The sequence below is a fragment of the Hevea brasiliensis genome, chromosome 3 (genome assembly GCF_030052815.1).
Source record: "Hevea brasiliensis isolate MT/VB/25A 57/8 chromosome 3, ASM3005281v1, whole genome shotgun sequence".
In the NCBI taxonomy this organism is placed as follows: domain Eukaryota; kingdom Viridiplantae; phylum Streptophyta; class Magnoliopsida; order Malpighiales; family Euphorbiaceae; genus Hevea; species Hevea brasiliensis.
The window spans coordinates 79,321,175-79,393,263 of record NC_079495.1 but is presented as its reverse complement, the minus strand read 5'-3'; the positions used below and the strand labels follow the sequence as shown (position 1 = coordinate 79,393,263).

The following is a 72,089-nucleotide window of genomic DNA, read 5'->3' as shown; positions in this document are numbered from 1 at the left end:
GTTCTGCCATATTAAATTTACAGTAAAAATTAAAAAACAAAAAAGGTTCAGGTGAGTTAGCGTAGTATACAAGTAGTAGTAAACGGGTTTGAGACGGGTATAGGTAGTAAAAAGTAAATTTTAAACGGGTTTGAGAGGAGTTTGGGTATATATATATATATATATATGGTTTTGGGTTTGGGTACCTTTAATTTCACAGATACCCTACCTGGTACCATTATATTCATGACAGTCTGTTATATCTGTTGATCTGCTATTCTATTTCCTTGCTGCCTCTGATTCCATTGCATTGCTGCGCTTGTGCTTTATGAGCGTTGCCCTTTGCTTTTGTGCCTATCACCTCTTGGTTTTAATTTATTTGTTCATGCATGAATTGTATGTTTAGTGTGTAGGTACCACTACAATGGATCACATCAGCCAATTACCAACAGACATTCTGTGTTATGTAATCTCTAAACTGTCACTAAGGGATGCTGTCAGAACAAGAACATTATCACACAGATGGAAATGCCTCAGCTCATCCCAGTCTGGTCTTATTTTTGATAAGGTTAACATGTTCTCAGCTGGTGAAAATTATTCACTTATCTTGAGATCCCTTTGCAGTGGATACATAACAAATTTGTTGGAGGAGTTAATCAATTTCCTTAACATTATTTGATTCAGGGTACACAAAATATAATGTCCTTTAAATTCAGTTTCTGTCTTGGCGATAATCATTCTGATGATATTGATCGATGGATCAGTTTTGCTATTCTGATGGCTGTTGAGAACCTCTTTGTTGGCCTTATTTGTCTAGGAAGACAGTGTTACAAGAATCCCAATGGCATGCACAGCATTGAAAATGTGGGGAAGTATGTTTTTCGTTCGGAGCTTTTTGAAAGTGTGGAAAACAAGTTGAAGCATCGGCGATTAGTAGGCTGTAGTTTAGGACTAAACTTTTCTACCAACCAATTTGCCAGCTTGCAGACTCTTTGTTTGATTTATATACCCATTGTCCAATTTACATGGCATGTTTTCCTGTTCGGTGAAGCTTAAAAATTTGTGCTTTATGAATTGTAGGCTCCCTTCAAAATTATCCCTTGGCTCGTTGCTTCGTCTGAAGATCTTCACCCTTTATCTTGTCGTGGGATTAAGAATGTTCAGCTATTTAATGTGAATCTCTTGAACTTTCAGCTCAAGTCTCATCGATCGCTTAAGCTTAATTTAGGTGGAGCTCCTAATTTAAAGATTCTTGGTTATTGTGCACATAAAAGAGGACTGCAGTCACTGCACTATATATTGACCGATCTTCCAAGACTTCTTCTTGATTTGAGGGTTTTGCAGATTTACGCAGATGAGGATTGGGTATGTGGATTTGCAAAAAGAAACACACAAGCACACATGTACTTAAATATGCACCTCAATTTTATTGAAATGGTATATTGGCAGCACAAATTTTTCTAGGATCAATACGCATCTAAGCTAGTATTTTTTTGTTTATTGAGACATTCTCTAGGTACGTTAACTTGATTCTTAAACTCCTTTACTATAAAAAAAAAAGTAAAAATATAAAAATATAAGAGTTGAAATATTTGAGGCGCCAATAAACCATTTTGACATAGACTAGGTCAATATCCGTGTTTTGCATAAATGTAATAGCATGTGTGAGAATCTTAAATTCTTTCAATGTAAAGCGCTATTTCGCATGTAGGTAAATTTGTACCGAGAGGATGTCTACCTTCTCAATGGTTGTGGAATTAAAGCTGGATTTTCGAAAACCTAGAAAGTTTGACACCTTGAAGATGGTTTCCATTCTTAGAGCCTTTCCCAGTCTGCTGCTCAACCTTGAGTTATCGGTGAGTGATTTGGTTATCCTTTTATGCTCTACCATAATTACAACTTAGGAATATATATATATATATATATATATATATATATATATATATATATATATATATATATATATATATATATATTATTTTTTTTTCTATTAGCTGTTAGTTCCCCGTGCATGTTACCTTCTATTGTTCATAATATTGTTCCCATATATATAAGGAATTTTTTTTAAAAAAAATTTAACTTTAGCTTTATATTTTCATATAATTAAAGTAAAAATAGGAGAGCCAAACTCTGTTAGAAAAGACCTATAATAAGTATGTTTAAATAGAGTTGCACTAATTTATCGTTTTCTTTGAAACTAATAGCTTTCCTGATGACATGTTAACATGGTGATTGTGGAATGGTTGTAGAAATGTTGATGGTTGAGTTGATAATAGTGGGCTTGAATGATATCCAAATTGTTGGTAAGTTGGTGGTCATTGCCATGATGGTGATTGTGGCAATGTTATGGTGGTGATGTTTGAAGTGTTGGATATTGCGTTAATAAAGTTAAGTGAGAGTAATAATGGTGAGCTTATTGGTCACAGCAGCAGTAACCACTGTGGTAGAAGTCAAATAATAATAATAATAATAATAATAATAATTTTTTGACAAGGTTTTTATTTATTTATTTTTTTTCTGCTGTAACTGCAGACATGTTGTCCACAGGAGACTGAACAAGGGAGTGCTGACCTTGGCGATAATGTTCACTAATATCTGAAGTACATTAAAATACGTGGATTTAATACATCAAATCACACTGTGTTAGCAATTTATTGTCATGATGTCTTCGTTTCTTAAGCGATTGGCTATCAAACAAAGAAGCGGACACCATTTTGACTGCGCAGAAACTGCTAAGCAAATGCAATTTTTGGATGAAGTAGAATGCCAGAAGCTCCGCTTGCAATTACAGGCATTATCCAAAAGTGCAGTGGTGACTGTCACATGAATATATTTTTGGATTATTGTTAAAAAAAAAAAAACTTCCATTTCATATTTATGGGAGTTGCAAGGAATCATCGGGCCGTAGACTTTTTTTTTTATTATTTATTTACATCAGGCTGTCCTCTATTTTCTGTATATTATATGTATGGTAAGGGTTTCCGGTTTATTTTGGTATCAGAGTCTGGTTATACTTGTATTATACATACTTCACTGGTGAGTAGGAGAGAAACTTTCAACCTCTGATATTTCTCTTAATCTCTGTATCACTGTTTTCTGCCATCTTCTCTTATCTTGGTATATCGGCTGGAAACTAGTAACTGCTTGATTCCTTCCTAGAAGGTAGAGCGATCTCTAGCCACAACGCCACATACCAAAAACATGGCTTGTCAAACACCTAACCCTGTTGCGGAAACTCATCTTCAGACCCTTTCTCCCTCTGAAATTGTTAATCTCACCTCTTCTCTTTCTTTCTCTTCACCACTTCGAAGAACACTATCTTCCAGAATTGATAATCTCGTGGAAATATCTACTCTACCTGAAGATGCTCAGGTTGGAGAATCTCTCTTACCTCTTCTCAATCCCTATAACATCTACAGACGATCTAGATCTCTAACCAGATCTATCAGATCTCTCATTTCTTCCAGAAGATCTTTATCAAAAGAATATGTTCAGGCCTCCAGAATGGATCAATGCTCTCTTCAAAGTTCATCTCAAATAAAGATGTGACCTTAGAAATCCCTCCTTAGCTCATTCCCAGATGGAAACAAGAAGGATTTTCTCACCTCCTCTTTGGAGCTGTTAGACTTATCCTCAGTCTACATGGAAGACGAGGGCTTCCAGTGACAGCAAGAGTATCACTCCTAGATATGAGATTCTTACAGTATGAACATGCAGTGATAGGAACATGCCTTACCACTTTGCATGCTGGAAGTGTGGTACTAACGTTTTTCCTGAACTACAATCTTTCACTTAGGGATCCACATCTCAGCACCGCTTTAAAAGTCCAAATCCAACTCACTGGTGCAGCACAAGTCACATCCTCCATGATGGCTACGTTACACCATCAGATTATCTATAGGCTGCAAGATCATGCAGTAGATCTATCTCAGCCATCCATATCAAATGACGCTGTGCTTGTGTTAGCAGACATTGAGACCATCCCAACAATTGTTCAGATACCTAGGCAACTGCCTAGAAATGAGCTTGAACAGCTTATCCCAAAGGATTGGTTAACCAATTATGAAAGGCTCCATTCAACCTCTCAACCAATCCATATCACAGAATCCTTTTTCAGGAGAAATCCTGACTGTACGGTACAGACCACTTTTCAGCCACCGCGGCATTCTACAGGATCCTTGCCTGTATTCCAGACCATGATGGTCCAGCTATTAGAAAAAGAGCAAGAAGACTTTTCCATTGGAGCAGTAACACCTGACAATCATTACATCTATCCTCAGAAGATAGATGGTCACTGTCCCTGGGATCTCCCAGGATCTGGAATGTGCGATGAAGATTGTGACTGTTGTGATAACTACTAGGAAAATGAATATGACCATCCTTTGTCTGATAAAAACTGGAGGAAGCTTACCAAACAAACAAGGAGAGCCTCTTGCAAGCCTCAACAAGTTCTCAGAAGAGACTATCCAGATAATAGCCCATGGATTGGTATCCATGAGGAAACCAAGGTAAGCCTCTTCCCATCTATGAGCCTGCCCTTGAGATCATCAGAAAAGAAGGAAAGAAACTGCCCCCTTTTAAACCAGTTTCTTCCCCTCCTCCTGCACTTCCTTTGGTGCAACCTTGTATGATGTTCTCACCCACTTCTTATGAAACAGATTTTCCCCCATTACCACAACAGACAGACCAGCAGACCAAAATCTCCACCAGACCTTTCATTCACTCAACTAAGGTTGATAGTGAAGGTCAGATAACTCCGATCACTCAAGCTGAAGAAGTTCTGAATTGGCAGACAAAGAATGCAGCTGTCCAAAATAAAACATTACAACGAATTGACTCAAAGATTGATCAAGTCCTCACCAGGACTCAGCATATCGATCACAAGGTCGATTCTTTCACTGCATTTGTCCAGAACATGTACAAAGATTTGCAAGGTAGAATTAACCAACTTGACAGGGACTTATGATCCTCAATCCAACAAAGGAGGTTTGGCACAGAATTTAACCAGAAGGAATAGGAAATCAGACGGTTAAGAAAACAGTTAGCCCAAGTTGAAGTAAACCTGCGTAAGCCAATAGAGGCTCCTATTTCTTACAGCCCATTTTCCACTCCAATGGCCCATAATCCTTTCCTTCCTACTCCTGAACCTGCATATTCCCCTTTCAGCCCTTTTAACTATTCATATGAACCACCTCCAACCACATATCACCCATCCCCTTTGTTCAGACCTAATCCTACACCTACCAGATATGAGCCAAGGAGTTCATCTTCTCCGGAAGAATCCCATCCTCCAAAAAGGAAGATTGATAAGGGAAAGGACAAAATATACCCTGATCCTCCTCCTCAGCATATGGTGTCTATACCCTCTGAACCAGAAGATGACTCTTCTGATAACTCGTTTGATGACAGTGAGGATGGACGAATGGATATCACGACATTGCTCATGGCTGATCGCTAACCAACTGCATCTTAAACAGGCCCTTCACCAACTACAGATTCCACCAGTGGCACTACAGGCCCTTCCACTGGGCCTCCCCAAGCCCAAGATCCACATGTGGAAATGCCAGAAGATGATCCAATCCTGGATTTTAATCTCCCAGGCGCCCCACATCAATCCAGGCCCAGCACAGGCCCATGGTTTACATTGGACGACATTCCCCCCTCAAAATGGAGGGATCGTCTTGCAGAATTTAAAGCTTGGCTCGATGTTCAGATGCTTCGAGAAGGTGCTGATTTTCATACTGTTCTCAGAGAATTTATCTCTCGAATCACTGGCACATTACAAGACTGGTTTGCCTCCATTAGAGAATATAACAAAGCCCAGTTTTGTCACCTGAATGTTATACAGGCTGTCAATGCTATTTTTGCTGAGTTCCTTGGCGATGCATCTTTATATAGCAAACAGCTACGACAGGAGTTTTTTGACATGCGTTGCTACTCTTTAAAGAGAACAGATATTGAAAAGTATTACCAGCGCATGGCTCAGCGCTACTATTTATTAAATAGGTATAATGATGTCAACCTCAGGCATACATACATTGTTTCTCTCCCAGAAGTATTACAATCTGAACTCCACAGGAGCATCATTGCTACCTGAAGAGCAATGAATGCCATCACCATTGGAGAAATCCATCAGATGACTTTAGCCTGTTTAGATAAGATGTGCGAGCAACAAAAATTGTTCAAGGACATCATTGACAACAGTAAAGCCTTGAAGAATATCTGTCAGAAGTCCCACCTTGCTATCAAATGCAAGGAAAAGAATTGTGAATGCAAGCCAAAGAAGAAAGGGCATTACAAGAAGTATTCCTCTGGGTTCAAACCGCCTTTCAAGCAGAAGAAAGGAAGAAGACCAATCAGATACTTTGGTAAGAAAAGAATGGGTACAAAGAAGTTTGATAGGTGTTACATCTGTGGCAATCGAGGTCACTATGCTAAAAACTACCCTAAGAACCCCAATAAGGCAGTCAAGCTTTTACAACACATACAGCAGGCTTCTCACATCTCTCTGGAGCATGATGATGTTGAATCCCTGTTCTCTGAACAAGATGAACTAGATGAAGATACAGTCTTCGCCCTTGGAGCAGATACTGGCTTAGAGCAAGACCACTTTTTCTCTTCAGAAGAATCCAGTTCAGATACTGAAGCCCATTACCCGTCTTACCTGGCCCAACATATCCAATCCTCCCAATCAACTTACAGCCCAGACACTATTTCAATTCCTTTAGTTCCGCTTCATATTGTTCCCAGTAAATATGAACGGCCCATTAGCATCATTGGTTTCCTAGATACCGGGGCTCACAAAAGCATGATGAACCCAGCCATCTTACCTTTAGAATACTGGGTCCCCCATGAAGAATACTTCAAGGCAGCAGATGGGAATGTTTCCAAGACTAGCCTCATCACCAAGCATCCCATTGGAATTCAGTTCTTCCCCACCTGTATCCTCTGGACCAGGGTCATCGGGTCAGATCTTCCTGACAAGGATCTGCTAATAGGCTTTGACTTATATCAACAGGCGAAGCATTTGAAGATCCTCCCCACAGGATTAAAATATAAGAGGAATTTTCAGGCATTCACCTCTGTTCCAAGGTTATATTCTTTGGCTGATGCTTCAGCTGAATTTCAAGAACACAAGGAGCTCCTCTTAAGATCCTGTGCTGATTCCCATGCACATTTTCACCATCATCACCCCTGGTGGAAAAACCTAGATTTCTTTGTCAATCTCCCATTCAAACTCAATGAAGATATTAACCTGACAAAGGCATCACACCCGGGGATGAACCCTACAGACTTGGCTCTAGCCCAAGAAGAGTGCAAACAGCTTCTCCAACAAGGACTCATAGAACCCACTTCCTCTCAATGGGCCTGCCAGACCTTTTATGTTGAAAAAAGATCTGAGCGATTAAGAGGAAAGAAAAGATTTGTCATTGATTACAAGCCCCTCAATCATTTCCTTCAAGATGACAAGTTCCCACTACCAAAACCTGAAGCCTTGTTCACTAAACTCTATGAGGCCCATGTCTTCTCCAAGTTTGATCTTAAAGCTGGATTTTGGCAATTGGGTATTAACCCCTCTGATAGGCCCAAAACCGCTTTCTGCATTCCCACGGCCCAATACCAATGGACAGTCCTTCTATTCGGCCTTAAGACGGCCCCATCAGTTTTTCAAAAAGCCATGATAAGGATATTCGAGCCAATACTTCACAGTGCTCTTATTTACATAGACGATATCCTTCTCTTCTCCAAAGATGTTACGGCCCATAGAACACTTCTCTCTACATTTCAACAATTGGTGGATTCCTATGGAATTATGCTATCAGAAAAGAAGAGCTCATTGGCCCAAACTGATATCGACTTCCTTGGAATGAAGTTTAAAGATGGAAAATACAAACCGGGACCTCACCTTGCAGAAGAATTACTGAAGTTCCCTGATAAGTACTTGACAGTAAAACAAATACAACAGTTTCTTGGTATTATCAATTATATCAAGAAGTTTATTCCCCATGTGGCCATCCACACCTGCCAGCTATCAAAGATGCTTAAAAGGAATGCTTCACCTTGGAAAGAAGAACAGACATGTGCAGTCAAGGCGCTAAAAGAAGTGGCTCGAATGCGCACCTGAAGATCCCCAAAGATTGGACATCGGATCCTTCAGACTGATGCTAGTGACACCCACTGGGGTGCAGTCCTGATCGAAGAAATACAAGGAGAAAAGCATATCAAAGGGAAACACAACTTGGTTCCTGATCTTTTATCCAGGCCCAAAAACCTCCACCTGATTCAATCTTTCTCTACACTCCCTTTGATCCTTATGGCATCATCATCATCCTCTCCACATACTCCTTCTCCAATGCATAATTTCCTAGTTCCTACTCTAGACAGTTTTCCTCCCGAATGCTCACCAAACCAGCCTATCACAAAAATGGCTAAGTTTGCAAGGAATCATCTGTTCCACTACCTAAGTGCCAAAAACACTCTGAGAGGGTTACTCCCATCCTCGTCTATCTTTATCCCTGATAACCCTTTTCTCACCTGTTTCAGTATCCACTCTGACAGAGAACTCATCTTGGAAGAACTATGGCTCCTCTGGTGCATGGTTACTCTCTATTCCATAGGGATAGAGTTCCCACTCATGGCCCTATACCAGTATGTTATGTGTAACACCAACAGGACTCTCCTGTCCAGATTCCTGGAATGGTTCAAGCCCATTTTAGCATGGCGCTACAGTCTGAAGCGCATCATAGACACCTATGGAATTGAGGACAGGCCCATCAGCGCTCAGCTCAATATCAAGACCATGTTCATAATGCATAGGCCTTTCTCTAGAAGGCCCGATGGACTCCTCTGGACCCAAAATACTGAGTATGAATGGAGAACTTATGAGGGATCAATCGCTGAAAAGGACGCCATGGGATCCCTAAGAAAACAACTAGCTGGATATCTCTGTGAAATCAACAGCTATTGTTGTCTGGTGCCTCCCCATGTGAATTGTACATCACTTGGTCTTATCCGGTCTCTCATTGATGAGCCCATTGACTGGACCCATCCCATGTGGCAAGATTCCCAGGATCCAATGGACACAGAGTCACGGGATGCCATTCAAAGCGCTGACCCACCATCTCCTGTACACCGACAATGGCCAAAGGACTTTTTTGGAATCGACTCTGACGACTCCGACTTTGACACCCTCAACCTGTCCACCACTCCATGAGAAAAGTTAAAGTTTGTCAGTCAACAATGTAATAATGTATCCTTCTTTATTTACTTTATCTAATTTAAGAGTGTCGGCAGCCAGTTTCTAACCGGTTGCCTGTAATGCTAAGAGCCTCCAAGTCTATATAAGGAGTTGCTCTCTTCAGTTGTAACCAGACTCAGTTTTCTTTCAATAATATTCTCTGAAGTTCTCTTCTATGGCTTTCTAAACCTTTCTCTTTCTCTCAGAAAACCTTTGAACTTATATCATACTCTTATAATCAGAGATACGTATGCTCTACACTTGCCTCTCTAAGAGGATCCTGTGTATCAGAAATATCTTTGTTTACGATGTTAGGTGCAACGGTCCCGTTATCATATGTATAATGTACAAAAGGGCACAGCCAGTGAGTACCTATGGAGAGGGAATAGGCATAACATGAGTATATTATATGTATGGTAAAGGCTCTCGGCTTATCTTGGTATGTAATAATGTATCCTTCTTTATTTACTTTATCTACTTTAAGAGTGTCGGTAGTCAGTTTCTAACAGGTTGCCTGTAATGCTAAGAGCCTCTAAGTCTATATAAGGAGTTGCTCTCTTCAGTTGTAACCAGACTCAGTTTTCTTTTAATAATATTCTCTGAAGTTCTCTTCTATGGCTTTCTAAACCTTTCTCTTTCTCTCAGAAAACCTTTGAACTTGTATCATACTCTTATAATCAGAGATACATATGCTCTACACTTGCCTCTCTAAGAGGATCCTGTGTATCAGAAATATCTTTGTTATGATATTAGGCGCGACGGTCCCGTTATCATATGTATAATGTACAAAAGGGCACAGCCAGTGAGTAACTATGGAGAGGGAATAGGCATAGCATGAGTACATTATATGCATGGTAAGGGCTCCCGGCTTATCTTGATACCAAGATAAGCCGGGAGCTCTTACCATGCATATAATGTACGCATGCTATGCCTATTCCCTCTCCATAGGTACTCACTGGCTGTGCCCTTTTGTACATTATACATATGATAATACCAAGATAAGCCTGGAGCCCTTACCATACATATAATGTACTCATACTATGCCTATTCCCTCCCATAGGTACTCACTAGCTGTGCCCTTTTGTACATTATACATATGATAACAGGAACGTCACACCTAATATCATAACAAAGATATTTCTGATACACATGATCCTCTTAGAGAGGCAAGTGTAGAGCATACATATCTTTGATTATAAGAGTATGATACAAGTTCAAAGGTTTTCTGAGAGAAAGAGAAAGGTTTAGAAAGCCATAGAAGAGAACTTCAGAGAATATTATTGAAAGAAAACTGAGTCTGATTACAACTGAAGAGAGCAACTCCTTATATAGACTTGGAGGCTCTTAGCATTATAGGCAACCGGTTAGAAACTGGCTACCGACACTCTTAAAGTAGATAAAGTAAATAAAGAAGGATACATTATTACATTATTGACTGACAAACTTTAACTTTTCTCATGGAGTGGTGGACAGGTTGAGGGTGTCAAAGTCGGAGTCGTCAGAGTCGATTCCAAAAAAGTCCTTTGGCCACTGTCGGTGTACAGGAGATGGTGGGTCAGCGCTTTGAATGGCATCCTGTGACTCTGTGTCCATTGGATCCTAGGAATCTTGCCACATGGGATGGGTCCAGTCAATGGGCTCATCAGTGAGAGACCAGATGGGACCAAGTGATGTACAATTCACATGGGGAGGCACCAGACAATAATAGTTGTTGATTTCACAGGATATCCAGCTAGTTGTTTTCTTAGGGGTCCTATGGCGTCCTTTTCAGTGATTGATCCCTCATAAGTTCTCCATTCATACTCAGTATTTTGGGTCCAGAGGAGTCCATCGGGCCTTCTAGAGAAAGGCCTATGCATTATGAACATGGTCTTGATATTGGGCTGAGCGCTGATGGGCCTGTCCTCAATTCCATGGGTGTCTATGATGCGCTTCAGACTGAAGCGCCATGCTGAAATGGGCTTGAACCATTTTAGGAATCTGGACAGGAGAGTCCTGTTGGTGTTACACATAACATACTGGTATAGGGCAATGAGTGGGAACTCTATCCTTGTAGAATAGAGAGTAACCATGCACCAGAGGAGCCATAGTTCTTCCAGGATGAGTTCTCTGTCAGGGTGGATACTAAAACAGATGAGGAAAGGGTTATCAGGGATAAAGATAGATGAGGATGGGAGTAACCCTCTCAGAGTGTTTCTAGCACTTAGGTAGTGGAACAGATGATCCCTTGCAAACTTAGCCATTTTTGTGATAGGATGGTTTGGTGAACATCCAGGAGGAAAACTGTTTAGAGTAGGAACTAGGAAATTATGCACTGAAGAAGGAGTATTTGAAGAGGATGATGATGATGCCATAAGGATCAAAGGGAGTGTAGAGAAAGATTGAATCAGGTGGAGGTTTTTGGGCCTGGATAGAAGATCAGGAACCAAGTTGTGTTTCCCTTTGATATGCTAGACTGTGAATTTATACTTAGCGAACCAGTCCTTTAGCCTCAGCAATTATGGTTCAGGGAGAGACTTGTTTTTGAAGTCTAGAACCTTTGGAAAGGATGAGCTGTCCATGACCACAGTGAAATAGTGGCCAATGAGATGGAATTCGAATCTCTTTATCCCATTTTTGACAGCTAATATTTCTTTGTAGACCGAATGATAATGTTTCTGAGGCTCTGAGAATTCTCCACTAGCATGTTCACAGATATGTTTTTCTCCTTGTATTTCTTCGATGAGGACTGCACCCCAGTGGGTGTCACTAGCATCAGTCTGAAGGATCCGATGTCCAATGCTGGGGATCTTCAGAGGTGGCGGATTCAGAGCCACTTCTTTTAGCGCCTTGACTTCACATGTCTGTTCTTCTTTCCAAGGTGGAGCATTCCTTTTAAGCATCTTTGATAGCTGGCAGGTGTGGGTGGCCACATGGGGAATAAACTTCCTGATATAATTGATAATACCAAGGAACTACTGTATTTGTTTTACTGTCAAGTCCTTATCAGAGAACTTCAGTAATTCTTCTGCAAGGTGAGGTCTCGGTTGGTATTTTCCATATTTGAACTTCATTCCAAGGAAGTCGATATCAGTTTGGGCCAATGAGCTCTTCTTTTCTGATAGCATAATTCCATAGGAATCCACCAATTGTTGAAATATAGAGAGAAGTGTTCTATGAGCCATAACATCTTTGGAGAAGAGAAGGATATCGTCTATGTAAATAAGAGCACTGTGAAGTATAGGCTCGAATATCCTTGTCATGGCTTTTTGAAAAACTGATGGGGCCGTCTTAAGGCCGAATGGAAGGACTGTCCATTGGTATTGGGCCGTGGGAATGCAGAAAGCGATTTTGGGCCTATCAGAGGGGTTAATACCCAATTGCCAAAATCCAGCTTTAAGATCAAACTTGGAGAAGACATGGGCCTCATGGAGTTGAGTAAACAAGGCTTCAGGTTTTGGTAGTGAGAACTTGTCATCTTGAAGGAAATGATTGAGGGGCTTGTAATTAATGACAAGTTTTTTCTTTCCTCTTAATCGCTCAGATCTTTTTTTAATATAAAAGGCTTGGCAGGCCCATTGAGAGGAAGTGGGTTCTATGAGTCCTTATTGGAGAAGCTGTTTGCACTCTTCTTGGGCTAGAGCCAAGTCTGTAGGGTTCATCCCTGGGTGTGATGCCTTCGTCGGGTTAATATCTTCATTGAGTTTGAATGGGAAATTGACAAAGAAATCTGGGTTTTTCCACAGGGGGTGATGATGGTGAGAATGTGCATGGGAATCAGCACAGGATCTTAAGAGGAGCTCCTTGTGTTCTTGAAATTCAGCTGAAGCATCAGCCAAAGAATATAACCTTGGAACAGAGGAGAATAACTGAAAATTCCTCTTATATTTTAATCCTGTAGGGAGGATCTTCAAATGCTTCACTTGTTGATATAAGTCAAAGCCTATTAGCAGATCCTTGTCAGGAAGATCTGACCTGATGACCCTGGTCTAGAGAATACAGGTAAGGAAGAACTGAGTCCCAATGGGATGCTTGGTGATGAGGCTAGTCTTGAAAATATTCCCATCTGCTGCCTTGAAGTATTCTTCATAGGGGACCCAGTATTCTGAAGGTAAGATGCCTGGGTTTATCATGCTTTTGTGAGCTCCGGTATCTAGGAAACTAATGACACTAATTGGCCGTTCATATTTGCTGGGAAGAATATGAAGCGGAACTAAAGGAATTGGAATAGTGTCTAGGCCATAAGTTGATTGGGAGGATTGGATATGTTGGGCCAGGTAAGATGGGTAATGGGCTTCAGTATCTGAACTGGATTCTTCTAAAGAGAAAGAGTGGTCTTGATTTGAGCCAGTATCTGCTCCAAGGGCGAAGACTGTATCTTCATCTGGTTTATCTTGTTCAGAGAATAGGGATTCAACATCATCATGCTCCAGAGAGATGTGAGAAGCCTGCTGTGTGTGTTGTAAAAGATTGACTGCCTTATTGGGGTTCTTAGGACAGTTCTTGGCATAGTGACCTCGATTGCCACAAATGTAACACCTATCAGACTTCTTTGTACCTGTTCTTTTCTTACGAAAGTATCTGATTGGTCTTCTTCCTTTCTTCTGCTTGAAAGGGGGTTTAAATCCAGAGGAATACTTCTTGTAATGCCCTTTCTTCTTTGGCTTGCATTCACAATTCTTTTCCTTGCATTTGATAGCAAGGTGGGACTTCTGACAGATATTCTTCAAGGCTTTGCTGTTGTCAATGATGTCCTTGAATAATTTCTGTTGCTCGCACATCTTATCTAAACAGGCTAAAGTCATCTGATGGATTTCTCCAATGGTGGTGGCATTCATTGCTCTTCTGGTAGCAGTGATGCTCCTGTGGAGTTCAGGTTGTAATACTTCTGGGAGAGAAGCAATGTATGTATGCCTGAGGTTGACATCATTATACCCATTTAGTAAATAGTAGCGCTGAGCCATATGCTAGTAATGCTTTTCAATATCTGTTCTCTTTAAAGAGCAGCAACGCATGTCAAAAAACTCCTGTCGTAGTTGTTTGCTATATAAAGATGCATCGCCAAGGAACTAAGCAAAAATAGCGTTGACAGCCTATATAACATTCAGGTGACAAAACTGGGCTTTATTATATTCTTCAATGGAGGCAAACCAGTCTTGTAATGTGCCAGTGGTTCGAGAGATAAATTCTCTGAGAACAGTATGAGAATCAACACTTTCTCGAAGCATCTGAACATCGAGCCAAGCTTTAAATTCTGCAAGACGATCCCTCCATTTTGAGGGGGGAATGTCGTCCAATGTAAACCATGGGCTTGAGCTGGGCCTGGATTGATGTGGGGCGCCTGGGAGATTAAAATCCAGGATTGGATCATCTTCTGACATTTCCACATGTGGATCTTGGGCTTGAGGAGGGCCTGTAGTGCCACTGGTGGAATTTGTAGTTGGTGAAGGGCCTGTTTGAGATGCAGTTGGTTGGGGATCAGCCATGAGTAATGTCGTGATATCCATTCATCCATCCTCACTGTCATCAGACGATTTTTCAGAAGAGTCATCTTCTAGTTCAGAGGGTATAGACACCATATGCTGAGGAGGAGGATCAGGATACATTTTGTCCTTTCCCTTATCAATCTTCCTTTTTGGAGGATGGGATTCTTCTGGAGAAGATGGACTCTTTGGCTCATATTTGGTAGGTGTAGGATTAGGTCTGAACAAAGGGGATGGGTAATATGTGGTTGGAAGTGGTTCATATGAATAGTTAAAAGGGCCGAAAGGAGAATATACAGGTTCAGGAGTAGGAAGGAAAGGATTATGGGCCATTGGAGTGAAAAATGGGCTGTAAGAAACATGAGCCTCTATTGGCTTACGCAGGTCTGCTTCAACTTGGGCTAACTGTTTTCTTAACCGTCTGATTTCCTATTCTTTCTGGTTAAATTCTGCGCCAAACCTCCTTTGTTGGATTGAGGATCGTAAGTCCCTGTCAAGCTGGTTAATTCTGCCTTGCAAATCTTTGTACATGTTCTGGGCAAATGCAGTGAAAGAATCGACCTTCTGATCGATATGCTGAGTCTTGGTGAGGACTTGATCAATCTTTGAGTCAATTCGTTGTAATGCTTTATTTTGGACAGCTGCATTCTTTGTCTGCCAATTCAGAACTTCTTTAGCTTGAGTGATTGGGGTTATCTGACCTTCACTATCATCCTTAGTTGAGTGAATGAAAGGTCTGGTGGAGATTTTGGTCTGCTGGTCTGTCTGTTGTGCTAATTGGGGAAAATCTGCTTCATAAGAAGTGGGTGAGAACATCATACGAGGTTGCACCAAAGGAAGTGCAGGAGGAGGCGAAGAAACTGGTTTAAGAGGGGGCAGTTTCTTTCCTTCTTTTCTGATGATCTCAAGGGCAGGCTCATAGATGGGAAGAGGCTTCTTCTGCTTGGTTTCCTCATGGATACCAATCCATGGGCTATTATCTGGATAGTCTCTTCTGAGAACTTGTTGAGGCTTGCAAGAGGCTCTCCTTGTTTGTTTGGTAAGCTTCCTCCAGTTTTTATTAGACAAAGGATGGTCATATTCATTTTTCCAGTAGTTATCACAACAGTCACAATCTTCATCGCACATTCCAGATCCTGGGAGATCTCAGGGACAGTGACCATCTATCTTTTGAGGATAGATGTAATGGTTGTTAGGTGTTACTGCTCCAATGGGAAAGTCTTCTTGCTCATTTTCTAATGGCTGGACCATCATGGTCTGAAATACAGGCAAGGATCCTGTAGAATGCCGCGGTGGTGAAAAAGTGGTCCAGACTGCATCGGCCGATTTCTCCCAAAAAGGATTCTGTGATCTGGATTGGTTGAGAGGTTGAATGGAGCCTTTCATAATTGGTTAACCAATCCTTTGGGATAAGCTGTTCAAGCTCATTTCTAGGCAGTTGCCTAGGTATCTGAACAATTGTTGGGGTGGTCTCAGTGTCTACTAACACAGGTAGAGCGTCATTTGATACGGATGGCTGAGATAGATCTACTGCATGATCTTGCAGCCTATAGATAATCTGATGGTGTAACGTAGCCATCATGGAGGATGTGACCTGTGCTGCACCAGTGAGTTGGATTTGGACTTTTAAAGTGGTGCTGAGATGTGGATCCCTTAGTGAAAGATTGTAGTTTGGGAAGAACGTTAGTACCACACTTCTAGCATGCAAAGTGGTAAGGCATGTTCCTATCACTGCATGTTCATACTGTAAGAATCTCGTATCCAGGAGTGATACTCTTGCTGTCACTGGAAGCCCTCGTATTCCATGTAGACTGAGGATAAGTCTAACAACTCCAAAGTGGAGGTGAGAAAATCCTTCTTGTCTCCATCTGGGAATGAGCTGAGGAGGGATTTCTAAGGTCACATACTGTTCAACAGATGAACTCTGAAGAGAGTATTGATCCATTCTAGAGACCTGAACATATTCTTTTGATAAAGATTTTCTGGAAGAAATGAGAGATCTGATAGATTTGGTTAGAGATCCAGATCGTCTGTAGATGTTATAGGGACTGAGAAGAGGTAAGAGAGATTCTCCAACCTGAGCATTTTCAGGTAGAGTAGATATTTCCACGAGATTATCAATTCTGGAAGATAGTGTTCTTCGAAGTAGTGAAGAGAAAGAAAGAGAAAAGGTGAGATTAACAATTTCAGAGGGAGAAGGGGTCTGGAGATGAGTTTCAGCAACAGAGTTAGGTGTTTGACAAGCCATGTTTTTGGTACGTGGCGTTGTGGCTAGAGATCGCTCTACCTTCTAGGAAGGAATCAAGCAATTACTAGTTTCCAGCCGATATACCAAGATAAGAGAATATGGTAGAAAACAGTGATACAGAGATTAAGAGAAATATCAGAGGTTGAAAGTTTCTCCCCTACTCACCAGTGAAGTATGTATAATACAAGTATAACCAAGCTCTGATATCAAGATATTTTAAATTTTTTTAGTGATATTATTATATTATTTTAAATATTAATAATTTTTTATTACTATCTATCAAGCATCGGACTCCAGTATTTTAAAAGTTTTTTGAAATTTATTATTATTTTTATAAAAAATTATTTATTATCTTATTGAAGAAAAGATATCAACTTTAGACTATTCATTTTCCAATAAATTCGAGAAACATTTTAATTTTAAGGTATTAGTGTATTTTAAATTTAATAATTGATATGATTACACATTCATTATTTTTAATTAACAACAATTATATTTAATTTTTAAGAAGTTAATTTTACTAAAAAAATTAAGGCGTTTATTCTTATCACTTTTATAATTGTGAAATAATTTTATATAAAAAAAATCAATCATTGTATAGTTATCATAGCCAGTTAATTAAGCTATTGAATCAGTGCCTAAGTAATCGTTGAGTAATTTAAAATATAGAAAACATGAATTATAATTTAGGAGTAGGACCTAACATAAAGAAAAAGGTTTATGTTTTAGTCGGACTCAAGTTAAATTTGTGTCTGTTTGAGATTAAATTTGAGAGGTTAAAATTGGTTTTACGAAGATGTTGAAAAAAATAATTTGAGAGAAATTGTTTTATTATTTTAGTATCTGTTTAGCATTGCGTTTAGAGGATTAAAACTGTTTTTTGAAATAAAAGTGTCATTTTAGACACTATTAAAAAAAATAATTTGAAAAAATTTATTTTGTTATTTTAATATTTTTATAATTAAAATTTATTAAATTTAATTTTAAATTATTTTTTAATACTCTTTAATTAGTATATTTAAAAAAATAATTTTTTAACTATAATTTCAATAACAATGTCAAATAAACCCTATGTCTTCACTAGTAATAAATATACTTGTTATAAAATAAATCTTACACCGTCAGTAATTATTATTAGAAGAATTGTTAAATAAAAAAATTATTTTACATTTATTTATTTATTTAGTAATTGACTGGGGAAGAAAAAACTGGAGAGATTTAAGTTTCAAAATTAAAATATTCTCCAAAAACAAAAACTACTAGTTATGTGTCTCCAAATGACTTGATTGTTGCCTATAAGGTCTTTCTTATTTAATGAATTAACTTTTTTATGGACAAAACATAGGCATCCAAAAATTCGATAGGTGTTGGTAAGTGCGTTTCTATGCAAAAGTAGTTTCATGTGGAGACTAACGATCAAGGAGTGGTAGAGGAAGATAATTGATGAGATAGTCTATACTCTCTCCATCTAATGTTTAGGTGTTTTTTAAGATTTTTGTATAAAAATTATAAGGTAATAGTTAGATACTCTTTTTTTTAAAAAAAATTAATAACTGACTAAAATAATTTTATAATACTTTTAGAATATAGAAAAATAATGAGAAAAGATAAATATATTATAAATAATAATAATAAAATAAAATTAAAAAAATGTACTTTCTTAATTTTCTAAAATGACAATTAAAGTGAAAAAAAATATTCTAAACATCACTTACAATGATACGGAGGAAATAGTAGGGGTGAGCAGATTTCGGTTCAAACTGAAAAATCGAATCAAACTGAATTACTTCGATTCAATCGGTTTGGTTTTAAAATTTAATTGGCTTGGTTCGATTTTATATTATAAAAATTTCTTTTATTTCGGTTTAGTTCGGTTTTAAAGAGAAAAAAAGGGTTAAACCGAATCAAATAGTAATTTTATATATTCAAATCGAACCAAATCGATTTTTGAATTGATTTATTTTATGGATAATTTATGAATTATATTTAATTATAGATATATAAATTATTTAATTTCATTGATTAATGGTTATTAGGTTCAAACCAAAGTCAAAATTAGATCAAAGAACTTGGAAATCAAGTTTAAATTAAAAAATCAATCAAAAATCAAAACAGATTGGTTTGAACCTAATCGAACTGAAATAGAGCGGTTCAGTTCGATTCGATTTTTCATCCATTTCGGTTCTGTTTGATTTTTAAAATATGTAATTCGATTTTCATAATTTAATTCGATTCGATTTGAACCGAATACTCACCCTAGGAAATAGTTAAAATGCATTGTCTATGAAAATAATAAATGCCAAAATAGAAAAGAATGTTCTAAAAAATATTTACTAAAATTGAAAAAAAAAATATAATATATTAGTTAATAATGGAGGAAACAATTTTTTTTTTGAAAGAAAAAAAAAACACAAGGAGTAAAAGACTGTAAAAATGTATATTTTACAAAATATTAAATTGATATTAATATTGCTTAAAAATATGGTATCATACTATTGATAAAAGATAGTTTATTTAAGGGACAATTACATAAAAGTTCATATGATTTTGCACTTTAACACATAAGAGACTGTAATTTAATTTTTTTTTTCCAATTTGATACTATGTATTATACTTCATTAGTAAATGTGGTCCAAACTATCATTTATTGTTAAGTAACGTTGATTTAGCGAATGTGGCATTGACGTGGCAACACATCCACCCCTACTTCAATAATTTTAATGTCATTATTTATTTTGTCATATAAATAAAAGTACAAAAGATTAAAAGTATAGGTCTTGAATTTAAAAAAAAAAAAAGAGTCTCAGACGTTAAATTGAAAGAAAAACCTAAGTGTAAAAGGTAAAAGTACAATATACTTAGTTTTACTTTCTCCTTTAATTTAAAAATAACTTTTTAAATATTATAATTAATTTTAATCTCTTTACTCATGTCTCGCCCTCTCACTCTATCTCTCTCTTCCTCTATTCATCCCTTTCTCCACTTTTTTGTTTTATTTTCATAACTCTTTCTTGTATTTCTCTCATTTTCTTATCCTTGTCTATCTCTATTTATTTTTCTCAACGGTATTCCCAAACTCTAAAGCAACTTGTAAGATTCACAAATTCAAAACAAATTGCAAAATGAGTAAAAAATTATTTGTATTATTGTAGTCCATAGAAATTCTTTGTGGATATAGACCTATAAAATAGAAAATAAAAGGGTCAGAGGTCCATTGGGTATAGACCCATTGAGGACCCTCCAATGCTCAAGTTAGAGTTGATATGAGAGAATTGTGTATTAGATTGATTAGGAAAAAAGAACATAATAATTTGATCTCTTTATATAGGATATAGACAATGATTGAACATGGTAAGCCAATTATGTAATTATATAAACATTATTAGTTACTATAATTGTAGGATTATATTTGTATTTATAGTGCATAATTATAGGGATTGTTATATTTGGCAATCTTACCAATAATGATTATATTTAATCAAGATTCTTTTATTTTATTGAGTGAGTTTTACAGTGGTTAAATCAATTAAATGAATCTTATGGCTAAACCATTAAATATGATTAGGCTCATGGGCTATCCAAAAACTCAAACCAAATTAAATATATATATATATATATATATATATTTGGGAGCCATATCATGTATGATGCTAAAACTAAGAATCATTAATTAACAATAGATGAGGTTGTGTGTGTATCATCTCGAGGTTGACGAGAGTGGACATAAAAGTAGGGCTCTATTGGTAGACTTTTTAGACAAAAGAGTAAGAATGAACTGTCTCATATTAGAAATAGAGAAAAAAAGAAGGTATTGACTTAACTAATTGCATAGCGTATTTTTATATCCAATGATAATGAAGCCCAAGTGGAAAGTATTATAGATAGGTGCATTTAAGATTTTTTAAAGAAAAATACATTTAAATATTTTGTGCTTTGGTGCTTTTAACATTTAAGACCTAAGATAAATTATATTTTTAATTGAAAGCTTTCTTTTTTTTCCAATTCAGCATCAATGCTTTTCACCCTTTTGCACTTAGTCGACAAAATAAATAATAAAATTAAAAATTTTGACATGGTGCTAATGTGTCAGTGTCACTTAGCTGTAAATAATAGATTAGACTATATTTACTAATAGAGCAGAACACAACTTAATCTAACTAACAAAGATTAAAACAAAATTGTCAAAGTGCAAAAGAATATGAATTTTTTTTTTGTACTTTTCCCTAAATGATATTAATAAAGGCATATTGTTAAATTCATGCAATATGTCTAAAAGATCGAATAAAAAATATTAATAAAGGCTTGTAATTAATATAATTAGTGAAGGCCAATTCAATACTTTAAACTCGAGTTGAAAAAGTGTCTAACTCCTATCCTTTCTTATACCCACTATTTGAAACCCTCAGGATACCAACACTTTGTACGGAGTATGTTTTCACCACCTTTTCATTCATTTGTCTTGATTATGTCGACTCTCGTAAATTCTCCACTTTCATAATATAGTCTCATGCAACATAATAATATCAGGGAAAACACTAAACACCTTTCGATCAAACAAACGCCAATCGCAACAATTCAGCTTATTTATTGCCTTGAATGGTTAATGATTAAATATTTTTATATTTTTAAAATTATCTCTGTTTTTTTCTTTTTAATTTTAATGATTCATTTTTTTTTACTATTCTAATAAATGAATTAGTAAGATATACATAAGCGGAGATCAAAACAAAAAAAATATGCAGCAATAAAAAATTTTAAACCATAATTATAATATATTAATATTTAAAATAGGCTAATGACAAAATGAGCTAAAGTTTTCTTTTAATTTTATTAATAATTTTTAATTTTAATATTTTTATTGCAATTTGATGAAATTTTTGTAATTCTATTAAATGTTTTTGTCGAATTTTTAATTTTTTTTATTGATTTATGTGCAATCACGAAGTTTCAATTATTATTATTATTATTATATCTCAAGTTATATTTTGATATTTATAATGTATTTAAAATTTAAGTCATTTGGCTACTTCAGATGGCTTTATTCACCCACCATTTTTTCTTTCTGCCATCAAATCTTATCTCTTTTTAATGCTCCATAATTAGTCACAGTAATAGAATTAGATGCTCATAAATGAGACTAAATAAGTCAAATTTAATTAAAAATAATTAAATACAATTCTAATAATTATTATTAAATTAAAACGTAAATAAAAAATAGTATTCTAAGATATTTCGATTTGAATATCGTTATACAAGCTAAAGAATGATAAAGTTTAGGAAGTGGGCAGAATATTTTTAATACTGTATGTAAATATATATATTTTTTAATAATATCATGGGATAATTATTATATAGAAATTATTATATTTTATAATTATAATAATTATTATTTTTTATAAAAAAATATAAAAATAGAAATTATTATATTTTATAATTATAATAATTATTATTTTTTATATTAAATATTTAATTTTTATTTTTATATTTTTTATAATTCTTAAATTTTTAATAAAAGAAACGTGTAAAAATCGATTTTATTTATTTATTTATTTATTTTTATGCGTGGAAAACGATCATTTTAATATGGATAACATGTGAAAACAATCTCTGACAGGTTGACTCACTTGGCTAATATTCAAGGAAATGGCAATTAAGAAGCAGTGATAGCGTAACCAATAAAACCCAAACTAAGTCTTCTAATTCGCTCATTCTCTGCAACTTCAACCACATCAAACTCCTTTCTTCTTGGATTTTTTTATTCAATCTCAAGAAAAGAAAAGATGGTCATCAACAATCTTCTTCGATCTTCTCTCAAAACCCAGGTATCCCCAATTCTTCAATGTTCATTTTTCCAGTTCTTGCAGATTTTGTTGTGTTCTTTGAAAACTTGGTGTTCCAAATTTTTTGGATCATGTCTCCATGCATCCTTGATTTACTTTCACTCATAAGCTTGTTTTGTTATATTTGATATTACCCTTTCTTGTTTTTTTTGGTTAACTTGCCTGGTGATTGAGTTTTTACCTTTCCACTTGCCAAGATGAATGACAGAAATATAAGGAAGTCTTATGATTCTGGACATCGTTTTGTTTGCATGTCTTCCCTTCCATCATCAACCAAAGGAAGGAGAATTAATGACACAGGGTTGGTTTTTACAAAGCTTTTACTTTTTAGAAAAATATTTGGATTTGCAATTCGTTTCTATCAATGGGAATGAGAAACTCTGACAAATGATGGTTAGCCAAGTCAAGCTGAATGGCCATAATTTTATTTATTTATTTATTTACAATTGGCTTTGATTGGATGCGAAGCTTCTCAGCTGTAAATATGACTTTAGTACTACTGAGCTAAAGCTCATTGATTTGAATGGTTGTAATTGGTGTCAAGGGATTGCATTTTTCTTTCAATGGTCAATGGGATTTTATTTTAATTTATATTGTGTAAAAGAACTAAGAAATTTTGGAATAAGAATTCTGATCTTTATTACCTCAGAAATCAAAGATATATATAAAAAATTACAGCTAATAAATTGGTTCCTAATCAAGCTAAACTACCAAAATTGTATTAGAATCATACAATAAAAGGTAAGAACAGATATGTACACAAAAATTCCTAAACAAATGCCCTAAATAAATACAAAATAAGTGACAGCTAACAACTGCCTTTCCAATACCCCCCTCAAGTTGGAGCATGGAGATCTCAAATGCCCAACTTGCGAAGAAGAAAGTCAAACTGATCCTTTCCCAACGCCTTTGTGAAGATATCCGCAGGTTACATTGAACTACGTACATAATCTGTTCAAATGTTACCATTCAATATCTCATCACGGATAAAATGACAGTCCACTTCAATATGCTTGGTACGTTTATGATAGACAGGATTAGCAGCTATATGCAGAGCTGCCTGACTATCACAATACAAATTCATAGGTTCAGTATGTGCCACACTAAGAGAATTCAATAATCCTTTCAACCATTTAAGTTCACAAGTTGTAGTACTCATAGACCGATATTCAGTTTTAGCGGATGAGCAAGACACTGTCTGTTACTTTTTAGTCTTCCACGAGATAGGGAATTCACCCAAAAGAACAAAATAATCGGTCAAAGGCCGTCTCGTCAAACGACAACTAGCCCAATCAGAATCACAGTAAGCAGACAATTTAATATCACAATTGGCATGCAGTAGTATATCCTGACCTGGATTTCCTTTCAAATAATGCGCAAATCTAACAGCTGCCTCCCAATGAGCTTTCTTCGGTTATTGCATGAACTGAGCAAGAATATGCACACAATAAGACAACTCGGGCCGAGTTATTATTAGATAAATAAGCCATCCCATCAGACGCATATACTGAGCAGGGTCATCCACATCATCACTCTCGGTAAGGGCCAGCTTGTGATTTTGTTCAAGAGGAGTTTTAGCCGGTTTGCAACCCAGTAATCCAACTTCTGAAATTACATCCAATGCATAGTTAGGTTGACACAAGAAAACACCATTCGAGTTTCTGGTTACTTCAATCCCTAAGAAAAATTTCAGCTTCCCCAAGTCTTTCATATGAAAGCAACGATTCAAATAGTTCTTGAATTTTTGTACAGCGAAAACATCATTGCTGGAGATAATAAGGTCATCCACATAAATAAGCACATTCAATTGAACAGTCCCAGCTCGAAAAGTGAACAAAGAGTAATCTGAATATGATTGCTGAAATCCATAAGCTTTCAGAGATGCAGCCAATTTTGCAAACCAACATTTAAGTGCTTGCCGCAAACCGTATAGAGATTTCCGGAGTTTACAAACCTTCCCTGGTGATTGAGAAGCAAATCCAGGTGGCATCTTCATGTAAACCTCTTCCTCCAAATCACCGTGTAAGAAAGCATTTTGGACATCCATCTGATGGAGTTCCCAATTCTTTGCAGCCACAACGGCAAGAAAGGTGCGCACAGTAACTATTTTTGCTGTAGGAGCAAAAGTCTCTTGATAATCTATGCCTTTAACTTGATTATTTCCCAATATCACTAACCGCGCCTTGTATCGTTCAACACTTCCATCAGAAATTGTATTTAATTTTGTATACCCACTTGCTTCCTATTGCTTTCTTCCCAAATGGCAGATTTTCAACTGTCCATGTACCATTATCCTCCAAAGCCTGTATTTCTTTTCTCATAGCCACTCTCCACTGTTCATCCTTAACTGCTTCTGCATAAGAGCTTGGTTCATGTCCTGTAGTAATGGCTGCCAAAAAACATCGGTGTTGTGCAGAGAATTTATCATAACCCACATAATGTGCTATAGAGTAAGGCGTACCTGAGGAATCAGATTGGGAAGGTGAGCATACCGAGGGGCTTGTTTTGATGGCGTTTGTCACATAATCCTTCAAACGAACACTAGGTTGCTTGGCCCTTTATCCCCTACCTAGTTGCTCTTCAAAAACTTCACTTCTATCCACTCCCTCACTGTTTTCATGGATCAATTCTTCCGTTTCAGGATTCACCTCACTTTCTCTACCCACACTTTCATCGTGCTCCTTTCCCAAGTTGTTCTCTAAACCATCAACTTCATCACCCAACTCCTCAACTCCATTTTTAATGAGTTCATCACCCATTGTTTTCTCATTTGCATATGGAAATTCTGTTTCAGCGAATATCACGTCTCTTGATGCAAAGTATTCTTTAGTTTCCAAATCATACAATCGCCATCCATTCTTTTCAAATGGATACCCAACAAAAACACACCTACGACTTCTACTACCAAATTTATCTTTATCCCGATTCAGATTATACGCATAGCATAAACAACCGAAAACCCGAATGTGTTTGTAAGAAGGTACTTTCCCAAAGAGCATCTCATATGGGGTTTTACCATTTAATAACATAAATGGAGTCCTATCAATCAAATACCCGGCTGCAAGTACACATTCTCCCCAAAATTCTATGAGTAAATTTGCTTGAAAACGCAAGGCTCTTGCCACATTAAGAATATGGCGATGTTTTCTTTCCACTCGACCATTTTGTTGAGGTGTTCCTACACAGGAAGTCTGATGCAACATCCCTTGTTCATCAAAATATTCTTTCAAGCACATAAATTCACTTTCGTTATCACTTCTGGCAATTTTCATATTTTTTTCAAATTGGCGTTTAACCATCACAACAAATTTCTTAAGAACACAAGCTACTTCTTTTCTATTCAGCAAATATATACAAATAGCATGAGAGTAATCATCAACAATTGTTAAGAAGTAAATTGCTCCACAAGAAGTTGGGACTCTATAAGGTCCCCACAAATCACAATGTATCAATTCAAAACAACCATCAGTTTTATTGTCACTAGAAAAGAAAATCTCTCTTGTTTGCTTTGCTCTAAAACAAACTTCATAAGTTTTATTAGTTTTCCTAACTATGCTACCAGCTTCTGGAATTAACTCTACCACCTTATAAGAAGGATGACCCATTCTCTTATGCCAAAGCTCAAAAGACCGCACATCAGTTACCTTGCAAGCATGTACCGATGTCACTCCCTTGAGAAAGTACAGCCCCTCGCGTTGCTCACCTGCTCCAATTAGGTTCCTCGAATTTAGGTCTTGTATAGCACAAATTTTGTTAGCAAGTTGAATAACCAAATTTGAATCATTAAGTAGTTGTGATACAGAGATCAAATTGCAATTTAAATTTGGCACATAAAGGACTCGTTGCAATTTCAAGTCTCCTCCAAGCAACACAATTCCTTCTTTCACCGCCAAGGTCTTTTCTCTATTAGGTAGCCCGACTGAGCATGGCACAATGTCACGCAATTCACTAAAAAATGCCAACGTTCCTGTCATATGATGGGAAGCTCCTGTGTCAATAATCCAAGGAAATATCCTTTGCGTACTTGTCAGCCTCTCATTGCCACCATTCTAACAAGAATTCAACATGCCCAGCAAAACAGTCCACTGCTCTTCATTTAATCCACTAAGACCCTTTCGATCTGAATTTATCACAATTTTACGCCCACTATCAACTCCAGTTGCTTGTGTGGCATTGGCATGAGCAACTCCTCCCTTGCTACGTCCTGCTCCATTGCTACGCTTTTGACCACCTCCTCGTCCAGCAGAAGTTCCACGTGGTCTATTACCCCACCATTCTGGATAACCTATCAGCTGGAAACAACTTTCAGCATCATGTCCCTCTCGGTTGCAATTAGAACAAATTGAGGATTTGTCTTTATCCCCCCCTGAATTTTGACTACCTGCTCGAATTGCAAAACTCATAGGATTGCCTCTTTCTTCCTTGGTTTGTGTCATAGTTCGCACCCGCTCTTGCTGAACAACCATAGCATAGGCACGATTCAAATTGGGCAAGGGTTCAGTGCTCAAAATATTAGAGCGCACTGTTCCGTATCCTTCTTCATCCAAGCCCATCAAAAACTGATGAACTCTCTCTTCTTCACGCTTTCTTTCCAATTCAATGGTAAGATTGCATCTGCAGCCTGCACAGATACACACTGGTATCTGATCATAGTTGTTTATTTCATCCCATAACGTTTTGAGTCTTCCGAAATAGGACACGATCGGTTGACCTTCCTGCCTACAATTCGCCAGATCCGATCTCAGTTGCTGCATTCGTGGACCATTCCCAATCGAGAACCTCTGTTTAATATCCTCCCACAGATCCTTTACGTTCTCCATGTGAGAGATGGTCGAGCGAAGCATCGGTTCAATGGTGTTAAACACCCAAGAAACCAGCATAGAGTTAACCGTCCACCAATCTTCGAGTTCCAGTGAGTCATCTGCTGGTTGCTTGACAGATCCATCAATAAAACCATATTTCTTTTTGGCCTGCAATGCAGTCTGCATAGCTCACGCCCATTCTTCGTAATTCTCGCCCTTCAACTGAACTTGGGTAATCAAGTTACCTGGGTTGTCATTCGAATTCAGTGTGTAAGAACTAGAAGTTTTCTTCCCTGATCCAGAACTCTCATTTTTCTTTTCATCAGCCATGGCTCTGATACCATGTAAAAGAACTAAGAAATTTTGGAATAAGAATTCTGATCTTTATTGCCCCAGAAATCAAAGATATATATAAAAAATTACAGCTAACAAATAGGTTCCTAATCAAGCTAAACTACTAAAATTGTATCAGAATCATACAACAAAAGGTAAAAATAGATATATATATACAAAAATTCCTAAATAAATGCCCTAAATAAATGCAAAATAAGTGGCAGCTAACAGCTGCCTTTCCAATATATTGTGAGAATTGTATATTCATTTGCTTCCTTGAGCCAAAATTTGAAGTTATTTTCTGTTATTTCAGTGGAAATTTATTTTAGATAGAGATTTTTATGTTTTAAAGTAACATTATAATAACCAATGAGGTTTAGCTCTAGGTATTAGAGTTGTTTCCAGGGCCGTAAGGTGTTGAATTCTAATATCAGTCGATATCAATTATAAAAAAAGGGTAACACTTTAATATCTATATATTTGCAAATAAAATAACTTCCTCAGAGAAAAAAAAAAAAACAACAGCAAAAAATCTGCCAAAGAGTTGAGGCTTGGAGGACATGATAATAAATATGCTAACATTTGCTCTGAAGTAAGTAAAAAAATTTGGAAGTGAAAGTCCATTAGTTGGAATGACACCACTGAAGATGGTGGAACTGGAACCATGATCAGTGCTTGGAACTAATTTGCCCAATTTTGCAGTCTGTTCAAAAACGCATAAAATTTTCTATTTACTCATGATTTAGGATGCGTCAATGCTTGCTATCAATATATTTTAATGCATTATTTACTTTTTTTTTTTCAGTTTATTTCATACAGCAAATGTGTTACTACTTCTGGCAGTTCACAGAAACATTTACTTCAGGCTCCTCTCCTGGACAAATTTCATGGTACAAAGGCATCTTTGCAAAAGGAAGATTCAATCACAGACTCCAGGGATGGTGGAGGGTAAGTTTTGTTTTTATGCTTATGATTCATACTTAAGACATCTCTTTCTCCCTCTATAAGATATGTTCTTCTCCATGCATCTGCATAATATATGCAAATATGCCTAGAGGTGTCTAATATGCATGTATAATTGCTCTGGCTTTTATCTCTGCACAAGGAGTTATAAAGGGGCATGACAATAGATAGTAAATCTTGATTAATGCAGTTACAAGGGGCATGATATGTTAGCACCGTTCACTGTTGGGTGGCAGAGTACTGATTTGCATCCCCTAGTCATAGAGAAGTCTGAGGTATACTTTGATATTTCTGGTTACAAAATGCGTTTTCTTAATCATCTAAAGATGCTTCTCTTCTTAGTTAAATACTTACTGGAAGTTGATCAATGATCCAGGGTAGTTATGTTTATGACATTAATGGGAAGAAGTATCTAGATTCTCTAGCTGGTCTTTGGTGCACTGCCTTGGGTAATTATAATGCTTTCTCATTTCCTATTATCATTTCAGTTTTCATCTTGAATTTATTTTGTTTGTTACACTTCAGCACTTGTAAGCTCTCTTTCAGATGTGACTTTGCGACTGATGTTATGAATCTACTTGATTCGTTAAAACCAATAATCTGTTTTATGAAGCAATGACGGCAGGGTCTCGTAGTTTTAATAAGTTGTGTATTATGGCAATTGCTTGTATTCTATCCCAATTTATGCTTTATAAAATATTTATCTTTAATGAGCAGATTTAGTTGTATTGTTTGAAGAGCTGTTTGCCTGGACAAAAATGCTAGATTTAAATGAGAATAAAAGTGGAAAAATTTACCCCTGAACTTTTTGAAAATGTTCAATAAGGTAATTTAATATGTTTTGCCCAATAAACTCACACCTTTCAAATTAATCTGCAATAAATCCAATTTTTGGTAAAAAAAATTAAAATTATTTTTTTTCTAATTTTTTAGCAATAAAATATTAAATTTTATCATTTTAAATATACAATTTACTATTATTCAAAAAAAAGAAGGAAAAAATAAAAAAAAAATTAAGAACAAAAGCCAAGGATTGAAGCCCCTTCAACTTTGTTCTTCCCTGCAAAAATCCCTTTCCTCTCTCTCCACAATCATCTTTTAGTTCTTCCCTTTCTACATCTACTGCAACTTCCCTGGATTTCTGGCTCAATGCAATCCCTTGATTGTTCATAATGGTTGATTATTCAGGTGCTTCATTTATTTCTTCTTTTGCAGAACTTTAACAATTGAATTTTGCAAGTTTTGACTTATCAGTTGCATTTCAAATTCTAGGATATGGGGTTTTGATCAATGCCTAGAGGCTAGAGATAAAAGAGCATTGTCCTTACGTCTACCTTGGTCCCATTATGTATTTGTAAGTGGAAAGATGCAGCTGATTTAATGTTGGTTATCTACAGGAGGAAATGAACATAAGCTTGTGGCTGCTGCAACTGCACAATTGAATAAGTTGCCATTTTACCACTCTTTTTGGAATCGTACTACAAAACCTTCATTGGTACTTATAAATTTCTTTTACTTTTTGTGTTAAAACAAATCTAAGAATTTTAGTTTTATGATGTAATATGCATGTGGTGATGAAATTTTCTATTTTGCAAATGAATTAATTTTGCATGACTTAATTTTTTGTCTCTCTAACAGACACTTCTGCTGTATCAGTCAACAAAAAAATTGATGGGAGATTTCTTATGAAAATGCTTTCTAATAACTTTTAAATGATATCTGACAGGATCTTGAAACGGAACTTCTAGAAACTTTTACTGCAATAAAAATGGCAAGAGCCTTCTTTACAAATAGTGGATCAGAAGCAAATGACACTCAGGTTTACTTATTATTTATAAATGTTTTCATTATTGTTGTTACCACTTTTATCATTTTATCATTGTTCTTCACATACATTAACTTTCTTAAGCAATGTTGACTATGTTTCATTTGAGGTTAAGTTATGAAGATGCACTTGGACTTTGACTCTTAGGAAAAAGATGCAAATAAAAAATGTTATCAATCGTCAGCCTTATTACTATCATGATATTCAGAGTATTTCCAATTCAATATGAAATGAACTATTGGAATAAAATAAAAATTAAACTTCAGATGGTTCTCCAACCATGCAAGTTATGTGACTGCATGATATAAGATGCAAGCACCAAATTAGTGATGGTTTTATAAAAGATGCAAGAATTTTAATGAGCAAAATGAAAATGAGGTCAAAGGAGGATTAAACTTTGAAAATGCTATATTTTGATGTTTATTAAGAATACAATGATGCTGATGATAATACTATTGTATTTTATATATTTTTCTTACCTAAAAAAAGAGTCGATCTATTTTAAATTTTTTCTGATAATAATTTTTTGATCCACTTAATTTTAAGGTGAAGCTAGTTTGGTACTAAAACAATGCTCTTGGAAGACCAGATAAGAAGAAATTTATAGCTCACACAAAATCATATGTTTGCCTACTAAATATCTTTTTCCCTTATTGCCATTACTCCCAATTACCAATCATACAATCTTTACATATTGGCGGGTACCATGGTTCAACTTTGATATCAGCTAGTCTTTCTGGGTGAGAGCATATATGAAATGCTTTTTTAATGAAAATTTCAGTGCTTTAACTCACGAAACTCTTGATTTTGTTACTCACTATCAATTGTAAATCACAGCCTTCCAGCGTTGCACCAAAAATTTGATCTTCCAGCTCCATTTGTATTGCGCACTGACTGCCCTCATTACTGGCGCTATCATCTTTCAGGTTGCTATATTATGTTGTCTTACTCCTAATCTACTTTCTAAAATGAGCTAGTTTTACTGATAATATCATGTTTCAGGTGAGACAGAGGAGGAATTCTCAACCAGATTAGCCAATAATTTGGAGAGTCTCATCCTGAAAGAGGGACCTGAGACGGTAGTATAATTTAATATTGAACATCTTGTATAGAAGCTCACTTTAGAATTAGAAGACCTGGTGTGTGTTGCTTACCTACTATAGATGTTAATTTCAGATTGCTGCATTTATTGCTGAGCCTGTCATGGGGGCAGGAGGAGTGATCCCTCCCCCAGCAACTTATTTTGAGAAGGTGAGATGCAGCTTAATGATGATTTCCTTGATATAGAAATGCCTGATCATAAAAATTAATTCATTTTTTTTGGTCTGGCCAATTGTTGTTGGAATACGCATTTGGGCTTCAGATGAGATCTTTTAAACAGGAACATACCTAATTAGATGCTTATATTATGAAAAATGCTTGCTGATGGTCTTTCAAAATGTTGTTTGATTACTTAGGCTTGAGGTGACATCTTTTAGGCAAGAAGATGTCTATATTGATGCTTATATCATGAAAAATGCATATATTGCTGATGTTCTTTTCATATGTATTTCAAGTACTAATTTGGGCAACTTGAGTCTTATTTTAGTTCTTCACTTGTCTTTTTTTTTTTCTTTTGCTTTCTCACTACATGGTCCTTCACATGCACTTCGTAATTATTTTATCATTTTTTATTTGTTGTAGGTGCAAGCAGTTGTTAAAAAATATGACATTCTCTTTATTGCGGATGAGGTACCTAATGTTTTTACCCTATTTCCAATTACATTCTGTCTAAGCTTCTATAATGCTTAGTAAGTCGAACTTTCTTTCTTTATCTCTATTTATTGTAGGTAATATGTGCATTTGGAAGGCTTGGGACAATGTTTGGGTGTGATAAATACAACATTAAACCAGATCTAGTTTCTGTAGCAAAGGTAGTGTTGGAAAAACTTTATTTACATTTTGTGTTCACATCTCAAGTATTTCACTTCTTTTTGTTGTTCTGGTTTCATGTTTCCAGGTTCTTTCTTCTGCATATATGCCAATTGGAGCTATTATGGTGAGCCCAGAAGTTGCAGATGTTATATACTCTCAGAGCAATAAACTTGGTATATTGATGATACCCACCAAGAAGCGTCACTGATCATAATTTCAATAGAATGCTTGACCTAATATCTTCTATGTCAGGTACTTTTTCTCATGGATTCACTTATTCTGGCCACCCTATATCATGTGTGGTTGCTATTGAAGTGCTCAAGATATATAAGATTTTACCGTTCTGCATTTCTCTAGGAAATTTGAATATGAACTCAATCATCTTGATGCCAAGCACTGCACACATTTATGAGCATGATAAAAAACTTTGTTTCATAGTGAGCATAAGAACCAACCGGGCAGGAAGGTCGATGTGGCCAAGGAACTCAAGGAAGATTCAATTTATGAATTATTTTGATTTAATTTTTAATTGTAAAATTAGGAAATTTACGTTTCTATTAATTAGGTAGGTTATATTATGTAGGAATATTAGGTTTACCATTTTCCTGTTTGAGTTTGTTTATTTTTTCTTAATTTGTTTACTTTTTCTTAGTTTGTTTTGGTTTAGTATTCCTAATTAGTTACTAATAGGACTAGTTGATAAACAGCCAAAACTTATGTCTAGGCATTTTATTAGAGTGCTTATTATGATATTATTTTTTTCTCCAGAGAATTTGTTCTTTTCCTTCTGGAGAATTTATTTCTCATTCGTGTTCCCCTTTGTTCTTCTTGTTCTACATCAAAGGTCCTTTAAAATCATGAGAAAGAAAACCATGAGAATAACCATGAGAGTGCATGATGATTGTCAATAAATTATGTAGATGAGCTCCTTCATTGGCTCGTGCTACAAGAGCATCATCTTCATGTATGTTTGGGTTAATGTTCAACATCACACTTCTTATGCAAAATGTGGAGGTGCTGTGTGTGCTTTTTTGCAGGGAGATAAACATTCCTGAGCAAGTAAAACAAGTTGCTCCTAAGTTTCAAGATGGCTTAAAAGCCTTTTCTAACAGTCCAATCATAGGGGAGGTACATATTTTTCTCTTATAAAGGAATTTTTTAAAGAGGAGCAGGAAAGTAATAGACTCTTACCCAAAATATTTTCCTGATGCTGCAGATACGAGGAACTGGTCTGATCCTTGCTACAGAGTTTATTGATAATAGGTCACCTAATGATCCATTTCCACCTGAATGGGGCAAGTATCATCATCTTTCACTACTAGCCTTCACACACACACACACACACACATGCATGCACGCACATGTGAACACGCACTTGCACGCACACACACACATATAAATGGCTGGTCAACTACTTTTAGATTTTTTTTCCTGAATATTCATCTCTTGTCCTCCACTTTTGAGAACAGTAGAATATTATTATAGTTAATCTAAAAATTCTTGTGGTAAATGGAAAAAAAAAACTCTGTTAAGAACGAGAAAATATATTAAAAAGTGTTCTTTCTCATCTTTGAAAGTATATACCTGAAAGCATGCAATCAAATAGATTCAGTAAAGCCACTTTTTTTGCAGGACGTTGTTGCCAGCCCATGGACATGAGTTGCATTTAAATAGTCAACTAGTTTTTATTTTCCCCCACCAATTGTTCTATTGTTTACCATCTTTTATTATCCTTGTTGATAAATACTTGTTGACAATTGGCATTCAGGGATAGGCGCATATTTTGGAGCATAATGTGAGAAGCATGGGATGTTAGTGCGTGTTGCAGGGGATAACATAATGATGTCTCCACCGCTTATAATCACCCCTGAAGAGATTGATGAGGTATTGATTATGGCCATTAAACTTTTTTCATTGTTATAATTTCATGTTATTTACACTGGGTGTTAACACAGAATAAGTTTGTGCATTAGTTCGGGGGAATGACTTAAGATGGTGAATAGAAGCAAACCAATTTACATGGTTGGCTAGCATTTTACTTGGAAACAGAGTTATAGTTAAACAGAGTTAGCAGTTAAAAAGAGTTATTTGCATTTTGCATGGTTGGGTAGCATTTTATGAAAGAGAATAACTACTTTTTTTTTTTAAGGAAATTTACAATTTGGTTCCTTAGTTTTGCCCTATTTCATACTTTAGTCTCTTAAACTCAACTCAACTCAATTCAACTAAGCCTTTGTCCTAAAAATTTATTGGGTTCTGCTATATGGATTCTCTTTCTCCACTCTAAATGATTTTGGATTAAATCATTGGAAATGTGTAATGCTTCTAGGTCATATTGCACTACTTTCCTCCAATTTAGTTTAGGTCTACCCTTTCTTTTATTTCTATCCTCTAATCCAATGTGCTCTACTTGTTTAACTGGAGCCTTCGTATGTCTACGTGTCACATGACCATACCACCTCAATCTCCCTTCTCGCACTTATCCTCAATTGACACCACTCCTACCTTTTCTCTAATACTCTTATTATGGACTTTATCTAGTCTAGTATGGCCACTCACCCACCTTAACATTCTCATCTCCGCAACTCTTATCTTAGACACATACGATTCCTTCATTGCCCAACACTCATTACCATATAACATGGCCGGTCGTATGGCTGTACGATAAAATTTTCCTTTTAACTTATTGAGAATCTTGTGATCATATAAAACTCCCATGGTACGTCTTCACTTCAACCATCCAGCTTTAATCCTATGACTAACATATTCCTCACATACCCCATCTACTTGAAGGATTGAGCTGAGATATTTAAAGTGATTACTTTGGGGTAATACCACTGAAGGAACGGAAGCGTGAAAAACACAAATTTATACCATTGAATTAAAAAATTTTCACCTAGGGTCACATGCATCATGCAAGATTTATTTTTATCTATTTGATTTTAATGATAAACAACATATTAAAACTCTTTTAATATGTTTTTGGATCTGTATTTTCCATTTAAGATTTTAGAATTAATCAGATTAATTTTAGAACCCTAGATTAAATCAAGAACAAACACACTAACCTCTTGATGCATTGCAGTGTATTTGCGCCTTTGAGATTCGTCTTCAAGACACCAGATGTTGTCCCTCTAGCTTGTCCACACCAAGAACACCTATGGCAGCCCTTGAATAGCTTCTAAAGCTTTTTCTATTAATTAGAAAATCAAGTTTTGCCTTTTAAGATATTAAAGATGTAAACAGGACACTAGAAACGATTTCTAGTATTTTTAATTCAAGAGATTATTTGCTAATCTCTTGGAATAGATGAGAGATGAAGAAGAAGAGAGGGAGAGCCTCAAGGTGACGGCACAAATGAGAACAGCAGCTGCTTGTATAATTTTCTTTTCATAACAACACTTATATAGCTAAGTCAACACATTAAACCCTTGCCATATGTCACCCTCTGATTGGTTCTAGGTTTAATTGACTCAATCACATTGTACCAAGTTTCAAACCTATATTTAATCTTAATTTTAATCATCTTACATGATTAAAAGATATTTGGAAAGCTTATGTGTAATGCCATGTGTCACCATCTCATGGTGCCACATGTCACCCTATGAAATGACCAAAATGCCCCTGTGTCTTAATTTTGAGTTCTTAACATAAAATAATTATTTCTCTTTTTCTAATCAATTTATATCAAATATAAATTAATTAATTAATCTCTATTAATTAATTTCTCATTAATTAAATTCATATTTAAACACTTTAAATATAAATTTAACTTATACTATACATCTAATAATCTAGATTTGGTTTCAAGTCATGCTAGGGACTTTGCAATCTAATTACAAACCAAACCTATTTAATTAATCAATTAAACTCTTTAATTAATTAATTAAATCATATTTAATTAGGTGATAACTTGTGTATGTGTGTGACTTACTAGGCTCATTACTAATTGGCAATGAGATATGATATCAACTCTTAATATCATCAGAACTCTTTCTTACCATAAATGATTTCTCTAAATCATTTTATGCACCTCATAGACCATGTTTAACACCTAGCATAGCATGCCATGGCCACCCAATTAGTAATAAGGTTTACTTTAAATGAACCTATAATCATATGTTACCATGCACTAGAATCTCTCTGTTACAAAATCCCAACTCAAGCTGGAGTCATGGTTTATGTCAAACTCCATTTGCTATGAATATTATGTTCTCTTTTAATTTCAGTTCTTGATTAAAAAGTTTTTCTCATCAGAAACTCTTTTCTGATTAAATCTATCTGTCCTAGCCAGGAACTTGAAACATCAAGAACAATTAAATGAACATAGGATTTTATCTCTATTTACTTAGAGGAACAGATTCCATCTTGATTAACACCTACCTCCATATATAACTAGTAGGAGCCAACACATGCCCATATACCCATACACAGTACAAGTATGAAAGCAGTATCAAACTCAAACTACCTATATACAAGATAACTATGCTATCTCAGGTTTAAAGATTAAATGCACTGATATGATTTATGACAAAACATTGACAAGAGTAAACTCCATGTGCTTGTCATAAGTGTCACTGGTTCGGCCTACTTATCATTTATAAGTGCCTATCATGTTTGTCATATGGCATGAGACTCACCATTCCATCTTATTTATATCTCATATAAATAACTTGGGAACAAACATGAATACAATCTTTCTGGATAAGTCATGTCCTTATTATGAAGTATCCTCGATTGTGAACCTATTTATGATACTTTGTACTAGAAATACTGTCATTCATATTCTTAACAACTTAAGAATAGAATTTCTAACAAAATATCAATGGACCTTTTCTATTACACATAAATATCTTATGCAAACGGAAAAGTGGAAATGCCTTTTATTAATAAAAACATGTACAAGATATATACTAAATGATATGCTCTAGGGCATACTACTAACAATCTCCCACTAGCACTAGAGCCATTCATTACAATATCTTAGACCCATTTTTTCAAAATGTCGGTCTAGCTGAGTTTGTGACATAGGCTTAGTGAATGGATCAGCTGGATTTTCAGCTAATGCTATTTTTTTCATGGCTACATCGCCTCGTCCAACTATTTCTCTGATAATGTGGTAGCGCCTTTCTATGTGTTTGGATTTCCGGTGAGACCTTAGTTCCTTAGCCTATATGACTGCTTCATTGTTGTCACAGTGTAGTGGAACTGTTGACTCAATGGAAGGAACTACTGTAAGTTCTGTCACAAACTTTTTTTTCCAAATAGCTTCCTTTGCAGCATCTGATGCAGCAATATACTCAGCTTCGGTAGTGGAATCTGTAATCGTGCTCTGTTTGGAACTCTTCCAACTGACTGCACTTCCATTACAAATGAACACATATCCAGAGGTAGACTTTCTATCATCGATATCTGATTGAAAATCAGAATCAGTATAACCATCCAATTGCATGTCTCCACCTCCATAGATCAAGAATAAATCCTTAGTTCTTCTCAAGTACTTAAGCATATTCTTGATAGCTATCCAGTGTTCCAAACCTGGATTGGATTGATACCTGCTAGTCAAACTAACAGCATATGCGATATCCGGCCTAGTACACAACATTGCATACATTAAACTTCCAATAGCTGAAGCATATGGAATCCTGGCCATCTTATCTCTTTCTTCAGGTGTCTTTGGAGACATCTCTTTAGAAAGATGGATACCATGTCTCACTGGTAACAATCCTCTCTTGGAATCAAGCATGTTAAACCTCTTTAACACCTTTTCCAAGTATAGACTTTGGGATAAACCAATTATTCTTTTCGCTCTATCTCTATATATGCGAATCCCAAGAATATAGGTTGCCTCCCCTAAGTCTTTCATGGAGAATGTATTTGACAACCATACCTTTATAGTTGTCAACATACCTGTGTCATTACCCATCAACAGTATGTCATCCACATATAAGACAAGGAAAGTGATAGCACTGTCACTAACCTTCTTATATACACATGGCTCATCCTCATTTTTGATAAAACCAAAGGATTTAATGGCTTCATTAAAACGGATGTTCCAACTCCTCGAAGCTTGCTTCAACCCATAAATGGATCGCTTTAGCTTGCATACCTTGGAACCATCTTGGGATTCAAAACCCCTAAGTTGTTCCATGAAAATGTTTTCTTCAATGTATCCATTGAGAAAAGCTGTTTTGACATCCATCTGCCAAATCTCATAATCATAGTATGCAGCTATTACTAATAGAATCCTAATTGATTTAAGCATGGCAACGGGCGAGAAAGTCTCCTCATAGTCGATTCCTTGCCTTTGGCGAAACCCTTTCGCTACTAGCCTTGCCTTATAGGTCTCTACCTTTCCATCAGAACCAATTTTCTTCTTGAAAACCCATTTGTTCCCTATAGGTATAATACCTTTAGGTGGGTCAACAAGATCCCAAACTTGATTCTTATACATGGAATCAATCTCGGATTTCATAGCATCAATCCATTTTAAAGAGTCTATATCTGATATAGCTTCTTCATAGGTAAGTGGATCATCTCCATGATCTACTCCTTCATGAGTAGACAACTCTTGTTCTTCTTCATGAAGGAAGCTATATCTCACTGGTGGCTGAGATACCCTGGTTGTTCTACGAGGAATAACTGTAGATGTTTCATCAATGGGAGTAGGTTGACTAGATGGATCTATATCCATCTGATCTGTTGGTTGGTCAGAATTCTCTAATTCCAACTTTATTTGCCTTCCTTTGCCTCCTTCTTGAACAAACTGTTGTTCAAGAAATATGGCATCTCTACTCACCACAACCTTTTGTGATGTAGGCAAATAAAAATAATATCCAAAACTATCTTTTGAATATCCAGTAAATCGACCCTTTTCTGATATGGTTTCCAATTTTTCAGGGTTCAGTTTTTTGATATAAGCTGGACAACCCCAAATCTTAACATGCTTAAGACTTGGTTTTCTTCCATGCCATATCTCATAAGGTGTGGAAGAAATTGATTTTGATGGAATCCTATTCAGAATATACAAAGCTGATTCTAATACAAATCCCCAAAAGGAGATTGGCATATCTGTATAGCTCATCATACTACGTACCATATCCAATAGGGTACGATTTCTCCTTTCAGATACACCATTCAGTTGTGGCATTCCTGGAGGAGTCAGTTGGGAAACAATGCCATGCTCTCTTAAGTATTCATCAAACTCAATACTCAAATATTCACCTCCACGATCTGATTGAAGAGCTTTAATACTCTTTCCTGTTTGATTTTCTACTTCAGATTTAAATTCTTTGAACTTTTCAAAAGATTCATGTTTGTATTTCATCAAATACAAATACCCAAACCTTGATTTATCATCAGTAAAGGTAATAAAGTAATGAAAACCGCCTCTAGCCATTTCCTTAAATGGACCACATACATCACTATGTATTAGCTCCAAAATATTTTCAGCCCTTAGTCCTTGTCCAACAAAGGGTGATCTAGTCATTTTGCCCTGAAGGCAAGATTCACAAGTTAGAGTAGGCTCAGAGTCCAATGAGGATAGAATCCCCATTTTTTCCAGTTTTGCAATCCTATCTTCTGCAGCATGACATAACCTTAAGTGCCAAATATGTTTTGAACTTGAGTTGATTTTCACCATGGCATTGCATTCATTTAGATCACTATACTCTAGGCAGTTCCTTTTCCAATGCCCATTCTTCTGGCAGTGGAAACACTTTCCTTTGCCTCCATCAGCTTTAGTCTTTCTTTTCTGTTTAGCTATTTTCTTGGAAGGACCAGGAATCTGAGGTTTCTTTTTCTTATTGCCCTTCTTCTTGTTGGACTTTCCAGCTGAAGAAGATGCAATCAAAGGTACCTCTTTTCCTTTATTGCCCGACATATTCTTTTGGGCAATAACCAGCATGTTGAATAAACCAGCTAAGGTGCATTCCTATTTAGTCATATGGAAATTTGTCACAAAATTCCCAAAAGACTCAGGAAGGGACTGAAGGATTAAATCCGTCTATAGTTGGAAATCCATGTTGAAATCAAGATGTTCCAACTGCTCAATCAGCCGAATCATCTTGTGGACATGATCCACAACATTCTGTCCCTCAGACATCCTCATGTGGAATAGCTACCTAAATATCTCATACCTAGTCATTCCTACTGTGCTCACCATACAACTCTTGTAAGTGAAGGAGGATCTCACTCGCACTCTGCATGTTCTCCTGCTGCTTCTGTAACTCATTACTCATGGAAGCAAGCATGTAACACTTAGCTCTCGTTTCATGCTCCTTCCACTTGTCCAAAGTTTCATGTTCCTCTTGAATGGCCTCTGGAGGTAAGGAACCAGGAATATTTGAATCTAGAACATATCCTATATGTTCAAGGTTCAGGACAAGTTTCAAATTTCTTAGCCAATCAGAGAGATTAGGTCCTGTCAACCTATTGCGATCAAGTATGCTTGCAAGGATATTGGATGGTGGTGGTTGTTCTGTGCTCATTATTATCAGAAAATTAACTGCAAAAAATAACTAGATTAATTAGTAAATGTATCAAGTAATTAACCAAAATGATTATGGTCTTTTAATCAAATTGGCCCTCCCACTAACTTAGCAAATCCTACACTTTCAAAGTAGAAAATGGAAATCCTAGTTGGATGGATTTCTAGTGGGTGATTGAATTCTTATAATTCTATTGATCATCCTCAGGTACATCCATTATTGGAATTACAATAAACTATAAGTGAGCAACTCCTTGCCCATCACATCTCATGTGAGGTTCAATCCTTTACCTAGCCCCTAATGCTCAAAATCTCAGGTACATCCATTATTGACTTATCTTGCATTAGTGAAATTGATCCTGTAACACCCCTAAGTTCGGTAGTGCGTTCTACTGTTCTGGTGACCAGTGTTGTCCGGATAGCTAGAATGCCTAAAACTACACTTCGATATGAGTGAGGAGACATTAAATAATAAAATATGAGAAAAGAAAATACAAGAAAAATAAAGGAAAAATAATATTAAAGAAATGCAACTAAGTTAAGTGAGCCGAGAACCCTAGCGATGGGTGACCGCACCGGGAAGTCACGGCGTGGACCGTTGACTAGCCCTAGACCGCGGGGAACCCTGGAAAATATTTTTAGGACTTAAATAGACACCTATTGAAGTACAAATACTATTAGAAATATCAAAGAAAAATTAATTAATTAGTACAAAGAAAAGTGAGAAATCGAAAAATGGACAAAACCCGGTGTTACCGAAAAATCGGGAATGCAACCCGAACAGGGGCATTGTGGTCATTTGACACCCCGAGTTGTCTTTTGACCTAAATGTCCATTAAAAATACATGATATTATATTTGTAAAATGTCATGAAAATTAAAATTGTGGTACATAGTATAAATGATGGAAGTTTGGGGCATAAAAATGAAAATTGAGAAAGTTTGAATAATTAAACATTAAAATAAATTAAGTGCTCCACTAAGGCAGCTTGAACCACCTATAAAAGACACTTTGGACAGCTGAACATCATCTTCAACCTCCAGCAAATGAACCAGCCGAATGCAACCCAAAGAAAACTCCATGGCCATTCATGCATGAAGCTCCAATCCTCCATGATCAAGCCCTAGTTTCTTCAAGAGTCCTTCACTAAAGTTGTTCTATACAACTGGGGCAGTAGATAGGCAGCAAGAAATTTAAGTTTTGGTGAGGTTTTGAAGAATTTCAAAAGTGGTAAGTATGTATTTTTGATGCTTGCTTCATTAAAGTTTGTGTGGATGTTATGGGTACTTGAATTGTGGAAAGAATTTTGAGGTTTGATGTTTAAAGGGAGAGCTGTATTTTTGGCAGCCATGGAAACACTTTGAGAACAGCTTATTCTTGCTTCTAAATGGTAGATTAAAAGATTGATTAAATGTATAGGTGTGTAGGAAATTATTTGGGTAATGTATACTTAGTATATGTAAATGTAAAATGAAATTTAGAGCTTGGAAAGTAATGGAATGTAAGTGTACCATTGTGGCAGTTTGCTAACCCTTGAAGAATGCTGGAATTCATGCTTGGTTTATGGAATAATGATGTTAAAATGTGTTGGTTGTTATGGCAGTTTGAATGTATGTATAGTGGTGTGAAGGTTGGACATGTGAATGAGCTTGGTTATGGAGTTAAATTGTTGTAAATTGAGTTGGGCAAATTCTGCACTTGTTGGTGCACATTGAATGTAATTGTAAGCTGCCAAAATGACCTTTAATGTGTTGTGAATTATGTTTAGGTCATGGTACAACCAGAATTAGTTTGAATGTTAAGTTTGGTGAGTGTTAAAAGTGATGTTTGATATGTATGCAAGAATTGCAATAAGGAATTTTGTGTTTTAGGCCTATAACTTTAAGTGTGTGACTCCGATTGGTATGAGACCAATTGGAGGTGAAACTAGGCACAAAATGTGCCAACTTTCATGAAGAAAGCTTGCAAAAATTCTGCTTGAAAGATAGCTTGAAAAATGACCAAATCCGGATTAAGTGCAATTGAGGCCTGAAAACTGACCATTTGGGCAGCAGATAGTGTTTAGCCATAACTCACTCAAAACAGGTCCAATTGACCTGGAATTTTAACCATGAATAGCTAAGACCCATATCTACAAGTCTTATGAAGACACAAAAGCCCAGAAATGACCATAAGCAAGTCAAACAGCTTGCAAGTTCGGGTCCAAAAACTGGCCGAACCTAAAATGACCTAAAGTGACCTAAAGTGACCAATTTTAGTGCAATTTGACCAGCAATAGCAAAATGACCATAACTTGGTCTACATAACTCAGAATGACCTGAAATTTTGCCCCGCGTTCCATAAGACATAGATCGACAAGTTTGTAGTTTTGACCGAAACCCGAAAGCCGACAGAACTAGGTCGTCCGACTAGGTCAAACTAGTATCTCGAAATCTAGCAAATTGCAAGAAAATGCAGTATACACGGAAATGAACTTGATAACATGTACCAACTCTAAAATACTATCGAATGTGACATATTAATAACATTAAAACCTAATTTACCTAGAATGCATCGAGGGTCGACATATTAGGTTGACTAAACAAATATTAGAATTCAATGAATTAATTATCAAGTATTATCGTTAGAGACAGTCTAAATGAGTACTGAAACACTTCAAATTGTGTCTCTCAATTAGCAAAGACTCAAGGAAAGGGAAGGAAACACGGAGTCAAGGCCAGGAGACAGTTATCAGAGGTTTGTGCACAATAATTATTTCTTTTGAATTTTTCAATTGAAATAAATTGTGATTAATTGTATGTTATTGTTTTAAATTGTATTTGTGCACAATAATTAATTCTTTTGAATTTTTCAATTGAAATAAATTATGATTATTTCTATGTTATTATTTTAAATTGTGTTTGTGCACAACGGCTATTTCTTTTGAATTTTTCAATGGAAATGAATTATGACTATCGTACATTATTTTTTTAAATTGTGTTTGTGCACAATAGTATTTCTTTTGAATTTTTCAATTGAAATAAATTACGATTATTTATATGTTATTGTTTTAAATTGTGTTTGTGCATAATAAGTATTTCTTTTGAATTTTTCAATTGAAATAAATTACGATTATTTATATGTTATTGTTTTAAATTGTGTTTGTGCACAATAATTTTGACTTCTCATTTTCTACTTAAAAATTTAATTCAACATTATAGTTTTAAATTGTGTCCGTGCACAATACTTTTATATTCACTGCTTTTACTAGCAAATTTATTTGGAGAAATGAGTTATGAATAATTTTTGATTGCTTTGTTTTTGGGAATATTATTTGGAACTTATTGTGTTGCCAACTTTGCAAATGGAAATTTTGAGATAAAATGTGATTTATGGTTTGTATGAAATATTGTGATTTGAAATTGTTTTGATTCACACTTGGCATGACATCACATTATGTTCCTCCTCCATTTATGGGGTGAGTGTGATATTCCTCCCTCTTTGACTTATCGATGCAGGGTGAGTGTGATTATGTTCCTCCCTCTTTGACTTCCCAGTCTGAGGTGAGTGTGGATGAGTACTCATTATTCAGCTAGCTTCCTCCCTCATTGATTTCGATTATTGGGGTGAGTGTGTCTTGTCGTGGTGTACAACACGGCATGTGTGGAAAAATTGTGTCATGGCCTAAATTATGTTATCGATTGGCAACATTGTATTATTCAGTTATTTGATCGAATTGTGTTATTGATTTTCAAAACGGCATTATCCAGTTATTTGATCGAATTGTGTTATTGATTTGCAAAACGGTATTATTCAATTACTTGATCAAATTTGTGTTAGGTGAATTTTGGAAATTGTGAAATAGAATTGTGAATCATTTGATTTGTGAACTGTCAATAAAAGATTTATGTATCGCATTTCAAATTGTTATTGTGCACCACTGAGTAAATTTTACTCAGCGATAGATTTTCATTCTTTGTCCGCAGTGACAGACTAACAGGGCAGCAGACTAGGCTGCTAGTACTACATTGAGAGATCATCGGGTATATTGAGTATACCACATTTTGCATTTTGTACTGTAATGTATGTTCACTGTATGTATATACTGTTCTTGATTTTGAGCAGTTGTAAAATAAAATTGTACATTAAAGTTGTAAAATAAATTATGAGTTATTTTGACTTGTAAAAATTGTATTATATTTCTTGTATCTCAGTCTTTAAAAAATTACTATGGATTTGAGTTGAGAAATATGTTGTGTTGAGAAACATGTTGGAGTTGAGATTTGGAAATATATATTGAAGTGCTTTTTACAGGTTTTTTGGAAGAACTGTTTTATCCAAAATATAGATGGCACTCTGCCAAAATTTTTACAGAAATTCCAAATAATTCAAATTTGTTAGTTCTATCACTTCAGTTCAAAAAGCTTTTAACATCTGTAAATAGTGCTCACCACTGTAAAAGAAGTAAGAAAACTTTTTAAAATCCCTTGTAGTGTATTTAATGGGTTATCAGTAGACGGAGTTGGTAATTCATTAGATATACTACGGGATCATGTTATGCCTTACAGAGGGGTAGGGTGTGACAGATCCCATTGAGCCAGTAATTATGCAAATAATTTTAATGTCCTCAGGTACATCTAATATTAGCTACTAAACCATTTACATATTTACAACATCTCATGCTTAACAATTATTCTTAAGAAAATCTCTTAAATTAATTGCATCTTATGCAACTATTTAAAATTTCTTAAAATAATTGCCCCAATGGAGGGCCCATATTATAATTACTTTAATTATAGCATTTCCAACTTAATCATTTGTTTGGAAGATTTTATGGTCATCTTAATTATTATTAAGTTCTCACTTTGCACATTATCCATTTAGTATGCATATATCGTATAATTGTATACATTCCCATACATCTCATGCATTCATGGATAAGCAGTAAATATGGTATGATCATGGACTTTTTAAGGGATTCAATTCAGAGCCACCAAGAATTGAATCAGGGCATTCCTAGGTGCATTTTATTCATTTATTTTACAAGAGTTGCTGAAGGAGTACATAATCAACACTTGATCTTGAATTCCTCCCATTGGACCTACCAATGCTCTTGACCTCCTTGAACTTCTTGCAATCCAATTACATAGTTATCCTTGGCATACCAATGTGAATTTATAAGAACTTAAATAAATGAAATTACAACTCAAAAAATTAATACAAACTTAATAATATATGCCCAAAATAAATTAAAATAAATTAATTAATTTACATTCCCAAAGAAACATAAAAGAAATAAATCAAATCACATTGGTCTTTTATAGTCCATGATCATCCATCATGCATATCACTATTTAACAATTAAATAAAACATACATACTTAAATTAAATTGAATATCTTATATTCAACTTAAAAATCCAGATTTGAATATGATTCAAATAAATTTAAAAATTCAGATTTGAAACTCATTCAAACAAATTTAAAAATTCAAATTTGAATCACATTCAAACAAACTTAAAAATTCAGATTTGAATCACATTCAAACAATTTTTAAAAAATCAGATTTGAATCACATTCAAATAATTTTAAAAAATTCAACTCTGAATATTATTCAAACAAATTTAAAAAATCATATTTAAATATGATTCAAACAACTTTAAAAATTTAGATTTGAATCAAATTCAAACAACTTTTAAAATTCAGATTTGAATCACATTCAAATAATTTTTTAAAATTCTGATTTGAATCAAAATTTAATTGTGTGATTGAAATTCTAATTAAACAATTTAATTAGACATAGGATGAGCTTTTAGATCATAAAACAATTGCAAATTAAAAAGCCAAACCTTGAGCCACCCATGAAGCCACAAACCTTGCACACCATGAAGGTGTTCTCTTGCATGCTGCCACACATCCATTGCAACTAGCAATGGATAAATCATCTCATGATCAAAACACACAATTAAATCATATAATCAACAATCTAAATGGCAAATATAGTGGTTCTGATATCAATTGAAGGAACGGAAGCGTGAAAAACACAAGTTTATACCATTAAATTAAAAAATTTTCACCTAGGGTCACATGTATCATGCAAGATTTATTTTTATCTATTTGATTTCAATGATAAACTGTAACACCCTCCCGGTAGCAACTCCGTACATTCTACTGTTCCGGTGACCGGTGTCGGTCCGGACAGCTAGAACGTTCGGAAAAATATTTAAACTAAAGTCAGGAACCATAATTAACTCAAATATTAATAAGAAAAATTTAGGAAAAATTTTTGAAATAAAATACAACCAAGTTAAACGAGCCGGTGCCCAAGCGATGGGTAACCAGAGTGAAGTTGCGGTTCTCGCAACGAGGAGCCCTAGACCAGGGGAAAAATTCATAAAATAATTTTTGGGACTCCAGAGAAGGGTCATTGAGGTTCCTATGGCATTAGAATGCCAAGAAAATAATTAGAAAAATTTTTCAATCGGTACAGACAATTTTGACCCGTTAAGCCAAACGGAGGGCATTTTGGTCATTTCGCCTTCAGAGGTGATTTTTGGCTGACTTGTCCAGTTAAGTAAATAATTATTATGATTCAAAATATGAATAAATATTGCTAAAAATTAAATTGAAAATAAGTAGAGAAGAAAAGAATAGAAAATGAGAAAAATGCCCATTTATGACATATGATGATGTCATTTACTTTCTCCAAACCAATCACCATTCAACAAGCTTTCTTAAATCACTTAAAAGAGACAAAGAAAGACCAAAAATTCTGGTCATCTTCTTCTTCTTCTTCCTCAAAACGTGACCCTCTCTTCTTCCTCCCTCCATGAAAATTTTCTTTCATTTCCTCCATTTCCCATGAATTTCCACTATAAAACCCTAGACACCTTTCATTAAAACTTGTCCATACAACTTGGGGAAGTGTTTGGCAGCCTAGAAAAGCAAAGAAAGTGGAGTTGAAGCTTAGAAAATTCTGCCCTACAAGAGGTTAGTGCTTACTTATGCAAAGATTTCTTTATTTCCATGTTAGGGACTTGAATTTAGTAGGAATTTGTAAACTAAATGGACTAAATTCATGTGTATACATACCATGGATTTCGGCTGCCCTAAGGAAGGAACAATATTGAGTGTTTTTGATGGACTTAAAGTGGACTAGAGATCATGTTTGAAGTACATAATTATGTGGATAATGACTTAGCTAGTTAACTAGGGTAACTAGTGTGAAATGGAGATGGGAATTAGGGTTTTGAGAAGTGAAAATTTGACTTGGCTTAGGAAATTGTTAGAGAACATTTTAATGGTCAATTAGTGACCATTTTAGGTAATTTGACCACAATTTGGACTGAAATAATTCATGGCAAAGTGAATGTGTAGGCTGCCTAAAGACAGCAGCAAGGTGACTGGGATTTCAGTCCACTTATACAGCCATAACTTTGGCTGTGTAGGTCCAATTGGTGTTTGGCCAATTGGACATGAAACTAGGCTTATAATGACACATTTTTGCTGAAGAAACCATGCCCAAAAGACCAAAGTAAGAGGACCAAAAGTTGGCCCCAATCCAGATACCCTGCAACAGCACCTGCAAAAATGACCAAATGAACAGTAACTGTTCATTTGGCCATAAATCACTGTAGATATGGTCAATTGACCTGAACTTTTTACAGGAACAAGTTAAGACATAGAAAAACAACTTTCATGAAGAAACCTACCCCAAATTATGACCAGAACCTAACCCAAATGGCAGTGGCAATCACTGTTCATGTTACTGTAGATATGGTCAATTCTGCAGTTTGGCAATCCGGCCAGCTGTGGTTTTTGGACCATATCTGGAGCTACAAAACTCCAAATGGAGTGATTCAAAAAAGGAAATTCAACTAGACAAAATAAGGAACAACTTTCATGTTTACCATTTCCTCAAATTCCCACTGCAACAGGGCTTAATAGAACAGTAAATTTGGGTTACAAAAACTGAAAATTCTGCCCTCTTGGTTTTAAGTTTGGAAATGGTATTTGTGACTTATTTCAACAAGTTTTAAATGCAAAATGTGGTATCTTTGAGAACTTAGGTTCAATAAATTTATTGTGTATGAAAAATTCAATATTTTGGTTGACTAGTAAGGTGAATAGTAAACAAAATGACACATATTACATAAGTAATACAACTTGAAATATAAAATGTAATTAACACAAATGGATTGTTTAGAGTATAAATGAGATAAAGTTATCATTAGGATTTACGTCTTTGTTTCAAATAGGATTATAATACCTTGTACAAAAATTGGTACATGAGAGGTAATAATGTGAATACTAATTCATATAAATATTGTAACGATTAGATGAATCACATGGATGGGTAAATGGGTTAATTGCTCTCATCATGAGAGAAATGGAAATATTTTGATGTACAAATGGTACATGAAAATCGATTGATGTAAATTGCAATTAACGTGAATGGTATGATGAATGCATAAATTATATAAAAATGAGATTTGAAGATTTATGCTTCTACTATAAGTAAAATTGAAATACTATGAACGATAATTAGAACATAAAATGAAATAATAAAACTTATGAACATTTAATGATATTATGTGCCTTTGTATTGCCTAGACATGTGTGTCGGATTGGATAGTTTGGCATGCCAATAGGGTATTGTTTTAGTAGTACTGCGAAAGGCTTTATGCCTGTATTCATGGCTTTATGCCCGTATTCATGGCTTTTATGCCCGTATTCATGGCTTTTATGCCGATTATGTGATATCATGGCTTTTTAGCCATACTGATTGCATACGTGGTTGACGTTCTGCGTCCCATGGTATGACGGCGTGAGGCACCGCGGTGTCCAGTGCCAACGACCAGTTATCCAGTCCAGTCGTCCAGTATAGGTTACTTAGGCAACCAAATGAATGAAAGTGGACAAAGTTAACGAAAAGAAAAAAAATAAAGAAAAGGGATATACAAATGCAAACCAAATAAGGCATATACATTAAATACACATTTATTTTCTGCTATTTTCTTTTATTTTATTATTGCACTACTAAGTTTTATGCTTAGCGTGTCGCTTTTGCAACGCGTAGGTACTGAAGATTTGGACAGAGGGCCCAGTAGACCACAGATTCGGTAAGGCAGTTCACAGTTCTGCATAGTGTCCGTGTCACCTCACCGTCTACAGTGCATTGGTAGGACACTAGGCTTCATTTTGGTATTTTGTAATTGATTTTTATTTTCCTTTGTGTAAATGAAACTTATGTAATGTATTTTGATTTTCATGTAAATAATGCAAAATTGTGTTTGTAAATGGAAAAGTGAATATTGATCATGGATCATTACATGACTATCAAATGTGATGAATGATTGAGAAACGAATGGTTGAAAAATATTGAGATTTTGATATTGGAGTTTGTGAATAGATGAATATGATTATTAGAAGTGTTTTTCACAGGTTCCGAAGAACTGTTTTCTCCATTTTTAGCCGGTACTCCGCCGGATTTTCTTTAAAATTTTCGGAACCTCAAATAAATTACAATTTCAATAAATGAATTATATTTCACAAGTTATATTCAAAACTACGATAAAAATGAATTAAGATAAAATAGAGTGCTCCGGCACACTGAGTGGCATAACTTGCTCGGCTACACTGTAGTCGGGTAAGGGGTGTCACATAAACAACATATTAAAACTCTTTTAATATGTTTTTGGATATATATTTGCCATTTAAGATTTTAGAATTAATCAGATTAATTTTAGAACCCTAGATTAAATCAAGAATAAACACACTAACCTCTTGATGCACTGCAGTGTATTTGCGCCTTTGAGATTCGTTTTCAAGATACCAGATGTTGTCCCTCTAGCTTGTCCACACCAAGAACACCTATGGCAGCCCTTGAATAGCTTCTAAAGCTTTTTCTATTAATTAGAAAATCAAGTTTTGCCTTTTAAGAGATTAAAGATGTAAACAGGACACTAGAAATGATTTCTAGTATTTTTAATTCAAGAGATTATTTGCTAATCTCTTGGAATAGATGAGAGATGAAGAATAAGAGAGGGAGAGCCTCAAGGTGGCGGCACAAATGAGAACAACAGCTGGTTGTATAATTTTCTTTTCATAACAACACTTATATAGTTAGGTCAACACATTAAACCCTTGCCACATGTCACCCTCTGATTGGTTCTAGGTTTAATTGGCCCAATCACATTGTGCCAAGTGTCAAACCTATATTTAATCTTAATTTTAATCATCTTACATGATTAAAAGATATTTGGCAAGCTTATGTGTAATGCCATGTGTCACCATCTCATGGTGCCACATGTCACCCTATGAAATGACCAAAATGCCCCTGTGTCTTAATTTTGAGTTCTTAACCCAAAATAATTATTTCTTTTCTTCTAATCAATTTATATCAAATATAAATTAATTAATTAATCTCTATTAATTAATTTTTCATTAATTAAATTCATATTTAAACACTTTAAATATAAATTTAACTTATACTATACATCCAATAATCTAGATTTGGTTTCAAGTCATGCTAGGGACTTTGCAATCTAATTGCAAACCAAACCTATTTAATTAATCAATTAAACTCTTTAATTAATTAATTAAATCATATTTAATTAGGTGATAACTTGTGTATGTGTGTGACTTACTAGGCTCATCACTAATTGATAATGAGATATGATATCAACTCTTAATATCATCAGAACTCTTTCTTACCATAAATGATTTCTCTAAATCATTTTATGCACCTCATAGACCATGGTTAACACCTAGCATAGCATGCCATGGTCACCCAATTAGTAATAAGGTTTACCTTAAATGAATCTATAATCATATGTTACCATGCACTAGAATCTCTCTGTTACAAAATCCCAACTCAAGCTGGAGTCATGGTTTATGTCAAACTCCATTTGCTATGAATATTATGTTCTCTTTTAATTCCAATTCTTGATTAAAAAGTTTTTCTCATCAGAAACTCTTTTCTGATTAAATCTATCTGTCCTGGCCAGGAACTTGAAACATCAAGAATAATTAAATGAACATAGGATTTTATCTCTATTTACTTAGAGGAACAGATTCCATCTTGATCAACACCTACCTCCATATATAACTAGTAGGAGCCAACACATGTCCATATACCCATACACAGTACAAGTATGAAAGCAGTATCAAACTCAAACTACCTATATACAAGATAATTGTGCTATCTCAGGTCTAAAGATTATATGCACTGATATAATTTATGACAAAACATTGACAAGAGTAAACTCCATGTGCTTGTCATAAGTGCCACTGGTTCGGCCTACTTATCATTTATAAGTGCCTATCATGTTTGTTATATGGCATGAGACTTACCATTCCATCTTATTTATATCTCATATAAATAACTTGGGAACAAACATGAATACAATCTTTCTGGATAAGTCATGTCCTTATTATGAAGTATCCTCGATTGTGAACCTGTTTATGATACTTTGTACTAGAAATACTGTCACTCATATTCTTAACAACTTAAGAATAGAATTTCTAACAAAATATCAATGGACATTTTCTATTACACATAAATATCTTATGTAAACGGAAAAGTGGAAATGCCTTTTATTAATAAAAGCATGTACAAGATACATACTAAATGATATGCTCTAGGGCATACTACTAACAACCACTCCATCTAAACTAACTCCTTCCCTATCACCAGTTCAGCTTTCACTGAACTTGCAATGCATGTATTCTGTCTTCGTTCTACTTAACTTAAAGCCCTTTGACTCTAGAATACTCCAAAGCTCTAGCTTCTATTGACTCCTTCTCACGTCTCATCTATCAAAACTATATTATTCGCAAACATCATGCACCAATGGATACTCTCTTGTATATGTTTCATCAATTCATCTAGAACTAATGTAAAAAGGTAAGGGTTTACAGCTGAACCTTAGTGTAATCCAATTGAGATAAGAAAATCTCTTGTGTCCCTCCCACTGTACACATAATAGTAGTTGCTCCTTCATACATGTCTTTCAACACTTGTATGTACCTAATAGATATCCTCTTTTATTCTAACACTCTCCATAAGACATCTCTTGGAACACTATCATAAGCCTCATCCAAATCGATAAAAATCATGTGTAGATCTTTCTTCACATCTCTATATTTCTCCATCAAGCTTATAATGAGAAAGATCGCTTCCATGGTTGAACGACTAGGCATGAAGCCAAATTGATTGGAAGAGATAGAAGTGTCATGACATAGTCGATGTTCCACAACTCTCTCCCACAACTTTATAGTATGGCTCATGAGTTTAATTCCCCTATAGTTTAAGCAACTATGTATATCTTCCTTATTTTTAAAAATAGGTATCAATTTTTAAAAATTAAGACATACTTTAGTCTCTTAATTTTATAAAATTAATTATTTAGTCCTTGAATTTTGTACTACAATCACTTTAGTCTTTGAATTTTTGGAAATTAGTTGTTTATTCCCTAGATTTTGCACTATATCATACTTTAATTCCTATAATTTTAATATATACAACAATCTAGTCCTTTAATCAATGGATAAAATTGTTATAAAAATTAAAATTATAGAGATTAACTTGTTCTATATATTAAAATTAAAGGAATTAAATAATTCATTTCTCGAAATCCAGGAACTAAAATGTACTTTAGTGCAAAACCTAGGGACGAAATAATTAATTTCCCAAAAATCTAGGGACTAGAGTGTAATAAAAGCAAAATCTAGGGACCAAATTGTAATCCCCCCTCTTTTTTATTGATTCATCGATTCAGAAGATTTTCCCTTTTGGTTGAGAAAATATTTAATTTTTATGTTTGTTAAGTGAATCCCTGTTTACTTTTGCTTGTTAAGTCCATTCTATTAATTTTCTTTTCTTTTCTTTTCTTTTTTGGTGAAAAGGAGTTAGATTATAGAATTGTTCATGAACCTTGATATTAGAAAATATTGATTCTGACCATTGTGCAAAGTGAATATTAATTGAATAAGGACAACAACTGAAGCTTTAGAATATTTGTTTGCAGTTAATTAGCATATATGGGAAGGCACTGAAGGCTACTGAAGAGAGAGTAAACGAACTGAAATCTCAACAGAAGAACAAGTAAACAACTAAATTGTAATTGATAATGACTAGCATTCTGTGCACTTGAAGTAAAGCATATCTATTCGGAATTATGATGCATTTGGTACGTAAATAAAGCATTTATAAGGGTGTTTCTCCATGTGGGAATTGCAATTGGAGTTCGATCTAATAATCTCATAGCTCTATAGATGACTCTATTACACTAAGCCAAAGCTTATTAGTCCATATTGGCTTCTATTATTTATGTCTCTCTACTAGTTCTAAGATCCATCTTTTTAGCATTTCAATGTCAAGAAATAAATTATACACAAAATGCTGAACTGTAAAATTGTGGCCAACTTTAATTATTGAACTATAAATAAATTCCTTGTGCCCTACATTTGAAAGCATATCATATATGAAGATAGAGATACTTATAAAACTTTGTAATTTTATCAAGCTGAGATTGTAGAAAGTTAAATTTTGACATAGGATAAGCCTTTATAACAATTAAGTGTGTTTATTATTATAGTTCTACTAGTTATAGTGACTCACTATAGCAAACTGTGTTTTGAAAGAAAAATGCACCTTAACATGCTTTAGGGTGCAAAGTTTAGCAATTTAAATTTTTTTAATATCTAGGATTTCATGCATCATACAAACCAATTAACCTATTGAAAAACACATAATTTGATCATAACAAATTATGTTTTAATTGCTAACATGCCTAATTGTTATTAGGAAATAAAAACCTCAAATTTAACTAGTTAAGGTTTAAGAGAAATTACCCCTTAGACACAAAATCAAATCGTACCACCAATCTGGGGAGTGTAGAGCACCAAGTATTGGCCCTCTAACTTGTCCATACAAGTAACTTGATTAAAGCACCTTAGAAAGAACCAAAACCCTCCTTTGATCTTCTTTTATATTAGGCCAAAGTAGGAAGAGAATGAGGTTTAGGTTTTTCTTGGTTTTCCTTTTATGGAAGTATGGAGAAACACTTTCTCAACACTTAATTTAAGAGCAACAACTCCTAATTTCTTTTGAAATTAAGCAAGAAAGGAAGAAAGGAACTTTGGCTATGGTGGAGAGAGTGAGTCGGCCAATAAGAAAGGAAAAAGAAGATGATGATTTTCTTTTCTCTTCTTTATATTTTATATTTTAATTTCCTTAATTAAAATTTAATTTAACAAGTGTCTACATTTAATTCATTAGCCAAATGAGTTTTGTAATCACCATTAGTCCACTTGTCAAACTAAGATAATTAAGAAAATTAAAATTATAGTTAATTATTATCATATAATAATTAATTTAAATTTTCCTTCTTCTTTTGACTAAGTCAAAGTAGTCAAAATCTGACCAAGTCAAATTTGTCAAATTTTGATCAAGTCAAATTTTCAAATTAATCAAATTAATTTTTTTCCTTATGTTTGGTTAGTTAAGTTTATATTTAAATACTTTAAATATTAACTTGAACACTTCCATTAATAAATTTAGTTTCAAATCATGCTAGAGATTTTACAATCTAATTGCAAACTAAATATGTTAATTCAATTAATTAATTAAATAAGTTAATTAATTAATCAAACTAACTTTACTTTGATCATATTGCTCTTATGTGTGTGACTTACTAGGTTTATTACTAATCGGCAATGAGAATAATATTAACTTTTTAATATTATTGAAACTATTCTAAACTTAAAATGAAATTCCCTTTTTATTTAAGTTCTCATAGATCATGGTTGACATCTAGCATAATGTACCATGATTACCTAATTAGTTATGAATTAATATTTAATTTATGAACCTTGATCATACATGCAATGCACTAAAATCTCTTCGTTACAAAATTCCGATTCCAGCTAGAGTCATGATTATGTCAAACTCTTGTGCTTAGAATCATATGTCCTAATTTTAATTCTAATTCTTGATTAATGAGACTTTCCAGTCAGAAACTCTTTTCTAACTAAGTCTATCTGTCCTAGCCAGGAACTTGAGTTATCAAGAACAATTTAAATGGACATAGGATTTTATCTTTATTTACTTAGAATAATGGATCCCATCTAGACTAACACCTATCTCTATATATAACTAGTCGGAGTCAACACATCCCCGTATACTCATACACAGTACAAGCATAAAAGTAGTATCAATCTCAAATCACCTATATATAAGATAACTATGTTATCTTAGGTTAAGGGATTATATGCACTATTATGATCTATATGACTATGTATTGATAATAGTAAACTCCATGTACAAGTCATATTTACGTCACTGGTTCAGCCTACTTATCTCATAAGTGCCTATTGTGTTTGTTATATGGTATGAGACTTACCATTTCATTAGTATCTCATACTGATCCATGGAAACAAACAAAGGTGATAATCCTTCCGGATAAATCATGTCCAATGAGGTATCTTAGATTGTGAACTAAAATTCATAACACTTGTACTAGAATGTTCTGTCACTCATATTCTTAACAACTTAAGAATAGAATATCTAACAAGATATTAAAGGGCATTTTCAATTAAATTTAAACCATTTAAATTCAAAAGAAAAGGATATATGCCATTAAAGAGAATAAATATTTACAAAATACAATGCAATGACATGCTCAAATACTTAAGGATATTCTTGACAGTAATCCAATGTTTCAAACTTGGATTAGATTGAAACCTGCTAGTCAAACTAATGGCATAGGCGATATCCAGCCTTGTACACAATAATGCATACATAAGACTTCTAATTGCTGAAACATATGAAATTCTTGCCATCTTTTCTCTTTTCTCAGGTATCTTTGGAGACATTTCTTTGGAAAGATGGACACTGTGCCTTGTAGATAACATTCCTCTCTAGGAATCAAGTATGTTAAACTTCTTTAACACTTTTTCCAAGAATAGACTTTAGGATAAACTTATCATTCTTTTTTATTTATCTCTATAAATATGAATTCCTATAATATAGGTTGCTTCCCCTAAGTCTTTTATTGAGAAAGTGTTAGACAACTAGATTTTTATAGTAGTTAGCATACCAACATCATTACCCATTAATAATATGTCATCCACATACAAGACAAGGAAAGTAAGTGCACTCCCAGTAGCTTTCTTGTACACACATGGCTCATCTTCGTTCTCGATAAAACCAAAAGATTAATTGGCTTTATCAAAATGAATGTTCTAGCTCCTCGATAAATGGATCTTTTAAGCTTACATACGTTGGAACCATCCTTGGATTCAAAACCCCTTGGTTATTCTATGAAAATGTTTTCCTCTATATATCCATTGAGGAAAGCAGTTTTGACATCCATTTGCCATATTTCATAGTCATAGTATGCTGCTATTGCTAATAAAATCCTAATAGATTTGAGCATGGCTATAGGCAAGAAAGTTTCTTCATAGTCAATTCTTTGCCTTTAACGAAACTCTTTTGCTATTACCCTTATTTTATAGGTCTCTATAGCTTCTTCATAGGTCATAGGATCATCACCATGATCTATATCTTCATGAACAAACAACTCTTGCTCATTCTCATGAAGAAATCCATAACTCTCTGGAGGATGAGATATTCTAGTTGATCTTCGAGGAATTGATGTGGTGGAATCATTAATAAGTGTAGGCTCACTGGGTGGATCAATATCCATTTTATCTATTTGTTGGTCAAAATTCTCTAATTCTAATTCTATCTGCCTTTTTTTTACCACCTTCTTGAATAAACTCTTTTTCAAGAAAAATAGCATCTCTACTTATCACAACTCTTTGTGATGAAGAAAGATAAAAATAATATCCAAAACTATCTTTTGGATACCCAGTAAATCGTCCCTTCTCTGACTTTATTTTTAGTTTATCAGTCTTTAGCTTTTTAATGTAAGCTGGATAACTCTAAATCTTAACATGTTTAAGACTTGGTTGTTTTCTATACCATATCTCATATGGAGTGGAAAAGACTAATTTAGAAGGGACTCGATTAAGAAGGTACATAGTTGTTTCTAATGCATATCCCCATAAGGAGATTGGAAGATCAGTATAGCTCATCATGCTTTATACCATATCTAATAAAGTACAATTTCTCCTTTTAGATACACCATTTAATTGTGGCATTCCTAGAGTAGTTAATTGAGAAATAATATCCTATTCTTTTAAGAACTCATTGAATTCAATACTCAAGTATTCACCTCCTCGATCTGATCTTAGAGTTTGAATACTTTTTCCTATTTGTTTCTCTACTTCTGATTTGAATTCTTTGAACTTTTCAAAAGATTCATTTTTGTATTTCATCAAATGCTATACCCGTGCCTTGATTTAATATCATTAAAGATAATGAAGTAGTGATAACCGCTTCTTGCTATTTCTTTAAATGGGCCGTCTACATCACTATGTATTAGCTCCAAAATATCTTCAGTCTTTAACCCTTATCCAACAAAGGGTGATCTAGTCATTTTGCCTTGAAGGCAGGATTCACAAGTTGGAGTCGGTTTAGAACCTAATGAAAATAAAATCTCCATTTTCTCTAATTTTGTAATCCTATCTTTTACAATATGACTTAATCTTAAGTGCCAAAGATGTTTTAGACATGATTTGGTTTCAATGATGGCATTAAACTCAATTTGATTGCTTGGATTTGTTTTGTTATTATTATTATCCAAATAATAAAGATGAACTTGTAAATAACCCATGCCAAAAATTTTATTTCTAAAATAAATATTGCAAACATCATCTATGAACCAAAATTCATATCCATTACTAGTCAAACTAGATATAAAAATGATGTTTTTGAAAGCATCGGGTACATATAATACATGATTCAAATACAAAATATGTCCTTTTAGATACAATGATTTAGACCCTATGGCCAAGGTTGCAATAGTTGCTCCATTGCCAATCCAGAGTCTAACATCCTGTGCATCTAAGCACTCACTGCTTGCTAGTTCCTGCATATCAAAACATATGTAAGAACTTGCACCAGTATCTAAAACCTAAGCTGTAGATAAACTATGTGTATTATGTGAATCTAAATAACAATATATATACATACCTTTTGAAAGCTTATCCTTTTTGTCTTTCAGAGACGCCAAATACTCAGGGCAATTCCTTTTCCAATGCCTTTCTTTTTGACAATGGAAACACTTTCCTTTGTCTTGAACAGCTTCAGTTTTCTTCATTTTCTGTGATTGATTCTTTGCTATCCTACTAGATGGACCAGGGACAGAAGTCTTCTTCTTCTTATTAATTTTCTTCTTCTTAGACTTTCTAGAAGAAGAAGAAGAAGCAACCAAAGTAACTTCTTTTCCCTTATTGCCGGGCATATTCTTTTGTGCTATGACCAACAAATTTAACAAACCAGCTAAGGTGCATTCCTGTTTAGTCATATGAAAATTTGTGATTAAAGATCCAAATGATTCAGGAAGGGATTGTAGGATAAATCTGTCTGTAATGTGAAGTCCATTGTAAAATCAAGAGCCTCAAGCTACTCTATTAGCCTGATCATCTTGTGTATATGGAATCCCACATCAAACCCCTCTGTTATCCTCATTCTGAACAGTTGCTTAGATATCTCATATCTAACATTTCTATTATGTTTACCATATAACTCTTATAGGTGGTCAAGAATCTCAGATGCAGATTGTATCTTTCCATGTTGCTTCTGTAACTCATTGGTCATAGAAGCCAGCATGTAGCACCTAACTCGCATATCATGTTCCTTCCATCTATCCAAAGTATCCTGTTTCTCTTGTGTGGCACCTTCTAGTAAAGGACCAGAAAATTTAGAATCTAGAACATATCCAATACACTCTAAATTCAAGATAATCTTCAGATTCCTTAACCAATGAAAAAAATTTGGCCTAGTTAGCCTATTGTTATCAAGAATGCCGGCTAAGACGTTGGTTGATTATGTGGTTATTTTATTAGATTAAACTGCAGAAAATAACAAGATTCTAATTAGTATATTGTATCATGTACTTACTAAAATGATTATGGTCTTTTAATCAAATTGGTCCTCCGACTAATTTGGCGAATCCTACACTTCCAAAGTAAGAAACGGAAATCTTAGTTGGAATGGATTTCTAGTGGGTGATTGATTTCTTATAAATTGTTAATCATCCTTAAGTACATCTATTCTTGGATTCATAACAATTCATAAGTGAGTAACTCTTTACTCATCACATCTCCTGTGAGGTTCAATAAATTATTTGGCCCTTAATGCTCAAAACCATAGGTACATCCATTCTTGGTTTATCTTGCATTAGTTAAGTTTAGCCCACTAAGTAAGCGAGTATGCAAATTTGAACCTTAATGACCTCAGGTACATCCATTCTTGATCACTAAAGTATTTACATAATTACAGCATCTTATGCTTAATAATTATTTTAAAAAGATCTTTTAAATCAAATACATCATTCCTATGTTACCATAGCTAACAATATAAATATTTAAAACTTCTTAAATAATTGCCTTAGTGGAGAGCCATGATGTAATTTTCAAAATTACACAATTACCAACTTAATCATTAAATTGAAAGATTTCCTTGGTCGACTTAATTACTATTCAGTCTCACTCTGCACATTAACTATTTTCATGCATATCTCATACACAATCATGAACACACATATCACATACATACATACATTCATCAATGGTAATGTAAAAGGCATGATCATAGACTATTCTATGGGAATCCAATCCTAGCCACAAGGATTAGATTCAAAGGCATCTTAGTTTATCATTAATCTATTTGAAGCCTTACTTGACAATCTTCAACTCTTGAAGCCTTACGCTCCCATTGATCTCCGTCAATGAATTGAACTCCATTTCTTCTTATAATTCTACCAAAGCCTAACCAATTACATAATGTACCCTTGGCATACCAAGGTGAAAAAATACAAAAGAAATTGAGCGTGCAAGCTCAAATAAATAAATTTACAACCTAAGACTAATCATAACAACTTTATGATGCATTTCTTTATAAATAATAAAATTATTATTACAATCCCATAAAAATAAATAAGAAATCAATCACATCGGTCTCCTAAAGTCTATGATCATCCTTCATGTCATTTTCACACATTCAGCCCTTGAACATGCAATTTAATTCTAAATATCCAAGATTCAAAATTAAATTAATTCCTCATGAATCTAATTCACAATCATGTCATACTTATGTTGGGACTTAGATTAAACTTTTTAATCATCAAGAAAAGCCATAAAAATTGATCAAACACCTTCATTACATGTTGATCGAATGGTCACACCAAAACGGTAAAATGGAATTCAATAAAAAATATAATGGTTTTTCTTGGATTTTCTTGGTTCCAACTTGTATCTTATGCAACATACCATCATGAAAAATAAGAAAACACATAAAAGCAAAATTGGTTAGTCATGTTCTCAACATGGCCGAACCAAAATTGACAAATTTCCTTTGAATTTTTCTTGTTTTATCTTGCATCCAATGCAACTTTCAAGTGTTCCAAACATCACATAACACGAATCGATGTTCCGAATGGCAAATTAGGGTGGCTCTGATACCATTTGGAAGAAAAATGCACCTTAATACACTTTTGGGTGCAAAGTTTAGCGATTTAAAATTTTTCAATACCTAGGGTTTCATGCATCATACAAACCAATTAAGCTATTGAAAAACACATAATTTGGTCATAACAAATTATGTTTCAATTACTAACATGCCTAATTGCTATTAGGAAACAAAAACCTCAAATTTAACTAGTGAGGGTTTAAGAGAAATTAGCCCTTAGGCACATAATCAAATCCTACCAGTAATCCGGGGAGTCTAGACCACCAAGTATTGGCCCTCTAGCTTGTCCACACAAGTAACTTGATCAAAGCACCTTAGAAAGAACCAACCCTCCTTTGATCTTCCTTTATATTTGGCCAAAGTAGGAAGAGAATGAGGTTTAGGTTTTTCTTGTTTTTCTTTTATGAAAATATGGAGAAACACTTTCTTAACACTTAATTCAAGAGTAACAACTTCTAATTTCTCTTAAAATTAAGCAAGAAAGGAAGAAAGGAACTTTGGCTATGGTGGGGAGAGTGGGTCAGCCAAGAAGAAAGGAAAAAGAAGATGATGATTTTCTTTTCTTTTCTTTATCTTTTATATTTTAATTTCCTTAATTAAAATTGATTTAACAAGTGTCCACATTCGATTCATGAACCAAATGAGTTTTCTAATCACCATTAGTCTACTTGTTAAACTAAGATAATTAGGAAGATTAAAATTATAATTAATTATTATCATATAATAATTAATTTAATTTTTCCTTCTTCTTTCACTAAGTCAAAGTAGTCAAATTTTGACCAAGTCAAAATTCTAAATTAATCAAATTAATTTCTTTCCTTGTGCTTGGTTAGTCAAGTTTATATTTAAACATTTTAAATATTAACTTGAATACTTTCATTGATAAATTTAGTTTCAAGTCATGCTAGGAACTTTGCAATCTAATTGCAAACTAAATATGTTAATTCAATTAATTAATTAAATAATTTAATTAATTAATCAAACTAACTTTACTTTGATCATATTGCTCTTATATGTGTGACTTATTAAGTTCATTACTAATTGGCAATGAGAATAATATTAACTCTTTAATATTATTGGAACTATTCTAAACTTAAAATGAAATTTCCTTTTCATTTAAGTTTTCATAAATCATAGTTGACATCTAGCATAATGTACTATGACTACCCAATTAATTATGGATTAATCTTTAATTCATAAACTTTGATCATACATGCCATGTACTAAAATCTCTCCGTTACAAAATCTTGATTCTAGCTAGAGTCATGGTTTACGTCAAACTCTTATGTTTAGAATCATATGTCCTCATTTTAATTCTAATTCTTAATTAATGAGACTTTCCAGTCAGAAACTCTTTTCTAACTAAGTCTATCTGTCCTGGCCAGGAACTTGAATTATTAAGAATAATTTAAATGAACATAGGATTTTATTCCTATTTACTTAGGGTAACGGATCCTATCTTGACTAACACCTATCTCTATATATAACTAGTCGGAGCCAATACGTGCTCGTAAACTCATACATGGTACAAGCATAAATGCAATATCAATCTCAAACCACATATATACAAGATAACTGTGTTATCTCAGGTTAAGGGATTATATGCACTATTATGATCTATATAATTATGTATTGATAAGAGTAAACTTCATGTACAAGTCATATTTATGTCATTAGTTCAGCCTAATTATCTCATAAGTGCCCATCATGTTTGTTATATGGTATGAGACTCACCATTCCATCCTATTAGTATCTCATACTAATCCATGGAAACAAATAAAGGTGACAATCCTTCTAGATAAATCATGTCCAATGCGGTATCCTAGATTGTGAACCGAAATTTATAACACTTGTACTAGAATGCTCTGTCACTCATATTCTTAACATCTTAAGAATAGAACATCTAAAAAAATATTAAAGGATATTTTCAATTAAATTTAAACCATTTAAATTCAAAAGAAAAGGATATATGCCATTAAAGAGAATAAATATTTACAAGATACAATACAATGATATGTTCTAGGGCATACTACTAACATATTCTAGTGTCTTTTTTTATTATAAAGTTTTCATATTTCATTCACTTTCTGTATTTCATTATTTATTTTTTTATATTTGCTTTTTTCCATTTTTGTAACTATATTGTAATTATATTTTGCTATTTTCAATAATCACATTTTTAAAAAGGGCAATTTATTATTTGGCCTGTAGATTTTGACTGATATTATAACTTTCTTTCTGTATTTTGGAAATTGAACGATTTACTCTCTCACTTATGCTTTCGTCAAAATTAGAGGTCCTTTTGTTTGATATTGCCGTTGGTTTAGGTGAAAAGATAAATATACTCTTTATTCAATTAAGAAAAATTTACTATTTGGTCCTTGGGGTTTGACTGATATTATGATTTGATCTCTATATTTTAGAAATTGAACAATTTAGTCTATCACTTATGTTTTCCTTCAATTAAAATTAATTGTTATCAAATAAATTAATTGTTTATGTTTTATAAAAAGAATTCAAGAAAAATTTTAATAAGAACAAGTTAATAAGGAAAAATTCTGATAATTTTAGTAATTGTCAAATGCAGAGACTAAACCATTCAAATTCTAAAATACAGGGATGAAGTTGTAATAATGGTTAAAAATCAATGATCAAATAGTAAATTTCCATTAATTGCATAAATGGTGTATTTGCCTTTTCGCTTAAACTAACGACAATATTGGATGGAAGGACCTCTAATTTTGACGAAATCATAAGTGAGGAATTAAATCGTTTAATTTTCAAAATTCAAGGATCAAATCGTAGTATTGATCAAAACCTAAAGATCAAATAATAAATTACCCTTTTGACAATATATCACTTTCTATATTTGCTCATGTACTTCTTATAATTATTGTGACAATGTTTATAATTATTGTGACAATGTTTACCTTAGCAATTCACTAAACTAATCATTTTCATTATTATTATATATTTTTTGAAGAAAAAAACTTATTTAGACATGATCTATTATAAATTCAAAATATAAAAATGTGAGTTCTATTAATTTTACCTGTATCTTCCACTATACATGTTATTTTTTAGATTCATGAGATCGAATTTCAGCAAGAAACGAGCTCCACTCGTTAACAATTAAGAAAGCAGGGAAAGATTTACTTGGTTACATGTAATGGAGGCATTCAATGAACATGAAAAGTTAAACCCGGAATTAGTTAATGGTAGGATGCAATTTGCTTGAAATGAAATATCAAATAAATTTTCTTCATCAGGTCATCTCAGTGAGCAAGGTTTAGAATTTTTATAATAGGCTCATGGTAGAATCTTGATGGGTTGCAAATTTATTAATATCGATCTTTTTTCTGATTTGCTTTCCTGGTCAATTCTTAACCCTTGTTTGAAATGTATAATTTTACTCCTATTTGAAATATAGAATTTTACAATTGAACTCAATTGATTTCTTTTTTCTTTTTGATTAATTTTCATGTTTAAAATAAAATAATTTAATTATAAAAAATATTTCATTTTCAAAGATATAGAAATCAGGTATAATTGTGTGTGAATACAATTGAATTCTTTTTTTGCAAATGATTAATTCCAATAAAAGCCTAGAATTCTAAACGAAAACACATATTTCATTGTTTGGAAGTTAAAATTTTATAAGAATTTAATTTTTTTTTATTATCATTGGAAAAGAAAGAATCATATTCTTTTTAACTTAAAATAATTTTCATTAAAAAAAAAATAAGCATGATTGTGTAAGAATTTAATTAAATTATTTTCTTCCAAATGATTTATTCCAAAGGAAGTCAATAGTTTCATTTGAAAAAAATCATTTGCAAAAAAAAAAAAAAATTGATTTGAAATTTGACACAATCATATTGGCTTTCTTTGAAATAAATCATTTGAAAAAAAAATTCAATTCTCACAAAATCATGCTTGATTTTTAGTTTTTCTAAAATAAATTTTTTAAAGTTAAAAAAAATTGAATTCTTTCGTTTCAAAGATGAGAATTAATAAAAAAGAAATCAATTAAATTAAATTCTTGTAAAATTTTACATTCCAAACAAGGGGATTACTTTTGGCTTGATTTCTATTACTTTTAAAAAATATATATATTTTTTAGGTTAAAAAAATTGAATTCTTTTACTTATTAGTTTTCTAAATATGAGAATTAAAAAAAAAAAAAAAACAATTGAATTGAATTTTTTAAAAATTTTCCAAACAAGAGGAAAAAGGAATAAAATACAAACGTTACCATCACGGACACTCTACTTAACTTGGACTTAATATAATGTATGTAAGTTGATGATTGATACCACTTCACTGTAATATATTGGTACGAACTGGTGTTTTCCCTTTCTTGGACTCATACTGTTAAGTGAGAATTAAAAAGAAAAAAAATAAGGGTTTGACAGAGGAAACTAAAACCTCAATGTGTAACACTTATTTAATTTTTTTTTTAATTCATGCATCTATTAATGATTGATTGGCTTTAAATAGGAAAATACAATCATAACTATTGCAGCTAATTAGAACTAACATCCTATAAAGTAGTAGAAATTTAAAATATCTAACACCTATAACTTGACTATCTAACACCTGTAATTTGTATTCAATATTAAGGAGTGGAAGCGTGGATTAAAGGGTATTGGAATCTTGAATTTTTAAATTATTTCTAAGGTTACATGCACCATACCAATTGTCTTATAATCCTAATCAATTTCTAATATCCAATTGCATACCAAAACATATTTTAGCATGCATTAAAATTTCATTTGCCATTAAAGATTGTGAATTAACATTTAATTCAATTAAACCCTAACTAGAAGAGGGATTTTAAGTTCTAACCTCTTGATGCACAATTGATGCAATCCCGACTCTTAGGAAGTACTTAGGACCCCAAATATTGTCCCTCTAGTTTTTCCACTATAAGCACGTATCAAAGTTGCAATGGCAGCCCCTAGATTTGCTTCTCAAGCCTTGTCAACCAAATTTGAGATGGGATTTATGCTTTGTGAATGTTGTATGAATGTATTGGAAGTTAGAAACACTTTCTAATAATTTTAATTCAAGAGAAAATCAAAGTTCTTCCCTTGAATCAATTGAGAAATTGAAGAGGAGAATAAAACACCATGTTGCCATCCAACATGAGAGAAAAGAGAGGAGAGTGAATTTTTCTTTATTACTTTTCTTTATATACTTAGGTCAAACCTTTACTAACTCCCTTGCCACATGTCATCACTGTAACACTCCTATTTGTATAGCATAGTATATTTCACTATTCCGGTGACTGGTATCGGTCCGGACAATTAAGGGGATTAGAACCACACTTAAGATAACTAGATAAGCTGTAACACCCCCGTTGTATAGCCTGGTATATTTCACTGTTCCGGTGACCAGTGTCGGTCCGGACAAATAAAGAGATTAGAGCCACACTTAAGACAACTTGAGAAGCCATAAACACAAATAATTAGTAATGTTTAATTAGTTAACTATAAATAAGAAAAACAGAACATAAGAGGTTAAACGAGCCGAGAGTCACAGCGATGAGTGACCTCCTCGAACGATCACGAAGTCATTTTAAACTCAAATTTCAACCGTAAAGTGAGCCTGCGGTCCTTAGGACCCTTATGAACCCAAAGTGGAAAGAGAAAATCGTGAAAAAGAATCATAAGTCGGTCAAATAATTAGGTCGGGAGCGGAAGAAATATTAGATTATTTGTAAAGGATGAACCGGCGAGGGCAATTTGGTCAATTGACCACGAGCTGACTTCGACCTAATCCGAATAAAATCGGAGAAAAGAAAATTTCGGAATCGAGAATTAAATTAAAGAACTAATAAAAAAATAAAAAAATAAAAAAAAAGAGAAAAGGAAAGAGGTTGGAAAAGTCAAAAGTTATGACATCATGCATGATGTCATAACTAAATTAATAAATTGAATTAATTAATTTGGATTTAGGGGTCTTCCATAAGCAAAAAAACGTGTAAAAGGAAAACAAAGGAAAAAAATTTAGGGTTTTCTTCTTCTTCACCTCTCTCTTTGCCACCCCATTTTCCCCAAAATCCTCCATGAATGGTTCTTCATTTAAGCTTACTTTAAGCTTGAATTTCTTCATCCAATCAACATCACTCCCCTAGAAACTTCATTAGACCTTGCAATCTCAACCTAGGAACAAGAAAGAAAGAGGAAAGGAAGAGAGAAAGTGAAGAATTGGCATTTAAAGTTAAGGTTAGTATGTTAAACTTCTTATTTCTTCACTTAAATGCATGATTAATGGTTGAAATGAACTTAGGATTAAGGAAATGAAATAAAAATATGGGGGAGGGACAAACTAGAATTTCAGCCAGCCATGGATGTGGGAGAGTTTGATTTATTTTGAATGAATTAAATGTGTTAGTAAGCTTGCATGAGAATGGTAGTAAGTTGGAAATGCATAAATGGGAGTAAATGCAACATTTTAGTGTAGTTAGGGTTTGAATATTAGGGTTTGTAAACCAAAAATTTAGAGAAATGCATAAATGATATTTTTGACCAATTGTGGACTGAAAAATGGTCAATAATGACCAAATGAATTGTGTGGGAATGGTGGAAAATTTAGCTAAATTCGTAGGTCAATGGTCATGCTGCTGGCAGCATGACCAAACCTACTTTGAAGGACCAAAACTCAAATTTTACAAGCCTAATGGATATGCCACCAATTGGAGATGAAAATAGACATAAAAGAGCACAATTTTCATTAAGGAACCATTGCTAAAACTGACCAAAACTTGGTGAAACAATTGACCAAAGTGAGTTGATAGCAGGCTGCCACTGCACTAAACTGACCAAATGAACAGTAACTGTTCATTTGGTCATAACTCGAGCTAGGTAGGTCAAATTGACCTGAAATTTTACCAGCAATTAGATATGATATAGACCTAAAACTTTTATGAAGAACACCAACCCAAATTAGGCCATTAACTCATTCAAATCATTGAGCAAAGTTAAAATTTCTGTACTGAAATTCTGCAGATTTTTAGTTGAGCAGCAATGTTTGGAGGGCTATAACTCTCTCTAGAAAACTCGGATTTAGGCGATTCTTGAACCGATGGAAACCTAAGACATAGTACAACATTTCATATGAAGAAAGTGAGATCAAATTATGAACTTAACTTGATCAAACAATTGACCAAAGTTGGACCAAAAATCTGCCAGCACCTAAATTGCAGTATGAACAGTGCACGTGAACAGTAAACTTATTTTGGCCATAACTTGAGCTACAAAACTCCGATTGAGGTGATCCAAAAATGAGAATACACTTAAGACAATAAGGAACATTTTCTATGAAGGAAGTTTTGTCAAATTCCAACAGTAGATCGACCAATGGAATAGTGCAACTTCGGAAAACCAAAACCGAAAATTGGCAATTTTGCCAAAATGACCTAAGCTTTAAACAAATGACCAAAACCAACAAGTTTGGTGACCAAAATGTGGTATGTGGGTGAAGTTGGAGTTCCCATACCTATTAAGCCTTAGAAAGTCAATAATTTGACTTGAATAGTGCAGTGAATAGTAACCCGAAACACAAAATTTCGAGAACGTCGAATTTAACACGTTAGAGTTAGGTAAATGTGAAGCTAAGTTTATTTTGAATTTATTTTAAGTTCTAGTACTGAAACATTGTAAAATTGTGTGTTTCAGTTGAAAAGAATATCGGGAAGGAACCCGAGGAACCGAGTCGAGGCTAAAGGACGACTCGTTTGAGGTTTGTGCACAATATTACTATGCTTTAAAAAAATTCATTGATTAAATGAATGAAATATGCATTTTATTGTTGCTTTGAATTGTTGAAAGTATTGTGACCTTACTTATGATGTTTTGATTCAAATTGTGAAATTTATTGTGTATATTTGAAATGACAATGTTTAGCAAATTGTTAAGATAAGTTTTAAAACCACAGTATCATGACCATATGTTTGAACACCTCACTAGCACGACTAGTGGGGGTAATTAGTTTCGAATTTTGATTCCTTCTCTGGAGAAGTGTTGAGGTGTGCCAGTAGAAGAGGATGTGAATGGATATCCATATATTTGAGCTAGCTAGCCTTGTGACATGATTTCTCTTTAGCCTCTGGCTATCGAGATTCATGTGATTTCTCTTAGCCTCTGGCTATTGAGATTCTATTTGTTTCGAATGGCATGATTTAACTGTGGGTTTTATGAAATGTGTTTTGATACTTTGAAATAAACTTGGTTTACATGTAAAATCTTACAATGCATGATTGTATTTAATTTTCATGTTTAGTCAAATTTTTGAATGAATGTGCTTTAAGTTTTGCATAAAGATTATTTTAGTATATTGTGCACCACTGAGTCTTAGTACTCAGCGATAGCTTTATTCTTTGTCGCTGAGATAAATTAGAGGAGCAGCAGATTTCTTGAGGTGTGTGAAGTCATCACTTGAAGTCTTGGGTATAATTTATACCCTAATCGTAAATATTTCTTTTGATGTATATATTGCACATAAATGTATGGACATGTACATGGGTCTTGAGCAGCTTGTACAAAGTTTGTATAAAAGTTGTAATAAATTTTAGTTTGGACTTCCTGAATGTAAATTTTAGTATGATGAATATATAAATTGTTTATCTTGAGTGGAATATGAATAAATGATATTGATGGACAGTATTTTGAAGAAATTATTGAACTTGTGAATTTGAGAAATTGATTGAGATTGAGTTTGAAATTGAAGTAGTGGTTGAGAAAAACTTTTAGAAGTGCTTTTTACAGGTATTCGAAGAACGGTTTTCTCAAAATACAGAGGAAACTCTGTCAAAATTTTTATAAAATTTGCGGAAAACTAAAATGGCCAAAAATATTAATTAGTTTTAATTTCAACTAAATGTTTTAAATACTTATTTGAAATGCTCACCACTTGTCAAAGATAAGAAAATTGTTTTAAAATCCCTTGTAGGGTACTTAATGAGTTATCGGTAGGTGAAGTTCGGTAGTTCATTAGGTATTCTACGGGATCATGTTATGCCTTACAGAGGGGTAAGGTGTGACATGTTTTAGTGGTATCAGAGCAAATTTTTGAATTATGTTTTCAATTGTGAATTTGTGTCTTTTCTTTGTTAAGTACAACTGCTCAATGTCCATATTTGTTACATACAGTGCATTACATCATGAATATGAACTAACGGAGGGAAATCTCCTTGTGTTACTTGTTCAGGAGATACCCTAACTTCACTGAAATGGAAGAAGGATCGCTCAGTTGAGCGACTGTTGAAGCCGAGGCACAAGGAAGCCCCACTTTACCGAATGTTAGTGGGTCGGCAAGACCCCACAAATGCCGCGATTCCTGCCTGATTCGCACAGATGGCTGCGATGTTTCAACAAATGGCTGGGGGTATGCCTGCTCAAGCTCCACCCCAACCACCTGTGGCACAACCACTGCCTCCAGCTAGACAGTTTGATAAATTGCTAAAGTATGGGTTGCAGAATTTAAGGGTACAGATGGACCCTTTAGAGGCGAGCAATGGCTTGAAAGAATGGACCAGTGTTTAAGAAACTGATCGCCAAGATGAGCTGAAGTTGGAATATTACGTGTCGCCATCGCAAGGGGATGCGTATGATTGGTGGAAGACCATCCCCACGGCTTGGCTGAACCACGATCTTGACACAGGATGACTTCATCAGAGAGTTCGATGCAAATACATCCCGGATGCATATGTTGATCGAAGCGCAAGAATTTTGAGTTTGAAACAAGGGAACCGAACTGTAGCAGAGTATGAAAGAGATTTCTCAAGGCTAAGCCACTAAGCTGAAAGCTTAGTCTCCACCCCAGAGACAGATGCAAGAGGTTTGAGTCCGGGCTAAGACAGTGCGAGAATGCAAGTTGTGGGTTTCAGACATCGAATTTTTCGAATTGATCTCACAAGCCTTGGAATTAGAAAGGATAGAATCAGAAGGGGCAGTGAGGAAGGGTTCACAAGAGAAATCAGAAAAAGACAAGGGGGAAAAATCAGTTGAACAGAGTTCTGGTGCTACCTCTGGAAAGAGAAAGAAGTTTAGTGGACCCAGCAGGGGTCGGGGTGGAAGATTTAGTAGAGGCAGATTTTCCGGACAGAGACCCCCTAGGTCTGGCCAGCAGTCAAGCAGGGGTTCACAGTCTGCCCGCCCCTGTGAGACTTGTGGCAAGATTCATGGGGGGGAGTGTTATTGGGCCACTGGAGCCTGTTTTAACTGCGGAGGCAAGGGTCATTTAGCAAGAGACTGTACTAGTGCTCCGAGATATGGTCCAGCTCCTACTACTGCCGAGGGATCTATTCAGAGTCCTGCTCCCAGAGGTTCACGATCGGTTAGCGGAGGAAGAGGCAGAGGTAGAGGCACCGCTTGACGATCGAGGGCACAATTGGTCGATCAGGACAAGGAAGT

General features: G+C 34.4%; 1 protein-coding gene and 1 pseudogene across 5 annotated transcripts in view; both read left to right on the top strand.

The window, feature by feature from the left end:
- LOC110671687 (uncharacterized) overlaps positions 1-1,449 on the top strand; it is a 2,688-nt gene extending 1,239 nt beyond the window's left edge. Inside the window, exons 2-3 of one of the 5 annotated variants that reach the window (XR_009147612.1) lie at positions 386-664; positions 1,060-1,449. Coding sequence is in view for 4 of the 5 variants with exons in the window: in XM_021834231.2 (XP_021689923.2) it covers positions 386-547; positions 1,060-1,443 (546 nt within the window). In the remaining variant the exon portion in view is untranslated. Of the gene's footprint in view, positions 1-385 lie in introns of all 5 variants that reach the window. The other 4 variants (XM_058144023.1, XM_058144024.1, XM_021834231.2 and 1 more) reach the window with 4 other exon arrangements.
- Positions 1,450-22,552: 21,103 nt separating this feature from the next.
- Positions 22,553-54,409, top strand: LOC110671696 (gamma aminobutyrate transaminase 3, chloroplastic-like; annotated as a pseudogene).
- The last annotated feature ends 17,680 nt before the right edge of the window (positions 54,410-72,089 follow it).